Below are 72,089 nucleotides of genomic sequence, written 5' to 3' on the forward strand. Positions count from 1 at the left end.
CTATTCATTCCTAGGCACGGTAAGCATAAAGCCGCATCACACCATGAATTAGGGGTCACCTGTTGGTGGATTCTTACCACCGGAACAGGCGGTCCGTAGTGTTATTCTTAGCCAATTGAGACAATCGCTACCGACACTACACAGCTATCTAGGCTGATCGAGAAAAGAAGTTAATATTGATGATCAACTTCATACGGACTCGAACAGCCGACAAAACGAAACGATCGCAAATTACAGTGGTTTGAAAATATAAGATATGATTAAGTATATTGAAAATGTAGTAACTTCATAGAATATTATTTCAATTGCTCATGTTAATCATTCCTCGCAATGAATAAATGTTTTGTAACTCATCTAAAACTTTGATTATACATCACATTTTTTGCGATACTGTTAAAAAACTCAGTAGATGTTTTTAACGTGTTTATAGACAAAGCGATAGTATGCATATTTTATTTGTATTCGAGTTTCAGGTAGAACTATGGAATATTAATTAGATTCTCACACCATGGTTATTGACATTCCACTCAATGAAATGTTGTCAAATTTTCAGAAAAGTTGCTTGAATAAGGTACACCGGGGCAAGTTGAAACGGGTGGGGCAAGATGAAACACGAAGTTTTGAAATAGATTTCAATACAATTTAGAAACCAGAGCGTTAATGATTAATCATAAATTTAATCATGATTAATGATTAATGATTAAGATTAATCAAAATCATTAATCATAATCACAACAAAATCTCATTTAATCATTAATCATTAATCTTAATCAAGCTGTTTTTGCAATCTAATCATTAATCAGTAATCATAATCATAAGAAAAAATATTAATCAATCATTAATCATTCATCACCAAAAATGATTCACCATATAAAATATATGACCCAATTTAAATTGGTTTAAATGCTACTCTAAATAATATAATTTATGATTCTTTTATCAAAAATCATCCGGACAGAGTTACCTTTTACTTTTGAAACTTCACAAACATGTTAAACAATAACTATATTTTAATCATTTCCAGTTTTTTTGTACTGATTAATCATGATTAATCATGATTTTTAATCAATGAGCCATTTATAATCATTAATCATAATCAATAATCACAGATAAAACCAATTTTAATCATTAATCATAATCTTTAATCATATTAAAAATCAAATTAATCATTAATCATAATCAATAATCACCAAAATTGGAATTTTAATCATCAATGATTAATCATGATTAAAATTTTTGTTAATCATGAACGCTCTGTTAGAAACTTTTCCTTCGCTAAAAGATTGTTTCAATCAAAAGCTATATGTTATGGCGATCAAACTGTTTATCATCATTAGAAAACATCATTTCAACCCGCTGTTCCATCTTGCCCCACCCGTTTCAACTTGCCCCGGTGTACCTTATTGTACTTTTGAAAATTATGAAACTCATTACACCGTTCAACACTAGTTCGCGTTATGGGGTGAGAAAAATAATAATAGGAGTTTGAGACCCTATGCGTATATCAATTGAAAACCCCAAGTTCTCAATTCAAACTGAAGTCCCGTTCCAATATTTTTCGAAAATTCTTTCACTATGACACTTCTAGGGTTCCAAAACCCTGTTCTCTTTTGTCTTATCTCATAATACGAATTTTTTTTTTCAAATTTTGTTGAGCAGTGTTATTAGTAGTTTATGATATTAAGAGCACCGTATGACAATTTTCCCATATATGAGCTAATTCTATGAAAATAGAGGAAAATCTTCAAGCAGTAAAACCTTTGGTTTCCCTCGATAAAACATTTTCAAATTTTCGGAGGAGATACTAGAATAGTATATCTTTCAAATGCCGGGTGCCATTTGGGTGGACATTTTTATTTGTTGATAACGGTTTTTGGCACACCGTGGGATTCCTTCAGAAATTTATCTTGAAATTCTAACTGGAGCTCTTCTTTGGATTTTTTTTTTTTCAGGAACTTAATTTTTTATTTCGTCAAAATTAAAAAGTTCTTCGGGTCCTGGTAATAGACACCCAATTCTCAACTAACAAACCTAATACAATAAAACAAAATACTATTCGGCTGAGAATAAACAACAAAAGGACAATCTAATAATAATTCCTTATATAAGAGAACGAAAAAACAAAAAAAAAATCTTCAAGTTGAAACTTCTGGAAAAATCTCCCTTGGAAATAAAATGACTTGATGGAATTCCAGAGGGAAAATTCCCAAACGAACCCCCGGAAAATCCTCCTGAAAAAAGCGTACGAAAGCAACACCCAAAAAAAACTTTAGAAGAAAAGTACCTTGCAGGAACTGATGCAGAAAAATACTTAGGAAGAACTTGTGTTGAAAAATGTTCAAGAGAAAGTTAAAAAATAATCCTTAGGAGTTAGCTCCTGTTGAAGAAATATCAAGCTGGAATACATCTAGAAAAAATAATCAGGAAGAATTTCTGTATACACTCAGCGAAAAAAACTAGCGAAATTCATCAAAATACCTTATGAAAATTTGCTATAACTAATTCTTATGTCATCCATAAGAATACCTTATGGAAATTGATCGTGCTTGCTACGGCAAATTTCATAAGATAGACTTATGGAAAGAACAAAAAAATCTTAAAATGATGCAGACTGGATTCGATCCATGAACGTCGAGATCACCGCGCCCGTGTTTTATCCACACGGCTACCGACGCTTTGAGAATACCATGTTGCTAAACATGAATAAAAGCCAAGCTGTGGGACGATTTTACGTCATAGAGTAACCTTATGAAATTCATCCGAATCATTATGAATTATTTAAAGGCCGTTTCATAAGTTGGGCCTTATGGAAATCTTAAGGTTATTTGGCTGAGTGTAGTGATCCTTAGCAGAACAAATTCTGTGACGCAACATTCTCAAATGGAACCAAAATGGAACTTATAATGAAAAGCTCTAAGATAAACTCCTAGAGTGAAACATCCAGAAAACCTCTAAGAATGAGCGATTCGTTGCATAAAAACTTCCACGCATCGAGATAGAGCACGAAATTTCTTGTGATCTGCTTTGATACTACCCATTAGAAGAATTTTGTCAGCCATGGGCTGTTTGATTTACTTAAAAATGTGGGGTTTGCGAACTGAGGAAATCGGTGGAATCTCAGCTCAGGTTTCTCCACAAATTTGTTACAGGATTTCTTCAGGAGATTCTTGAGGGGTTCCCACGGACTTCTTGATGAGATTCTTCCGAGGATTTATTTATAACACCGACCTCGTCGGTGTTTATAATTCCTTCAGAAGTTCCCTTTGGGGTTCTCCCAGGAGTTTATTCTAAGATTCGTAACAAGTTTCATCTCAACTCTTTGCTGGAGTTTTTCCTAATAAAAACCCTGTAGGAACTTCCTGAGGAATTCTATAAACAAAAACTGCAGGAGGAATTTCTCAAAAAAAACTCCTTAACTAACTCCTGAAGGATTTCCATTAGAAACATCTGAATGAATTCCAGAATGAGCTTTCAGAGGAATTTCAGAAGATTTGCAAGAATTCCAAACGGAACTCTTGGAGGAAACCAGAAAAGAGTTTCTTGATGAATCCTGGAAAGAGTCCCTGGAGAAATTCCAGAAGCAATTCCTGACAGAAGTCAAGTTAAAATTTCCGGTGGGATCCCGTTAGGAGTTTCCGAAAGAAACCTAGAAGTAGTTCCTGGAGAAATCCCGGAAGGAGCTCCAGGAAAAATCCCGAAGAAATTTTTGGAGGAATCCCAGAAAACGCTCCCGGTGGAATCGCGGGAGTACTTCTTGGAGGAATCTTGGCAAGAGCTCTTGAAGGAATCACAGGCGGAATCTCTTTAAGAATCTCAGAAGAAGCTCCTGTAAGAACCCCAGAGCACCATAAAGAACTCCCTGGAAATCCCACATAAAACTCCTGGAGGCCACGAAACGTCAAATACTTGGAAAAGTTCATCTTAATAACCGCGACTTGCAGTGCCCTATACCCACTTTGTTTTATTTTGTATGGTTTTTGAAAGATATAAATCAATGTCTCTTTCACTTATTTTACAGGGGTGCAGGAAACGGTCTGCAAACGACCTCGTGACAATGGTTCCGCTCCTTTGCACACTAGCTATCTTTATTCTTCCAGTACTATACCTATGTTGAACAGTACATCGGATAGACAAAATGATCGGGATAGGCAAGGTTTTTGCTTTTCAAAAAGTGTCCAACTAGCTGTAATTTTTCGAAACGGATTCTATAGCATTCCCCAGAAAACCATTCCCAGAAAACCAATCCCCAGAATTCCATTCCCCAGAATGTACCATTCCCCAGAAAACCATTTCCCAGAAACCCATTCCCCAGAATTCCATTCCACAGAATGTACCATTCCCCAGAAAGAAAGTAAAACTATTGTTTTATTTCTGAATGGTTTATATTAATCGCTAAAAATCAAATATTTATTCGTAAAAAATCACCGGAAGAAACATCCTGCCAAAAATTCTTATTTGACAAGAAAAACTTTGGAAATAAGCATGATTTGCCTTTACAATTTAGGCTATTGGTATAATTATTGGTATCGCAACTGCTTACTTTTTCAACATATTGCGACATTTGCACCCATTTAGACTCGGCCGAAATTCATTATCATCACAGTTGAATTTCGCACACGACTTCGCAGCGGCTGGCATGCACAAGTTTGGTTGAGTTCATGACAGGGGCGTCGGATGCACGTCAGGTAAACAAAATAAGTTTGATTAGTGTGAAATTTCGCTTGGAAATGATGATTAAGTGGATTCTCAAATTATCACAGTAGTCTAAACATTAATGAGAAACCCAATACATTTTTCCTTCTTTTTGCATAGGCTGTTCTTTCGAATTGCACTTTTCAATAAATTATCGGCATCAAAACGTCTTACATTTTCTACGTAGTTTTTTTCCTTCTTTTCTGCATAGGCTGTTCTTTCGAGTTACACTATTCAGGTAATTATCGGCACCACAAGCACAGGTGTTTAGAAATTTGAAAAAAAATAAATAAATATTTTAGCAATTTTAACACCGATGGAAGCTGTAATGCCCATAATTACTTGAGAGGTGCAATTCGAAAAAACAGCCTATGCAAAAAAAAAGGGAGAATCTATGTTAAAAAAGTAAGCAGTTGCAATGCCGATAATTTCCTGAAAAGTGCAACTCGAAAGAACAGCCTATGCAAAAAAAGGGAAAATTGTTGATGAACATATAAGCAGTTGTTATGCCAACAATTCTTATAACGACTCAAACATTTTTTTTAACGAAGAAGGAAACGTAACACTCTGATAATTGCCATCGTACATCGATTTAACGGTTTATTTGAAAATTTGAGGGTTGACTAACTGCCAATCCGCGACGCTCGCATCGTTTTTGTTCGAGTTTGACACTACTGCCACCTAGTTGATGGTACCGTCAGTGTACCAGTAGCCGCTCATGACCCAATAGCCGCTCACTGTTGCAAAAATCAAGTTTTCACGCATAAATACCCCCTTTTCGTCGCTGATATTCTTGGACAATATAAATTAAATGAGAGCAAAGCCATTTTATGCAATATTTACCAAATAACATACATTTTAAAAACAAAACAGTAGAATTTTTTGAGCGGCTATTGGACCCATAAAAACTGTAGGAAATTTTATGTGTTCCAATAACCGCTCACGCAAAAAATACGTGAAAATTTGTAAAAACTGTCGATTTTAGTACACAGTGCATTCAATCACTATCATACACTCCCGCTGAACAGGAAAAATAATTATAAAAACATAAGAGTTGCAAAAATAATTTACTTTTCCGCAAAAGTCTATTTAAAAGATGGCATACATTTGTCCGTGAGCGGAATTAGGACCACTTTGGTCTCACACAAATTGTAATAAAATCATACTTTTATGAAAAGTTCTACATAAGTCTTGTTTTGTATCTGATTGTACTTAGATTAAACTAACTTGAAATGCAAAAACATTACAAATTGGCTTACCAGTCATTTAACAGATGATGTTTTTCTGCAAAACTGGCCTTAAATGAGCGGAATCTGGTACCCTGATGGTATGCCAATTTCAGTCTTTTTAGATTTAAGCGAAACTGTTTCCGAAACTAAAATTTGAATCGAAAAATGTTCGAAGTGTTACGTCTGTTTGTCTGTGGTGACATTGTTTTCCTTTCGGCATTTAAAAACCCAACACTGTTCTTTTTTTTTAAACTTGCTTTTTTATAATTTAGGCAATTGTTACAATTATTGGAATTATAAGTAACTGCTTTCATTTTCAACATAGATGTTTCCTTCTTTGCTGCATAGGCTGTTTTTTCGAATTGCACTTTTCAGGAAATTATCGGCATCACAACTGCTTACTTTTTCAACATAGATTTTCCCTTCTTTTCTACATAGGCTGTTCTTTCGAGTTACAATGTTTAGGTAATTATCGGCACCACAAGCACAGGTGTTTAGAAATTTGAAGAAAAATATATGATAAATATAACAGCAATTTAACACCGGTGGTTGTAATAATGCCCATAATTTCCTAAAAAGTGCAATTCGAAAGCACAGCCTATGTAGAAAAGAAGGGAGAATCTATGTTGAAAATGTAAGCAGTTATAATTTCAAAAATTTTACTAATTACCTTAATTCTAATAAAAATATTGTTTAAAAGAAGGAACATTGTTGGGTTTTTGAATGCTATAAGGAACACAATGATTTTTTTTTGTTGGGGAGTTATAACTACTGCGTCCAATAAATAGAACTTTTGTAGATATCCCTGTTTACTCTACATGTCACGCCAACCGATCACCATTAATGAGATGATCAGCTACTTGCATTGACATGTTTCCAATCAGGTATGATATGGTTTATGAAACCAATCACTTTTCCAGGATCAGCAGACCAGATCTCACTGGGCTGTAAGCAGCCGCTACCGAGAAACTTCATTCTGCGCCTGTATAACGCACCACAGTTGCACAGTAGATGTTCCGAGGTCTCACTTTCGATATTACAAAAGCGACAGATATCATTCTGTACTTGGCCAATGTTTTTCAAATGATATCTGCTCGGACAGTGCCCAGTTACTAGGCCAGTGTATGTACATAGAGCTCTCTAGTTGAGCTCTAAAACCTTTTTAGTTTTATTTGCATTTGGGTATATAAATCTTTTTGACTGGGTACACTTCTTGACAGCCAACAATGATAATTGTTTTCCTTCTTCATTAAAAATATTTAGAATTGTTGGCAGTTTTAAGCTTACCTTTTCTATTCCATAGTATTGGAATAATGATAAAAGCCCTTCTCATACCGCATGAATGAAGAGCCTTTGAAGCGAATAATTAGGAAAGCCATTGGGATGGATCCCTCCAACCATTTGCGTAGAAAAACGTGGTCAGTTGAGTCTTTCCGAGTAACTCAAAGTTTTCGACAGAAAAATCTTTTTAATATAAACCGACCATAAACTTAGCATCAGCATTAGCATCTTGTATACTGAACAACATCAGAAGAAAATGCGTTTTCTCTGTAAATTTTGCACATCACTTTTAAAACGTTATTCATCGTGAAACAAGTGCTGCACAACTTTCACAAATCTGTCAAAAACAAAACATTTTATAGCAACGCAACTGGAATGATGACAGTTTGTGAACTTTCAAGATAGGTTTAAAGATCAACATACAACTGTGTGCAATGGTAATTAAACGTTTGAGCCATTGTGGAATATTTTTATGGACATGTATGTATGTACACATTTTTTACCTTAATTTGTTACATATACCGTATAAGAAATAGATATTTTCGCGTAATAACACTATAATGTTAAAATCCTTGCCTATAACATATAATTATGATCAACACTGTACTGTTTGTGTATCGAATTAAACTTTTTAGCAGAGTATATTAAGCTTTTCTGGGGAATGGTACATTCTGGAGAATGGTACATTCTGGGAAATGGTTTTCTGGGGAATGAAATTCTGGGGATTGGTATTCTGGGGAACGGTTTTCTGGGGAATGTAATAGAATCTTCGAAACGTGCAGCAAATATTCTCAAATTTTCACTGAAAGTTGATCAACTAGTTGTGTATCAGTGAACAAAATTTGGAAAAGATCGAGCTATTCTTCACGAATTTATAAAGATTCTAGAAAAAGGTATAATTATCCGATAGCCAACTTTTAGCTGTTACATCTCCAGATACAATGAACCGAATGCAATGAAATTTTGACCAATTATGAGAATTTTAGAATATTTTATACACTTTTCGAAAAGTTACAGCTAGTTGAACATTTTTGATAAGTGCAAATTTTGCCTCTCCCGATCATTTTGTCTATCCCCTGTACTGCCCTCATTCGCACAACAGTCCCATGTGAATGGGAAACCCAGCAAACATGGGACTGTTATGCGAATAGGGGTAGTGTATGTTAAAGAGCATAGTCCTGCTTCACTGCCCTCATTCGCACAACAGTCCCATGTGAATGGGAAACCCAGCAAACATGGGACTGTTATGCGAATAGGGGTAGTTCAGTCCGTCCAAGGTCTAAGATTTACGAACGATGACATGAAATTTTGTTCCCATTTTAATCTCGGAGAAACTGTATTTTAATATGGGATTTTTTTAAAATTATTTTACTATATGAAAAAATCATGCAAAATACGCCACAGATCATCATTTAACACCTAAACTTAAGTCGATACATGATTTCTTTTGGAAATTTTACGAGGAACCAGCCCTTCGAAGACCACCACAAAGCGATCTGATGCACGCGAAAAAGTTATGCACTGATTCAGTTTTTTAAGCAAGGCTTAAACAGCGTGTAAAAAGGAATAACAATAAATAATAAAATCTTATCTTTTTTTTTGTGTTCGGTAAAATTGGCGAACCCTCTGAGAGGGTTCTCATGCGATTAAAGAGTAAATGTAAAATGTAAAAGAAAACGAAATAAAGATTCAGTTTATGTTTGACCACAAGCGTCCTCAGTCGTCTTCTTAACTTACCACTAAAGAATGTCTCCAAAGCCACTTTTAATGGATGTTACAATTTTATCGATCGAGTATTATACTAGCTATAATAGCTCGAGAACATTATCCATAAACGTTGCATCGTTTTGCGGTCTTTAGGTCTAAAACCATTGTAAAGTTTCTTGCAGATATCATTCATAGACTTACTAATGGTGATTTTTCTTTGATAAAATAGTTCAAACTATGTTATGGGGAAATTTCCCCAAAGTAAATCGGGCGCTAAAACGATCGAGCTGACATTTGATGTGAGACTAAATGGTTTTCAGTTTCATTTACAACAGCCAATGTTTTCCATATTAAAATTTTTTCTACGTAATCGTGTCCCATATACAAATACAACTAAAAATTTGCCCTGTGATCCAATGTAGGATGTTCTCTATTATCTCTAATTCATACGATAAATTGGTTAACTCCAATAAATAAATTACTTTTTACCTAGCCTTCCAATTGATCGAATATAATACAACTTACTCAGCCGTCAGCGATCAGACTTGCCGTTCTAAAATTCTTAAAATCACTATTGAGTTTGGAATAGGGGTACCACCTTAAATTAAACCTCTAGCAGTAACTTTTTGGTACTCGATGATCCACCTCTGTGAGGCACCAGTTTGCGGTAGACCCGCTCCGCCGTCCGGTTAATGTCGGAGAAAGTCAGCTTGCTACGTTTGCTGTACACGTTTAGGTAGATTCCTAGCACCACAATCAGTCCGGACCATAGGTAACTGAAGAAAAAATGAAGGGAAATTTAGAATTGGATATCTTTAGTGATAATATTTGACAATCATACTTAATAGTGAACGGTTTGCTGAAGAACACAAACGAAAGGGCAATGGTAACAGTCTTTCGGGCAGTTGTTACAGTCGCAGCCAGAGGAGCACCACACGTTCGCACCAAGGTTAGAACGATTTGTATTCCTAGATAGCCTGAAAGGCTGAACAAAAATGCATATCCGAACGTTTCGACGGGGTACTAAAAGAAAGAAAGAGACGTCAGAACTGATTTATATTGAAGCTCATACAATCTATAGTAATTAATACCTTCATGCAAAAGCTGATCCCCGTAAAGAGGTTCCCCGTCAGCAGCATAATTACGCTCAGGTATACGAACCCGATTCCATACGAGTAGATCACCACCTCGTTGTTTGGAGCTTTGTGCTCTCGCATGGCTTTCTCCTGGACGTTCCCGATCGCTGCATCGCACAGCAAAGCCAACGAAATCAGGAGCACTCCGAACGGATTGAAATTCGGTGAAACCTGCGAATCGGCCAAGGTGAACAGGGTCAACCCGAGGCACATGGCAATTGCTGCCAGAAAGTCCAACGGTCCATGTTTTTTGCCTTGGATGAGAATACTTCCGATCAGCACCGGCACCAGCTTGCAGCACTTGAAGATGACCTGTGTCGGGTAGTTCAGATAACCGAGACTGGAGTTGGACAGTCCCATGGTTCCAAGCGTGAGAAATGCCAACAACACGTACGTTTTCATCGGGATGCAGCGGGGGACTTTCTTCTTCTCCATGGATCGCTCAACGTATCCGAAAACGGTGTAGTACGCGAACTGCACCAAGGTCAAGAACCAGCCATACGGCTTGAATCCATCCAAGGTGAATATCAGCTCCTGCATGTATCCATACAGCAGATACAGGACGAAGACTCCAGCGCAGCATAGCAGAAACTGTGTCGTAGTGTTGTAATAGGTCAAATCGAAGAACAGAATCTTCACTTCCTTGCGATCTTCATCCGGGCTCGGTGCATTCCGAAGTGGACGGTTAGAACCCTTATCACCAACGTAGATCACCTCACTACCGCCGTTTCGATTTGAGACCGACATGGTTGATTGCGCTCAGCAGAAACGACACAGAATCTACGCCGCCAATCTCCGATAATTTCACGTTGAAATTAACAGTACTTACTCAGGGTAATTTAGCGCATTTTAAGGGCTATTAGATGAAAACGACAAAAACACAAGCACTACGTTCGGAGCGGCCACTTGCTGCGCTGGATTGCCGGATCGATGAACGGAACGACGACCAACAGCAGCCCTGATCTCGCTGCTGGCTGGCTGCAGTGCTGGATTGATGACGGTCGCTGATGATGATGACGACGAAATGATAAACAAAATGCTGTCAAATTGAGATCATGGTTGTATCTCGCTAAAAACGAGGTGGTCTCGAGTTTATAGCTGGTGCTACTGCCCGTTGTGCACCTGAAACCTTGCTAACATTTGAAAAGGTCTAATATGACGCGCCGCGGTTTTTGCCGGGGGGGAGCGACACTAGTTTTGCCAAGCCGAAAAACCCCAAAAAAGCCAAAAGAACCCGGTAAAACCCGCAAAACTTTTGCGGGTCTTTGCGCGATTTTTTGGGCTTCTTTCAGCTTTTTTTTAAGGCTTAGCAAAACTAGTGTCGCACCCCCTGGTTTTTGCCTTGGTTTTTGTCCCATTTTACATGATTCTTGAGCCGTTATTACACAGGGTCAAATATGTGGTGTTTAGTAGAACACGTTTATTAGTTTTCGGGTCTGATACATGAGTGACGTTTATTGATGACCTACCTCATTCATAGCCTACTACATCTCTCCTTATCTTTAATTAAATTGAAATATTAATTTTACATTATTTCATTTCAATTGTTAAGTGTTCATACAATTCTTCTATTTGATATGATTGGTTGATTGCCAGAAAGTAATTGGCGTAACTTAATGTTATTTTGTAATAGCTGCAGTATCCGTGGATTCTTTATATTTCTTGTCATGAGGCTCAGCCAAGATAGAGGTGCGTTCTTGAAGCTGATGGAAAAGAGGTATAAATGAAATATTTGAACACCAATATATAATATAATACTTTTTTTCATTATACTTAGCCATTCACTTTCATCTTTCTCTTCCTTTTTTTCAAATAAATTATCATGAATAACGCTTCTTGATTTCATTCAATAGATTGCTGAAATTAGACTTAAAAACAAGCTGTTATATTTCGTCGGTGGTTATATTATACATATATCAAGGGTTACATTGACAGAATTAGTTTATTCTCATATTTTCATATTATACTGGATTACTTAATTTAATTTAATTACTATAGATTCATTCATCTATATGATTTCGACAATATACTTTTCTATTACATATATCATTGTTTATTAAGCACTCCAGATAATGAATGTTATTGTCTCTATTCATAGTTTATGTCACAATTGTCATAGCTGTTTATCTCACTGTAGTTTTCCAACGTACTTTCCAAGAAACGGACTGGATGATTCGTTTTATTCCTTCGATTCTTTCTTGGATCGGGCCGAATTTCAACGAACTCCCTACGTTCTTTTTTACAGAAATGGACTAGGAACGTATTTCCTCTTCATTTCATATGGAGAAGTAGACCGGGATCAGTGTCCCCTTTACTCTCTTCTATTCACCCAGGAGCGGACCGGACGATCTGTTTTATTCCTTCATTCCATACCTAGAATGGACCGAATTTCAACAATCTCCCTTCGTTCCTTTTACAGAAACGGACTGAGATTTACGAATCCCCTACGTTTCATACGGAGATGTAGACCGGAATCAGTGTTCCCTTTACTCTCTACTGTTTAGCCAGGAGCGGACCGGACGATCTGTTTTATTCCTTCATTCCGTAACTGGAATGGACCGAATTTCAACAACCTCCCTTCGTTCCTTTTTCTGAAACGGACTGAGATTTACAAACCTCCTTCGTTTCATACGGAGATGTAGACCAGAACTACTGTAGTACTCTCTTACCTAGTAGTCATTCAAAAATTTAAATAGTATTATTTTTCATATGAAATGCTTTTACAACTATTTTTTTCTTTTTTCTCACGAATCATGATTCTCAATTTCCTTTTTTTTTATTAACATTAATAGTTACCGTATTGTTTTTTTTCTTTTTTTTGCTTTAATAATAGTACATCTACATAATCCAAAACAGCTATTAAGCAAAATCTAGTTAATATTTCTTTTAATTATATGAGTATCAATTTCAACGATTCGTGTACAAATGTACATGTTTTTGATTAGTCGTGACTTTCTTCAAATCAACAATGCAAAAAAATGTACAGAGATTTGTGTGGTTTCTCGTCATATATTATTGAAGAGACAAAATAATCGCTCACATAATCAGTTAGTAAAACTAATTGAGTATGATTTATATTTACAATATTTTTGCTCAGAATATGTTTGAATAGATTTCAAATTATATCGTTTCAACTTTTTAATTTTCATCATGCTCAATAGAGCAAATGCATATACATTCAAATCATTCCTCAAGAATCTGAATTATATTGGAACAAATGGAATTAATGTCAAGGTTATATTAGTTGGAAAATAATTGATTTATCACATTGAATTCAATGCTTTAATTTGTGGGAGTGTAACAATAAATTATGTCATTCCTTTCAAAATTTTATTCCAATAAAGAACAACTAAAAGGACTAAGGAATCAACATTTTCTTGGAAGGTGCGTTGTATGCTCCAAATAAAGTTCAATTGTTTAGCACGCCATGTGCCTATCTGTTCTAAAAGAATAACATATTAGTGTTACGTTAATTTGACATGATCTCCAACACAAGTTTTTTTAAATGAATAAATAGTAATTATTCTGCAAATTATGGTTTTGAAAATCTTATTTTATTTTATCAAGTTTGAAGTACAAATGGAACGTAATGTCTTAATAAAGTCTTCGTTAAATGGTTTTATTTTTCAAAATGAAGTAGACGCCCCTTCGATGAAACGGTTCAACTATGATGCTTTTTTTTCTCTGCAAGTCCGGTAAGTGTAACAAATGTGTAGTTATTACACCTCCAATCGTTATAATGCTGCGTCATGTTTGCCTAAATGAAAATTCGGATGAAGTTCACGTTCATTTTATGTCAATTGATGATCAGGTGTTGCAGTAAACGAATTGGGTTCGGTAAATGAAATGTAAACTTGTTGGAGTTATCTAACATCTATTAACAAAGGATCTATTAACAAATAAATTTGTTGTTGTTCTATTTTTTTTTATATATGTGCGCTTGCATCTAAATAAGATAATGATGAATAAGTAAAGTCAAATTTTTTACATTTGTTTGTCAATTTATCTTTTTTTTTCATCACAGCAACAACTTTATCAGCTGTTCAGTTGCTTAGTAACGACCCAGTGTCAAACAAAATCAAACATTTTTTTCTAAGTCACTACAATAATTATTCACAATCCAAAGTTGTTCATATCAAACCGGTCGGGAATGATTCGTTTCCAAATCAAGCCCAAGATCAAGCCAAATAATTTCATTCTATTTTATTCTATGACGTTCTGAGCCTTATGGATAGTGGTCCATATTCGGAATGATGACGTACTGAACCATATCACTTAGCAAACTGTTGGAACATATGATGAACTCAGTATGATGAACTCAATTCGGGGATCTTATTTTTCCGTCCCCTGTCCAAAACAACATTGAAACAGCGTTACGTTCATTCGCATTGAAACATTATTGTCGCGGTGAAAATCCATAAATAAGTAAATAACCTAAGCACAGTACCTGCTGCCAGCGAGATAGTTACAAACCATACTGGTCTCGAAATCGACAGCTTCTGTGTTCCGCTGTTGGGAAGTTTCCTATCACCAGTGAAATTCAATTTTCTTTTCGGTATCCTTTTAGCCGTTGTTGCCGCATCAGTCTACAAATGTGTTTTAGAATCTTCTCTGGGGGTTCCATCGCAGCAAAATTGTTCCGATTATGTAGCTTCTGGGTCCTCCGGCTTGCGGTTTTTTTTCCAGTTTCGCCATCGCACCAATTATTCCTTTCTGCTGCTATCTTCAAACGAGATCCCATCCTCGTCGCCAATGTGGTGTTTAGTAGAACACGTTTATTAGTTTTCGGGTCTGATACATGAGTGACGTTTATTGATGACCTACCTCATTCATAGCCTACTACAAAATATATTTCAAAAAAGAAACGAATGCTCAAACATCTTGATTCGATCGAATTTTCATTAGTGTCAAAACTGATGCTTGTGGCAAAGAATTTGAACTATCAAATATTAACTGAATTTACAGATTTAATTTGTTTGGCTTGCTTTGGCAGCGTCCTGTCAATCAATTGGCCTAATTAGAAGACGGGTAAAATCAGCTGATTTTGGAGGTCTATGACAGTTCTCCTATGAAAGTAACAGTTTAGCGCCTTTGTTCTGCAGTTGTAAACAGTGGCATACACGGACCTGTCACCTGAAAAGGCCAATATTCAGGGTGTCTATTCATAAGACAATATAAAATTCCCTGAGTTTTCCAGGTTTTTCCAGGGGGGAATTTTTAAATGGTAAAAATCTTGAGTTGGACTCTGTTTCAAAATTGCAGTGAGAAGCCCTTTAGAAATTTAGTAGTCATTGAGTTTCATGATTCCCTAGTTGATCATGAAAATCTATGTAATTTGCAGAACAGGGAATTTGAACGAGGAGCTAGCATGGTGGGCAAATTACGACACACACATTTTTCGAAGAAATAAACATTTTCTTGCAAGTAAGTAATGGGAAAATTTGATTCTTCATGAAGAATGTATAGGTCGGACTCAGAACCACCCCTAAACCCCACCCAAAAAGTTTATTGGTTTATGATTTCACTTATTTTGGTGACAAACACCTTATGGGTTGTTCTAATAACTGTGGAAACCCGAATATTCGGATTCAAATATGGTAGGCACAAACTGTACAGAGAGAGGGGAGGATATATTGTTTTCTTTTGAAAATTGTCCAAAAAATGTCTCATAAAAACACAATATTATCAATTTCGATAAAAATCAAAGTCCGATCGCAGCTCACCTGACCTGACCTGTTTTAAAAGAGACACGGACACGTTCAATGCTTCCAGTGAGCTTTTCGCTCTTTGAAGGTAGCACGACACTAGACAACGGACTAGCATGCAACGCCGAAAACTTTTCCTGACAGCTGCAGCGGGAATCGAACCCGCGCTCCTCAGCACGATGCGACTAAGAGCTTGGTGACTGTAGCCACGCGACCACGAAGCCGGTTTGAGAACGTCGCTATGACGACGTCGCCGTCAGTCCATTGTTTCAGCTTTGACATTAGCTCCGCATGGGATAAACAACTTCGCAACTCTCAAGCAAGCCGTGACTTCGATTTGGTGGTGCGAAGATAATAGATTCTATTGTTTTTCGCGAAAAAATGTAAGAAAATTTTCTCAAAATTTTATGGGTAAGATTCATAACGACCACCATTTTTTTATTTTCGACATACAGACTCGCTTGCCACATAGTTTATCCTTGTCCAGATGGTCTTCCGGTAATCTTCCTCCTGGCCTCACCTTAATATTATTTTCTTCGGAATGCTTCCTTAGAAAAACTTCACAACATTATCACCTTCGAAACACCCGCGAGCACTTACTGTGTATAGCGTAGTCGGTAACAACGTGCGGCGAGAAACGGAGCAACCCCGGGATCCAGAGTTCAATCACCAACTACCGAAAAAAAACATTGGTAACACAACGATTACCTCAACGGTAGCCCAATTTGACAGCAGCGACATATGCGTGCAGGGGTGGACATTTTTTTAGTCGATAATGCAGAAGTAGTGAAATATTTCAGTTTTGTTTTGATGATTCCATGTATCATATAGCGAATGATAAAGTGATTATTGCATGAATCATATCATAAATTTTTTGTTTGAGAAAAAAGGCGTTTTTGAATGGTAACGATACTTAACAACCCATTCGGTCTATCATAAAAAGTTCGAAAATTGTACCTGCTATCATCTATATGATTCACGCTATCATTGGCTTATAATCCATTGTATGATAAAATGTATAATTAGAAAATGATAACCTGTATCAGCGCTGTATGATACCGTTTTATTCGGGGGGTAGTCCGCAGATCGCAAGAAATTTCTTGGCCTATCTTGATGCATGGAAAATTCAGGCAAGGAATCGTCACGGAAAAATAATGCACTCTGAACGAAAATTACTTGAGCGATTCCGTTTGATGTGCATATTCTCCGTGCAGTTGAAACCCGGAATTTTCGACTAGCGAAGTTGAATTTTTCTCCATATCCGTACGTCGGACCTAACTTCGGAAGTGATGCGCTGTAAAGCGGACCAGGTTTACTATACAGCGCACTACTTCCGAAGTTATGGCCGATGCACGGATTTGGAGAAAAAAACCAACTTCGCTAGTCGAAAACTCCGATTTTCAACTAAATTGAGAATATTACCTCCACCACGTTCAAAACTAGATTGAGTTTAAATAAGGGCGAAAGTAACATGAGTGAGTTCTCTTCAGCGACTCGCTCTTCTGCAAATTAAAGTGACAAGATGCAAATTCAATCGAACTTTTTTCCACTACACTGAACGGCGGCTTGTGGTGAAAATTACTATTCCGAGGGTCAATTGGGTTTTTAAATTAAGAAAAATGTACCGATTTTTTGATTTTATACGAAAGAGCACCTTTTTCTGAGCCACTATGATTTTTTTCAGATTTTTAGAACTTTATTTTGGTACCTAAAATCAATTTCAAAGAGATTTTTTGAAATCACCTTTTGACAGCTGGGTAGCTGTTTGACAGCTCCACTCAGTACAAAATGCGACTAGGGGTGATTCGACAAATCGCTCCCATACAAACTTCAAATTGAATTTAAATAGGTTCCCGAGCACCAAAATTCAGGAAAATTTAGATTTCGGCTCAGTTTTGCATGCAGATTCAGAATATGGAATTATTTCAACACCGCTAAAGAAGCCAATTTAAATATTGTCGGGCCGCCACCAAACCGGACTTCGCACAATCAAGTCGCGACGCGACCAAACTCGCGACGTTTTTAAATCATGTCAAAGGTAGTGCGCATCCTTCCCGTTGTTGTCAGCAACACAGCGCACTAGATGCGAAACAGTTGCGACACTTGTGGACCAAGAAAATTGCAATTTTTGATTGAATGTCGGTCTTGATTCCAACCGGATAGACAATACACAACGCCACTAAATTTGTGCAGACTGATTTTCGTTTCAATTCAACAGAACTATGTTTTCAATTTTACCATGGACTCGATTTTCAATTAAAAAAAGTTTCTGCTGGCAACCGGATTCGAACCAAGAACCTTGACATCACCAGGCTCGCACGCTACCACTCGGCTATCGAACCGGTTGATGTGAGAAGAAACAAAACGCACACAAGAAGCGTTGGTGGGTCGATGATCATGTTTTGCCATGGTAAATTTAAAAACATTGTTATGCTTGGCATTACTGCAAGCCGCCTTTCAGCAAGGGGAATAACATATCCTTTTCTAACCGGAATATCCGCATTTATCCGTTTCTTACCGTCGCCAACCGTGTCTAACCGCTGCTCACTTAGCAGCTCGCTTAGCAACGGTTGGCGACGGTTAGAAACGGATAAATGCGGATATTCCGGTTAGAAAAGGATATGTCATTCCCCTTGCCTTTCAGTGTAGACGCTAGATTGCATCGCACAACCTAGCGATTTATGATCAAAAAATGCAACCAAACTTGCATCTTTCACTTTAATTTGAAGAAGAGAGAGTCGATGAAGAGAACTCGCTCATGTTACTTTCGCCCTTTTAAACTCAATCTAGAATTTTCAGCAACTTCTATTTGCCGAATAATCGCGTTCTGCGGATAGGCCTTTTTCGAATGTACTACGAGATGTTTGCGTGAACGTTAGCACCAACCACCATTTCAAAATAATTGGCAGCACCAGCACACCGATTTGACGTAACTGCACGCAACTTTTGCGTTTGTGTTGATTTTCGATGATGGTGATGATGCTTGTGTTCGTCTTCGTCAGCTTTTCGGTCTGCCAGTCGTTTTTCATCCGTGTTCGATCGTAGTCGAAAGTGTCTCGGTAGTGGAACTGTAGTAGGTTCGCATTTTGTCGCGTTTAGAGTGAAAAAATCCCCTGTTTCCATTTTCTCCGATTTGAAAATCGAAACTTTCGCGTTCTTTTTGCGTTGCATTGGACGGTAAAACTTCAACCAAAGCCATCGGAAACGGTATGCATTCTACGGTGAATCTCGGTACGCTCGGAAATAGATTGGCAATGTCTGGGAAAAAGTGAGAAAAGTGTTAGCTTCCCCCTTCGCCGTGGTGGCATCACAGTGTTGCAGGCTGAAAACCGTGCAGTCATCGAAATCATTTTCCTCTTGGTTGTGCGGCCGTCGCCTGTGCAAAAACGTGAGACGATCCCCCGCCCGTGTGTGTGAGTCAGTCCCAGTTCCTCGCGACGGCAGTAAAAGTGGCACTTATTGCGAAAAAAAATCTGGGTGCTTTGGCTTGGCAGGGCTAGGAATTCGGCCCCGAAACAGAGAGTGATCCGTGCGAAAGCTTGGCTGCAAAATTTCGGTTCGCGACCAGCAGCGTTTGTGTGTGCGCGTTGGTGTCTGGGTTGGGGTGAGGTGAAAGTGCAGTTTTTTTGGGGGCCGGAACGAGCGGGGCTTGTGGCCTGTGTGCCAGTGGACGGACTTTCATTGCGGAACTAATAGGAATACGATGGTGAATTTGAACTTGAATGATAACGGCGGAAGCGGTAACGGCAACTCGGACAGTCAGGGATATCCGCCGGTGCACTATCTGCACGAGTTGCCCCAGGCCGACGAGGAACGGTTGGAGAAGATATTCAAGAAGCTCGACCGAGACGGTAATGGACGGATTGATATTCACGATCTGTCGGCGGCGCTGAAGGAGTTCGGGCTGTCCCACCAGTATGCGGAGGTAAATATCGGAAGAAAGAGGGATCCGTTTCGACGGAGCTCTCCGGATCATTAAGTCTGCAATTAGCGGTTCTTTTTTGCGTTATATTTCTTTGCAAATTTTTCGTTCGATTACTTATCTCAGTGGCTAAAAATATGTGGATTGGTGGATACCGTTATGTCTGCGAATCAGATTTTGATGCAATCCGACACAGGTAACTAAATATCAGATGACAACGGACGATCGCTTGTGAGAGGCACATTAAATTGATTCGCAATTCCCATTCGTTCTCAAAGGTAAAAACGTTGGGGTTGGTTGGCACAAACCGGTTCTTTTATGATTTCAGTAATTGCGTATTCGAAGGTGAAGCACTTTCACGTTCCTCTTTCAGTGGGTAGATGTTATAATACCTTCGTCGAAATGGCGATGAGTTGTTGGAGCTCAATAAAGTTTTCGTTGTGGGTGCATTTGAGCTATCTGTCTGCAGTTCTTCTTTATTATACAAAAATGTCTATTTAGCATCTACAAGAATTATTTGAAAACAAAAGAGGCATGTGCCGAAAGAAATCCAGATTAAGTCAGATAAGCACTAGACGTTCTGGCTATCTTCGCAATCCAAGATAATCCCTACACGGATATCACTGATACCCGTAGAGATTCACTTTCCTATTTAATCGTGCCGCTGTTTTCAGTATGTTTCCAGTAGCTACTGTGGTTACTTGCGTCCAGGTACCACACAAATGCATTAACTTCCGTCATCACTCAGCGCTGGTACAAAGTAAACTTCCGAAGCGAAACCGTACGCTTTGCAAAGGCAGTCCGGATGAACGACGGGACAGAGACAGTACCGTTCGCCTTATCACCTCCGGTAGAGAATTCAATCCTCTTCTTCAGTTTGTTGGTTCTATCTACGGTGTACTTATGTTTACATTTCCTCGCACGAGTGAGCTCCACCACAAAGCTCGCACAAGAAGCATGTGGTCCACTCGGTTATCAGCAAGGATTACCTACCACGCCAGCAGCAGACCAGCCAGCTGCTAGACCAGCGCAGCCCAAGCAGTGTGTAGGTCATGTTTATGTCCGTGGACTGTGGGAAATCGATTGAATTCACTTGCAGCAACAATGATGGTACTTCAATTGAAACACATTGTAGCTAATTGGCGGTTCAGATAAGATTAGGTACCGCACGGACGGAATCATCCGGAACTGGGGCTTGTCCCGTTCGTTGGCGTTCTCTGGCCACGTCGTTGCGGCACACCTTTTCTGCAAATGCCCTAATTCTATTGCACCAAACCAACAACGAAGGCCAGGAATTTGCGAGCAAGAGGAATAAATATTTCGCATGCATCACGTGTTCTCTATTTTCTTATTAGCTTTTGCTGTGCACTTTATGCAAGAGACAGTCAGCCAAGCCAGCTGATGAAACTGGTTGCGCTCAGGTGCCAGTAGGTAGGATGTAATGTAATCCAATCACTTTCAAGGTTGCTGTGAAGGCAAGTTTCTCCACCCGCTCTGTTGGGCCGGTTTCACCAGAAGATCGCGACCATCGGACCGTGTGACACATTTGCTGCAGTTTATTGCACTGCAGCAGTGCTCGGTGACTGTGTGAAGACACCGTCGCCCGCAGTGGGGTGCCATCGTCACATGCACAGGTAATACAAGTGGTGAAGTAACAGAGTGAGGTGACACTATAACGCCTCCGGGTAATTGATCATACATAGGCCTTCTGGGTTGCATTTCTCCATCATGCCGGCCGCACTTTAGTATTCCGGTGTTGCTGCACAATTGGCATTTTGATGAGGTGCAACACAGCAGTGTCGCTGGAAGGTTGGAGTTCATCGCATTATCGCTTTCTACCATTCTTCGACACAGGTCAGCCGGTTAGAGTGCCAATGCGCATACGTACGGAAACCGAAAGGACTGGAACAGCAGATTCTAGCCGCGGTGTACGCGTTTGTCCTTGGTGGAAAGAGCGCATGGTGGGTCAGGATGGTGCCAGTGTGTCTAGGCTAGGATGGCAATTTGCGTTCGTAGTCAGAACAGAAGGCGTTATCGCACAATCTCACGTGATTTGAAATGCTCCTGGACTGCTTCAAACTAACGATGGACATCAAATATGGGTCTAAATTGTGAACGTCGAGCAATTTGCATACTGAAGTGTAGGTGGTTTAAGGTGAATATATAACGAAGCCACTCCTCAAATTTTCAAGAGCGCAAATCTGAGGAACCAAGAGACGGATTGCGCTTAAAAGTTGATCGATTGGTGACCCGCTGGTGGTGACCAATCGATCAACTTTTCAGCGTAAACCAACCCTCGGTTCTTCAGATTTGTGCTTTTGAAAATTTCAAAGGAATCTCTCATCGCGAAACGTGCTGCTTATGAGCGAAGAGTTGGCAAAATCTGTAGAGGTTCCGAAGTGGTGTTTCCATTCAATGTCATCGTCGAAGGTATTCCGGACTCCTTTATCTGGTCATTCACGTACCTCCGAAAAGACCTTGGTTTTGATTGAGGACGGCATTGAATTCGTTGAAGCAACGTCGACTGGTTAATTTCTGTTAACTTATAAGCCACGTTGACCCTGAAGACTCTGAAAAAGTTCAATACTTCAGGTATCAGGTATCAGTAGGTCGGCTCTAGAGGCATGTACTCCTCCATTTGGGAAATTTGTGCCATCGCCATGAACACGAGCCTATTCATCATTAACGTGAGAGAGAAGAGAAGGAAAAAAGGATGAGACAGGGGAAAGGACAGGTATGGGAAAAGGATCGTCATACACGCATAAGCGTACCACAATGGGTTCATATAGCGTCCTGAAAAGAGCACTGCGATAACGCATAAAACGTAAAGAGAGCCTATCGTTCTTTACCACAGCGGGTCAAGAACAACAGAACGTCCTGAAGATTCAGGTTTCTGAAGTCAGTTTCACTTAATAAGTGTTTACCGAGTACTCGGAAACGCAGATGCGCAAAAACTGGACAGTTACCAATGAAGTCATGTGATGTTCCAGTGCGAGCTAACTCATCAGCCTCTCATTTCCAGCGATGGAAGAATGACCAGAAGATGAACAGCGTTTGCTGAATTCAGGTCCTCGATTTGAGTTCGACAAGCGATAACTATCTTCGACCTGGGGTTGGCCGATGCAAGTACTATAATAGCAGCCTGGCTATCTGAACAGAAGCATTTCACTTTGCCCATTACGTGCTGCTGAAGTGTCGATTGCACTCCGCACATAAGAGCAAAGATTTCGGCCTGAAAAATAGTACAGTGTCTGTCTACCAAGTGAATAAGACTGATGTAGCCTTAGCTCCCTAGAGTGGACACCAGCACCTGCTCGACCTACGAGAAGGGTGTCATCAGTGTAACATACGATGCCGTCTGAAATACTTTCCTTCAGATAACCTAATGTCCACTCATCCCGAGAAGAGAATTTCGTGGAAAATGTACTATACGAAAAAATACAAGCAATAAGATCACTTGGAGCAAGGACCACTTTGTCCCAATTCACCAATAGCAATAGTGGAAACACAGAGGTATGTGTTAATTTGCGGTTCATAGGAGTTTCCTCTTGTAAACCGAGTACCGATAGGCGCTAAGTGCACGAAACCCGAGCAGGGAATGAGAACTAATTGAAAACAAATTGAGTTATTTAGATATCACGAATTTTGATAACAAAGTGAGTTTTCATTTTGTATGACTTAAGTGTTAACATAACAAAAATGATAACAAAATAATGTACTGGAATATCTAATTGAAATCAGAATGAGTTCTCTTTGATAACAAATTGATATCTCATTTTGTTATCTACATTTTACGACTTGATATCATACGCAGTTCTCAGGGAGTTATCAAATCTAAAGGGTATACCCGAGCAGGGAATGAGAACAAACCTATAACAAAATGATAACTCATTTTGTTATTGATAACAAAATGAAATCATAACAAGTTTTCGTTCCGAATTGTTTTTATTTAATATCAAATTGAGATATCATTTCGTTATCATTTCAAATACTGATGATAACAAGATTTGATTTCAAAAGTCCATAATAGGTTTAATATGCCTTATTTAATAACATTAGGGGGATTCACTTAACAGCGTAAACTAATTAAAATGATTAAACGTCTTCAAGGCAATCTTCGATTATTTCATTCGTAAAATCATGAAACATTTCAAATAAGCAGAAAATCATGGCTTTTGCAGCAATTTAATCTGTTTCGTGAGTACCCCTATTAATTGGCTTCTTTAGGGGTATCCGGATTATTTCATAATCGGATTCTCCGCCCAAAAATTAGTCGAAATCCAAAATTTCATAAGTTTTGGAGTCCGGGAACTATTTTTAAAATGCATTTAAAGTTTGTATGGGGAATTTTTTTTGTTCGGGTCGAACTGTCACTTTATCGATTGAACTGTCATTGTATCCACAAAAATGAAAACTGTTTTGTTAATTGAACCATCTAAACAAAAGTATTGGAATCCAATAAAATCACGATATACTCAGAAAAATGAACTCTTTTGATTAGGCTATTGAAAATAGCAATATTTTATTCACTAAACAACCCAATTATATTCACAAAATATTTAGGCAAAATGAAAATCGGGTGAAGTACTGTTAAGTGGAATTAGAATTTGCATCCTTTGACAGATACGTATTTCGACCTTAACTGTAAGGTCATCTTCAGTATCTTGTACTTGACTCGACTTCATCATCAACAAAATATTTGTTAAATCTACCTGAGTATTGTACTTACATACATATTGACACAAAATTTATGATTAGCTGATTCTGAGTAATGGTCTAAATTGATGGTCTATTGATTTAAATTTTCTTGAACTTTAATAAATCTTTTTAGGGGGACTGGTTATTATCGGCAGGGTTGTTCTCTTCGTTATGAGCGGTTTTTCATCGGCCAAATTGCCTGGAATTTGGTCGTATAGCTCAGTTTGGTTGGCAAAGGTTTAAGGCCAACGTTGAATTCAACAGGTTTCAAAAAAGCCTTCCATGACGAAGAGAACAAAACTGCCCAGAATACAAAAGTTTCCCGATAATAGTTATTTCAATCTAAACATATTGCCAAATATTTTGAAATTTGAACTACGGGGTGATTATTTCTGCAGTTCTATATTTTAAAACTGCACCATTTGCGCTTTCGTAAGGAAATAACGAGAGTTCCAAAGTACTCAAAATTTCTCACACCTTAGGTCGTTTGGCATAAAGTCTTTTGGCATTATAGCTGATTGGCATAATGTTCATTTGGCAAATTCTAAATTAAAGACAAATAAAGTTGGATATGGCCAACCGAAGTAATTCACGATCATTCTACTGTTGAAGTTCACATATTTTATCTTTATAAAGTTTTCTCGCGTGAAAAAAGATTCATTGTAGCTCTGTACCAAATTGTTGAATCCCGTGATGTTTGATACAGTCTTGAAAATAACACAGATATTTATCATACATGAAAATGATGAATGCCATTTCACTTATTGTTATGCCAAACGGCCATTTCGCCAAACGACTATTATGCCAGATTATACCATTTGACCATTATGCCAAAATACTATGATAAACCTGATAGAATTAATGTAGTAAAATGTTTTTCCAATCGGATGCCTTATTTTTTCAATGCCATTATCTTTCCCCGGGTTACGAGGGAAAGAGCTGAGAAGCCAAATACGACTCAATTCGTTGCTCGATGTAATTCAATTTGAGTCCCGATGCCTGTTGCTCTGGGATGTCGTGAACACCTCCCACATCTGTTTTACTGCAGTGTATATAATTAGAAGGAAAAGCTGAAATATAATTGTACAAAAATATTACGTGCAGTTGTCCTTTGACTCCAAATTTACATTTCTTTGTCACTTGAATGTCCATCATTAATCTTTTAGTTGAATCATGGTATAGTTATGCTGCATATCTATGAGGATATCATATCGGATTTCCATACAATTTTTCTTCGTATAGGTTCATATTAGAAATGACTGATTGAATGTTAATGTTACAATCGATAATACTACGCCATTAATAGGGGTCATATTCTGATGATATCGTGTCAAACAAAACAAGTTTTCAATCACGAGATCCTTCTGAATTTAAAATAAAATCTCATTAAAATTTTTACATATTCATGTAAATTAATACCTAATAAAATATCAAAATGAAAAATTTGTTATTAATTTTTAGTTTTTACCCTATAGATTTGATAACTCCCTGAGAACTGAGTATGATATCAAGTCGTAAAATGTGGATAACAAAATGAGATATCTTTTTGTTATCAATGAGAACTCATTCTGTTTTCAATTAGATATTTCAGTACATTATTGTGTTATCATTTTTTGTTATGTTAACACTTAAGTCATACAAAATGAAAACTCACTTTGTTATCAAAATTTGTGATATCTAAATAACTCAATTTGTTTTCAATTAGTTCTCATTCCCTGCTCGGGTAGGGGTAGGCGGGGCATTATGGACACCCGGGGCAGAATGGACACCCTCAATATTTTGAAATATACGAACTTTTTTGAACTTTTAATGAATGGAGAATATAGTCCATTTGTCTAAAACGTAGTTTCAGGAAAGAAACATTCGAAATTAAAATTATACTTGATTTTACATGAAAAAGTTGCGTCCTCCGTTTTTTGTGCATGGAAATTATAATTTTCACACCATCTAAAATAAGATTTAGTGATTAATTTATTGCAGGTCGATTAAAACCTGATATTTCTAGAACACATGCAAGTAGTTTTGCTGTATCTACATGCTTAACATGTTTATATTTTCTTCTTTATTATATCAAAAATCAAGTTTGGAAATATCTTCTGCTGCCGGGGCAAAATGGACACTCACCTTTTTGAAAGAAGCGGCAAGGGAACCTAAATATGTACCGTATAACCTAAATCACAAACCAACCAAATTCTTCGATTTCAGTATATTTTCGGTTAAATGTTCACTATAGTAGACATAAGAAGAAACAAATTGGTCAAAAACGACAGCAGTGGAAAATAGTTGTTCTAGGCACAGCTGTACATGCCGACAAAAACGAAGCTTTATCCAAAACAGCCTGAATGTAGATTAACTGAACAAAAATGAACTACTTCGGCGTATTATTCATCCATTATAGTTGTTTTGTAATGAAATGACTTTATAGGTGTAATTAATGTACGAAATTCGTAAAAGTCTCATGGTGTCCATATTGCCCTATGGGGGTGTCCATTCTGCCCCGTATGCTTGAAGACGGTCATGAAAAACTAACATTTTTCATAACATTTTTTGAAGTGGATAAATCATTTTTCTTCGTGAGCATTCTTATGCAATAGATGCTAAATAGACTTTAAAAGGATACACGTATCAAAAAACTAAACTTTTTTGACATCTTGCCAGGTAAAGTTGGCAAAAACCTTAGGGTGTCCATATTGCCCCGCCTACTCCTAATAACTAAAAATTAATAACAAATTTAGTATTCATTTTGATATTTTATTAGGCATTAATTTACATGAATAAGTAAAAATTTAAATTAGATTTTATTTTAAATTTAGAAGAATGTCGTGATTGATACGATATCATCAGAATATGGCATAGATATGCAGCATAACTATACCATGATTCAACTAAAAGATTAATGATAGACATTGAAGTGACAAAGAAAAGTAAATTTGGAGTCAAAGGACAACTGCCCTTAACCTTCCGTAACTCGCCCGGTTGACCACAGGGTTGTTACAACAGCGCGGATTTCGCGAATTCCGCGGATTTCGCGATTTTCGCGGATTTGGCGCGGATTTACCCATGGAATTTGGCCCTCGCGCGGATTTGGCGCGGAAATGATTTTTGTAGTGTGTACAGCGAAATATTTGAATGATTATCGGCACTTGAATTAGAAATTATGAAAAGTAAATATTTGTTTAACCCTCCTAAGATGTTAGAATTTTTGCACCACGATAGCGTAGTGTACGTTCAGCGTGCCTGACTGGGTCATGTTGACCTTAACATCCTACTAGTGAAGAATTTGGAGCAAGTTTTCATTTTGGTGTACGGCAATCGTTTACGAATTTCATCAGCTCTTCAAAATATTTTTTTGAAGAAATTATGCAACGATTCTTCCAATTCCAATTCCATTGTGCATCTTTATTCAACTTTCGAGTCCTTGTTTCTAAAAAAAAATCAAATTTGTTTCTAGCAATTCCTTCGAATTTCGACTGTTGGTTATGTTGGGAGGTATGGCGTTCAGTCTTTGGAGGAATAACTCAAAAATGGATTCTTAAGCTTTCATCCGACGTTTCGGTCGCTATATTGCGCCTTTTCTGGGAATTAACTATGCTCCGTTTTATCGTAAGTATGAGCCCACCAGGGATGGCATTCACCATTTGCAAAGAGTTACATTCACTTGCTACTATCTCAGTTCATAAGCATGCTATCAAAAAACAATGTATGGATGACTTTTACCTTGTAGTTTTATCTGAAAGTTTGCCGAATATCATAAGGGTCGCGCACGCATGCTTAACTCGTGAGCGAGCTGTGAAAGCAACTCTCCACGCCGTGAATGTAAATTACATTCACGGCGTGGAGAGTTGCTTTCACAGCTCGCTCACGAGTTAAGCATGCGTGTGCGACCCTTGTGATATTCGGCAAACTTTCAGATAAAACTACAAGGTAAAAGTCATCCATACATTGTTTTTCGATAGCATGCTTATGAACTGAGATAGTAGCAAGTGAATGTAACTCTTTGCAAATGGTGAATGCCATCCCTGGAGCCCACTGCATAGTCCACATTCGTCCCAGACGTAACGTATCGTCCGCCGCCGGCGGCGGTGTTCCTTTAAATGTAATATCCGAAAGATATCCGTTTATCGGAAGCCGAAAGGGTAATAGTAATCTGCCCAAGTTACTGGTACAATTTTGAAATGCACCAGCTATATATTTTGAAGAGATTTCTAGATAAATCCCTAGATTATTTCGGGAAAAAATCTTTTGAAGGGTATTCTAGAGGAAACTGCTAGTAAAAACTTTGGCGAAAAATTCTGGGGGACCTCTGTTGGCATTCCTGGATATATTACTGCAGAAATTCTTGGAGAAACTCCTAAAAAATCCAGGAAAACCCTGTAGGAATTTCAAAGGACTCCAGCAAGTAAATCTTGAAAATTGTCAACATTGTCCTTCTAGGATTTTTCCAGTGATTATCCATTTTAAGGGACGTTTTCCTCTGGGCAGAGGCACAACCTTGTGATCAGCTTGTTGCTGTCAGGTCTCGGGGCTTAAATGTATCTTTACTCTACAGAGAAAGATGCACACTCGTGGTGCCAAAAAGAACAGATACTTTTCATGATCAAACGAAGAAGCGTCACGGCTCTTTTTTGTTGTTTTTGATATATTTGATTTCTATTTCCATAAGGAAGGAGGTTGTTACACAATTTATCCTTCTATTTTTTTAAATTATTATTAATTAAGCTTCCAATATTGAAGACACAAGGTCAAGAATCACAAGAAGAGCTGTTTATGCTAGTTCCCTGAACATGATGCTTGATCGTCAAATTTGTTCATTTTGTGTGAAAATACGCAAAGGTAAATAATGTTGACAATTTAATTAACAACACATGCTTTTACAGCTCAATTCGCAAAATCAATCTCCCACCTTTCCTCATCCTTAAGGCTACGCAAAATTTTAAAGCCACATGGCTAAAGAGGTTGCAATACCTACTCAAAAATTCCACGGTGTATTATGGACGATGTGAGTTGTTTTCTCAGGTTTTGCCAAGTATTCTCCTTGGAAAATTCCTCACTGAAGATTCATTCAAGAACTACTAAGACATTACTCAAAAAATGTTCGAAGTGATCTTATGAGAATTTTTCATGAGTATCCTTCTCAAATTCATACTGGTTTCAAAAAATTCTTAAAAAAAATGTTCGGGTTACTGTCTCCAAAAATATTCAGTAATACTTAAAGAAAGCCAAGAAAGTTCCATTCTGTTTATTTCAAAGATTTTTTTTTTCAGTTTCTTATAAAAATTTCTTCAGTTTTTTTTTTTTAATATTTTTCCCACGAATACACTACCTAGTTCTTGGGATGTTTCTCCTGAGATTTTGTCTAGAAAATTCTTTTCAAAAATCGCCCAATGGATCTTTAAGAAATGTTTTTGGAAAAAAAATAACGAAAGTTTTGCCGAAACTCACTTTCAGAATGAGTTGCGTTGATTTACGAATCAAAAGTTTTTTCTTCATCCAGCAGTCCATTCCAGTTTAATGGATTTAATGGATTTCTTCAATAACGTGAAGAAAGAAAAAAAAATACCTTCACGCTCTCGCGGATTTGGCGCGAATTTATTTCCAGTATCGCGCGGATTTGGCGCGGATTCAAATTTAGCTCGCGCGGATTTGGCGCGGATTTTTTTCCACCCTTCTCGTAACAACCCTGTTAAACCTGCGTCAGCACCACGCTAATGCTGAGTACAAAAAGCGAGATTTTTTCAACGTGTTGTACAAAATACAACAGCGCGATCGCTCGAGGGTTAATATTTTTGTATAGGTAATTATATTTCAGCTTTTCTTTCTGATTATATGCACTGAAGCAAAACAAATCAGGCCAAACATTTCAATAGGTCCTATCTGCATTTTAGAGGCTCTCTTTGTTCCCTGTCTCTTTCAATTATTGCAAAGTAATGGTACACTTTTCAACTATTTTTACAGTACAAATCAAAAGACCATTGTTTTGACCATCGTTCAATGCAAGGAGACAATCATAAAACAAATAAACAGCTGAGATATTAACGAAAGAGAGGGAAACCAAAGAGAGCCTCTCTTCTGCAGATAAGACCTTTAGACATGTTTGGCCTGAAATGTGGGAGATGTTCACGACATCCCAGAGCCACAGGCATCGGGACTCAAATTGAATGACATCGAGCAGCGAGTTGAGTCGCATTCGGCTTCTCAGCTTTTTCCCTCGTTACCCGGGGAAAATGATTACATTGAAAAAAATAAGGCATCCGATAGGAAAATATTTTACTACAATAATTCTATCGAGTATGGCAAAATGTCGTTCGGTATAGTCTTTTGGCATAATGGCCAAATGGCATAATCTGGCATAATAGTCGATTGGTGAAATGGCCGTTTGGCATAACAATAAGTGAAATGGCATTCATCATTTTCATGTATGATAAATATCTGTGTTATTTTCAAAACTTCAAACATCACGAGATTCATCATTTTGGTACGGAGCTACGATGAATCCTTTTTCGCGCGAGAATACTTTATAAAGGTAAAAAATGTGACCATCAACTTTTTTTTTTAAGAATGACCGTGAATTACTTCGGTTGGCCATATCTAACTTCATTTGCCTTACATATAGAATTTAAAAATTTAAAAATGTTTGGAAATATGTTTAGATTGAAATAACTGATATCTGGGAACTTTTGTATTCTAAGTAGTTTTGTTCTCTTCGTCGTGGAAGGCTTTTTGAAACCTGTTGAATTCAAAGTTGGCCTCAAATCTTTCCCAACCAAGCTATACAACCAAGTTTCAGGCAACTTGGCCGATGAATACCCCCTCATAACGAAGAGAACAAACCTGTCGATAATATCCAGTCACCCTAAAAAGACTTACTAAAGTTCAAGCCAATTCAAATGAATAGCATGACCACCATTACCCAGAATCAGCAAATTATAAATTTTGTGTCAATATGTAAGTAAAATACTCTGGTAGATTTAACAAATATTTTGTGAATATAATTAATATTAATAAATCATATTAAACCTTTTTTGGATTTTTGAAATCAAATCTGGAGCAACATTTGAAAAGGGCATACAAGCATTGGCAAACAATTACTTCACACGTCGCTCCTGAGCCCCCATCAGCTTATTCACAAAAACTAAGACCGTTATCAGATAGAGCAAACTTCGATCTTTCGGATAACGGTGTTCATTTGCGTGGGCAGGCTGCTGTTATGCCCTACGGAGCGTTTTCGAAAAAACACAAGACCTCTTGGGCCCTTTTCAAATGTTGCTCCAGAAATCTTGTTATTGAGTTTTTGAAATGATAACAAAATGATATCTCAATTTGATATTGAATAAAAACAATTCGGAAAGAAAACATATTTTGATTTCATTTTGTTATCAATAACAAAATGAGTTATCAATTTGTTATAGGTTTGTTCTCATTCCCTGCTCGGGAAGTGCTCCTTGTTTAAGATAAATGTGTAGTGGGGCAATGGGGCAACGTCAAAGAGAACTTCGAGCGCTGCTGTGGGAGTTGAAAAGAACGCTCCAGACATCGCCATTAAGCACATTCTTTGGAAATGGCCTGATTTTGATTGGATCATTCTCACTGCGTCCTTTTGCCACTACACAAGACATCCATATGCCAATATTGGCCGAACAACGGTTGTGTAAATCCATTTGATATACTTGAGCTTTAGACTACAAGTTTTATCAAAGGTTCGCTAGCATTGCTCGAAGGCCATACAAGCTTTCTTGAATCTGAACTCAATGTGAAGTGTCCAGGAAAGCTTGGAATCAAGAATAACTGCACATACCAATTAACAATGTTAGGTAGTCGTCGGCAAAACCATAAGTAGGAAAACCGTTATTATTGAGTTACCTCAATAGCGTATCTGCTACGAGATTCCACAAAAGTGGTGAAAAGACTCCCCCTTGGGGGCATCCATAAACACTCAATTTCCTAATCGCTGCTTGAAGCAATGTCGAAAAGAGATGTCAGTTTTTGAGCATTTGGTGAATCCATTTGGAAATCATTGGAGATATAAAAAAAGACAATTAGGGTGCCTGTACCAGTTATCGCACTACCTAAGAAAAACTATTTCTACAAAAATAAGAAGAAGACCGACGAATGTAAACAATAAGTCAAATGATTGATTAGTTTTCATACTTTATAGGAAAAATATAGAAACGGAGCCAAAACTACTTTTAGTATTTATTACGGCGTGTGCCAATGATAGGAACCCTGTACCAGTTATGGACACATTTGTTAATTTGGGTTCCACTTCGCACTATTTGCATGCATTCCTTATGGGAGTTGCCATAACTGGTACACTATGGCGAAATAGGGTGCAAGGAGGCCGAAAAGTTAAGGAAAATGATTTATTTCTACCATAATTTGAGCAAATTGTGAAGTTTGAATGATTGCAATCATCTTTTGTGATCGTGATCTGTTGTTAACGATTTTTTTCTTGTTGATTTGTATCTTTAAAGGTTGAAAATCAACTATGGCGAATTTGAGGTACTATAGCCATAACTGGTGCACTGAGCCTACATTGTCTTCGACCTTGCGGCCTCTACAGACTGAACAATACTAACATTTGACAACGGACAACACATATAACACCCAGTGGCCCAGTGGAGAATTCGATATCTAAGAAAACACCCAAGCATGATAGCTTTGAGCAAATGCCTTCTCGATATCGTAAACAAGTTTGGTTAAAAAGAGTCACAGTGGACTTTCCAGATTGGTAAGCATGTTGGTTCACATGAAGAGGCACATTGCGGTCTAAGCATTTCAGAAGAAAAGAGGTGAAACTGATAGGTCTGAAACTCTTTGCTCTTTGACCCACTTTCGGAATAAACTTTACAGTAATATCCCGCCAGGATTTGGAAATATACCCTGTAGCAAAACTGCAAACAAGTTCCCTTCTGAAGCAAAATAGGATAAATCCCATCTGCCCCAGGAGATTTGAAAGAAGCAAAGCTATTAAGTGCCCATTCAATTGATTCTAAAGTTATGATACTCCGAGCCGAATCCAGAGAGTCATAACTACAAGAAAAGACATCAGATTCATCCGAAGAAGTAATATTCACACATCCGGGGAAGTGTGTACTGAATAAACATTCCAAAACTTCCTCATCAGAGGAAGTGAAATCACCATTTGGCAAACGAAGTTCGTTCACTTGAAAATCCTTAGATTTTGCAAGCATTTTGTTCAATGGACTGGCTTCACTCAGACTGGAAACATTTTTACAAAGGGTTTTCCAGCCGGATCGTTCAGCAGACCGAAGAGTTTTCTGGTAGGCCTTGCGAGCCGACCTGAAAGCCTCCGATCCAGCTGAACGTCGTCTGTTCCAACTCTTTCTACATTGTTTCCTGAGCTTCGCCAGATCAGAGTTCCACCAAGGGATTCCTCTTGTGGTCTTCACAGACCGCAGAGGGCAAGCTTCTTCAAAAGCTTCCATGATGAAGGTCGTTGTAGTATCAACGGCATCATCTAAATCACTTTTAGTGTTAATGGATACTGAGTATCCATGAAATTTGGCTGCAATCAAATCGGTACAGAGATCCCAGTTGGTTGATCGGGGATTCCTGAAACGAAAAGTTTGCGAAGTAACATTTAAATGTTCAAACAAGATGTAGCGATGATCAGATAAAGATTCCTCATCTGACGCATGCCAATTGGTCAACTCCTGACTAATTCTGCTAGAGCAAAGCGTTATGTCTAACACTTCCTCTCTAGCAGATACCATGAAGGTTGGGCGGTTGCCTATGTTAAGTAATGCAAGATCTGTACTACTTAAGTTCTCCATCAAACTGGAGACTCTCAAATTAACGTCTGAGCTGCCCCAGATGATATGGTGAGCATTAGCATCACTACCAACAATTAGCGGAAGGCCTTTTGAAGGGCAGTATGCGATGACTTGTTTGAAATCATCCGTAGGGGACGATTCATCATGCGGTAAATCATCATACATTTTTCATTGATTCGATGATTCAATAAACCGAACAATAGACGTATTTCTAGTTAAGATTTTCAACAGAAACATCAATTGTGATAGCACATACATCTCTGGTGGTTAGTTCAGAGATGAGTGTAGCAACGATTGCATTGTTGACAAGCACATAGGCTCGAGGCATGACACGCGAGTTTGCCATTTCATGTTTACTGAAAGAAGCAAACGCCATGTTCACAAGGTATCCTAGATAAAAATTCGCCTTACGAAAGTAAGGTTCTTGGACGTGGTCTGGATCTGTACTATTTTGCATAAATCTGCAAAGATTGATCGTTGCTGTTGCAGGCTGAAGATTGATCACTGTGTAAATCGCATAATGCGGAATCATATAGGTGAAAATTTAAACTAATCAACAACATCTCCATAATCCCGCCCTTATTTAGCCTCAAGTTTGAGAATAAAGAAAGGCAGCTGATTGTCTTGGAGAAACACAAGGTTCATTGCATCATTGCTCCGGTTAGCGCAGTAAGGGCAAAATACTGTGGGGGGCGCCCTGGTACTCCATAGGCTTCGTAAGCGGTTAGGTTTTTATTAGACCCCCTGGCCATTCATTCCTAAGCACGGTAGGCATATAGCCGCATCACACCATGAATTAGGGATCACCTGTTAGTGGATTCTTACCACCGGAACAGGCGGTCCGTAGTGTTATTCTTAGCCAATTGAGACAATCGCTACCGACACTACACAGCTATCTAGGCTGATCGAGAAACAATATTGATGATCAACTTTATACGGGCTCGAACATCCGTGAAAGCGTTTATTTTTTTTTTTGCAAGCGTCAGAGCACTTTGCGGTCTTGGGCTAAGCTTTTCGGTATATCCTAGGCTATACTTCAACGTCACCAGTAAACAATTTCTCAGAAAACTTTATTCTAAAATATTGCCTAATTGAGATGGAGATATTCACGTCAAAAGGACTGTGCTAGTTATAATCAGGACGCTGGGCGGATATAAATAAATGGAGTATACACTATTTCAATTTCGAAAAGTTTGACGAACAACTGGTAGATAAACTAAAACACTTCATTATCGTTAATCGAAACAAGTTAAATAAAACCAACGAAAACAAAATCTTTCGTGTGACACAAGTATGTATTATGATTATTTGAGTCAGCCTTGAACAACTATACCCGCAAAGAGCAACCGCGCAGCATTCGAAAAAAGCCGGTTCGAACTACTCCTGCTCCACACGGTTCGACTTCGGTGTGATTTGGTTTTTACCGGTGCAAAATGTTGAACGTGGTGAACGAGTGACTTCCTTGCCTTTCTCATCAACTACATTCGCTGATGACTGGGCACCAAACGACCTTGACAAAGTGCCAACAAGTTGTTGTTGTTGTTGTTGTTTGGTGTATCCCTAAGTTCTAAGCTTTCACCGCCACGCGCGATCGTAGATAACGAAATCCTGATGTTACCAATATATTCAATGTGTTTCGAATTGAATAGAGTCAATACACTCCGAGTCGGAAGAGTAGTTGTTTTCCAACAGCTATTTTTGGGCGCCAAAATCGTAAAGACTGATGGATTAGCGCCTTATCTATCAACATCTACGCTTGTTGATTGTAGTATTGTACTCAACAGAATCACTACTGCTGGATTCATGGCCACGCACGACTCGTCAGCTGTAATTTATAGATGGTACATGTGCTTGCAACTTCCAACCAACACCGACATATCGTACCGGGTACAACGTGTCCGTGATGTGGCGAGGCATCAGCCACGCGACACGCGACTTCGTTTGCAGAAAACCGTCTAGTCTGGTGTGGTCTGCTCGGTGGTGGGTGATTCCGAGTAATTTGTCATCCACACGAAATAACCACATGGATTGGGAATAGGGAGCATTGTATGTATTCGGCGTAAAAGTGTCATCATAGCTAGTGTTGATCGCTCCAAATTATAGTGGTTAGCCGCATTAAACCTTAATGGAATTACCACCACTTGAAACGGACTAGACGGCGCCGTCATTTGCATGGCTCTGTCTATGCTATGATGGGTTCAAGAGTAAACATTTCTTGCAATTAATGTGCTTTCTGACGTCGACCTTGAGCGAATGGAAATGGCCAGGTGGTGAACCAAAATGCAACTGCATCAATCGATTCCCAAAATTATGAAGTCTATTTTGGTCCACCCGGCTAACCATGTGGTGGTAGTGATCACATTTCTTCGAACAACAACTCCCCGACAGCTCTACGGGTGGTAATCCAGATTAGCCTTTTACGTACACCACACCCGTGAAACGACACGGCAGATTTTTTTTTAGAGTCAACACTTTCCGACAGGCCGGTGTTTGTTTGTGAAGTTGGTGGTGGTCTATTTATATCAAGAGCGCTGTTCTTTTCTTTTTTTTTAATGCAACCCACCCAAATTGTAAATATTTATTGTGTCCGACTCGAAAAAATGCTACGGTAGCGTCTTCTTGGTCGTTTAATGTCAACGCGGTTGAGCGGGTCTTCAAGGTGGTATTTATTCGCACATATGGGAACGACGGCGGGTGTCGTTCGTCGATGTAGGGCAGACTGATTTCATTAACTGAATATCAAGTATCAAGTGGCTTCTTAGCCGTTGTCCATAAACTACGACGCTTGTATGGTAATCTCAGAACCCTCTCATCCCTTGTAGATTTCACTTTTCATAAACACATTGTATGAACCGTTGACTTCGGCTAGACTATCTTCGTATTTTATGGACGGGACTTTATGTTTTATGACTATCTGATTCCTACGATTGCATATGGCATAACCGTACGGTTACATGTACTGAGTAGATCTATAGTTTACATAAGCGGATGATAGAGTTGTTTAGTCTATAGAATGTTTACGACAATGAAATGGAAAACTACTTTGCCGATGAAATTCTGTAGAGTGGTGCTTTGAGCGTTCAAATATATACAATCTTGATAAGAATTATGGGTGTGGTCACATAGCTTGAGGATTGGACTTTTGCTTTGTAAGCGGGTGGGCATCGGTTCAAGTTGCACCCCCGTCACGTATAAGTTTTGTTATTGATTTTTTCTCAATACCATCGTCTCCAACTTTCACCAAGAGAGTTTCTTCTGTCATATTTGAAGATTTTTTCATAAAATCCTTGGTGTTTGAGATTTAATATAGCGCATTTAGTTCACCACTGGACTATCGCACTAGTTTTCACGAGTGCGAAAACGTTAATAAAAGTGCGCGATTGCATCAAATCAACTCGGTGTCTTCAGAGCACTTGTTCACCATAGATTGAAGAAATAGTGCGCCGAAGACATCAACCTGATTTGATGCAAACGCGCACTTTTATTTACGTTGTCGCACTTATGAAGTCGCAGTTCGCAGTCCAGTGGTGAACTAAATGCGGTATATTATCATTCATTCATTTCAGTTCTGAGCACCCGTGGTGGTACAAACGGCCAAATTGAAAGATCTCCAATCTCCATCCTGGCCGATTGCCCGCCATCGCCTAGACCAGTGGTCAGGTTAAAATTTTGTTGACTTCCTTGTTGTCCTTTGTTGAGCTGCGCCGCCATGAGCCGCTGCACCCGCCTCTGCTGGGTTGCAATCTAACGCTTAATGGCAGATTTCTTTTTCGTCCCTGCGTAGAATGTAGTCGACTCACCTCTCCACTTAAGCTCCCGAATTTCTGTCCCTATCGGCCTTTGACGACATTGATGATAGAGCTCCTCGTTGGACATCCAATTGTGATGCCACCATGCACGAATTTTATATTGCGGGCATCTTTTGATGAAGACCTACAATCGTTGAGTGTGCTCCACTGATACGCACCATGTTTCACTGGCGTACAGCAGCAAAGTTTTAACATTTGAGTTGGAAATGAGGATTTTTGTGCGTTAAGGTTGAAGGATTCGTCATTGACTTAATCGTCATCAATGAAAATACGAAAGCAGTTTTCTCGCTCAAAACATGAATGATTTTATTGGAAAAGTATTCACAGTACTCCATTCTGCACCCGCAATACAGTGAATATATTAATTTTCACTGCGGGTACACATAGTAGGTGGCTATACAATGCTCAGTTTTATATGTTTTCAAAAATCTAACACGTTTGTTAAAGTTGGTCGAAACAAGCATCACATTGTATACCTGGCCACGTCCTTACAATCGCTACGAAAGGATACGACTGTTAGTTTAACGTCCTCTTGAGAAGATACAGGATACCCAAACTATCTCCATAGATGTTAAGGAAAAGAAATTTGTGTTAGTAGGGTGAGGTTATAATGAGGAGTTCTATTCGACAGCCTTGAGCGCAGTTTACATTTGATGGATGGCTTACAAATCTGGTCAATGAACTTATCTTCCTGAAATAGAGTATATGAGTAGTATACAGTAGTCCCGTGTAGTTTCCGGCTTAGAATAACACTACGGAGTCACTGTTCCGGGGGTAAAAGTCCACCGAACAGGGAACCCCAATCCAAGGTGTCAGGCGACCGGTGCTGAGGGATGAATGGTTGAGGTGGTTTAAAACATGCTCGATCTTTAACGAAGCCCGTAACGTGGGTAGATCACCTTTTTGGGTTGCGTTACGGAGTAAGATCTACTAAATTGAACCCTGGTGACATCCAACTTGTTATGCTAGGGTAATGCGTTTTGGTAATTAGAATTCATGGTACAAAGCCCATGTTATTATCCAGAAAGCCAATAAGCAGTTAAAATTGCCTTTGTTCAGCACTATATGCGCCTTTACTGCAGGCCATTTCTGGAGCTCGATTTGAATAGGTCGTATGTGCTTTCCTCGATATAAAGTTCGATCAGTTGGTTTCGCTTATTGATGCGAAAGCTGTTGAAATTAAGCAAAACTTATACATACTGCCGATTCCTTACAAAACAGGCTTTCCGTTCAATCACTAAAAGTCCTCGAAAAATAATTAATATTGCTACAGTAACTAAAATAAACTGATCGATTTTAATATCGACGAAAGCACATACGACCTATTCAAATCGAGCTCTAGATTTAATGCTAACACAGCGCAACATTTTTTTGTCTCAAGAGCAAACTTATGTGTCTCCGAAGGATTTTGGGCCGCTGAATCCGAATCCGGACTCAGATTTGCTCTAACACGTCACAATTTTGAGCTACTCCTCAATTTATAGGGTAAAATATGCGATTTTGGGCTTTTTTGACAGCAAGCCATTAAGCAAGGAAATATTTTTTATAAGCAATCAAAAGGTTAATTGGTCAATTAACATCTAAATTAACGACTCATGCAAAATATTTCGTTTTACCTAATCAAATTAGATAGATTTTACCATTTTATGTTAGTATGAAAACTTGCATGCAACTTTTGGAGGGTGACTTGTATGGGAAATATCGTACCTAAAATAAATCGCTTAAAACTATCAAATTTGATTAGGTAAAACGAAATAGTTTGCATGAGTCGTTAATTTAGATGTTAATTGACCAATTAACCTTTTGATTGCTTAAAAAAAATATTTCCTTGCTTAATGACTTGCTGTCAAAAAAGCCCAAAATCGCATATTTTGCCCTATAAATTGAGGTATAGCTCAAAACTGTGACGTGTTAGAGCAAATCTGAGCCCGGATTCGGATTCAGGGGCCCAAAATCCTTCGGAGACACATAAGTTTGCTCTTGAGACAGACAAAAAGTAAATTTTTGTTACGCTGTGTAATCTGCCGTATATGCGCCATAAGTGCTAATTAAACGCAGGTTTTGGCCCAATATACTTCCTATCCCCCAAATTCTCGAAAATATAAACAAAAATATTTACCCCAGCTCATTTCAGCCGCTTCATATTCTTCCCTTTCTCTTTCCATTCTTCTCTCACTCTCCACTCTGCAGCTTTTGAGGCTGTCTTTTCAATTGTTTTTTGCTGATTCCACTGAAACTGGGATTCGATCCCTCGATCCTCTGGTTGATCATGTTGCTGAATCACGCTGCAGGATAAGTTATACATAAACGATCCGATAATGTGCGTTGATTTTTTGATCATTTAAGGCTTGAGCACCACACCGGCAGTTATTTCGTTGTGCCCCGGACAACAGCTCCGACAAGTGCTGATAGTTGAATCTACTACAAAAGACACGATGGCCAGTGAATCCAAGTTCAACCATTGCACAACAATAACGACAAAGTCGCAACCTGAATTTGTTACGACATTCTACCCAATGCGACATAGGTTTGCCCCAACTTGAAAAGAATGGGATAAAGATCATGCAGCACGAATTTGGAGATTTTAAAGCCTTGCATTGTGGTTTTCAAGCGGTAACTTCGAGTCGGTAAACACTGCAACGTTGCTGAAGATATATCATCAAAAAGATTTGATTTTGAATTGGTAATAATTGATTATTCACGAGTTGAAAAATACGCAACAAATTCAGCTTCCGTTTTGTCTGCAACGAAAATTTTCGGGATCATGTCATTATCTGTTACCAGTTGGGATAAAGAGTGATTGCTGCGCCTTCTTGGGGCTTTGTGGCCGAGCGGTTAGCGGCGTCAGTCGTTTAGGTGTCTCGTAAGCCTCGGAGTGTGGGTTCGATTCCCGCTCCAGTCGGGGAAAACTTTTCGTCAAACGGAAAATTCTCCACTGGGCCACTGGGTGTTATTACATGTGTTGTTTTTTCTTTGTTGCTTGTTTTGAGCCTCTTTTGTCTGACAATTCCACCAACCATGGAATTTATTTGGGAAACATCTGCTCTCACAATGATTTGCTTCGTTGCTACCAATAAATGATAGGAATTTGAATAATAATTATAATGGATCCTACAGCCGTGGCACATAAATTGAAATGTAGAAATGTGTAGCAGTTTTAGCATCACTCATCTCTATTGGCAGTTTTATGGCAATGAAGCATCAGTTGTGATGCTTGTTAACCAAAATACATCGTGCATTTGAAATGTCACACAACGGCTGTCATATTTTAAACGGCATTTTAATTGCTAATATAGGGCAATTGAGCAGCCGAACTGCAATGATACGGCAGCAAGCAGATATAATGCAGTTTTAAAGCTGAAATATGGCTCATTAAAATGCTTATTGGTTACCTGTATAGGTTCTAAGGACCTTGGAGCAGCCGGTTGCGATTCGTCCATGTTTTTGAAGTCAGCATCAGTTTCGGGGCAAACATTTGATTTGAGCGTAATTTACGAGTAAACTTTTTTATCTCTTCTCCAGGACCCCAATTACGAGCTAATTCACACACGTTTTTATTAAGAGTAACATATATCAATTACCAAAATAACTTTTTGTTACGATTGCCCTAGTATTTTGGAAAATTATATATTATGTTGGAAAAAATATTTTGAACTTGATGATTTTGTGGCTATATCGGTCTCTTTCTACTCATAGTATAAGGGAGTAGAGATCAAAGTGGATAATGAAATGATAGATATGATAGAATTCGCTAGGTAGCGAACAAGTGTGAAAATTTTTATAGAAGGTGAAATTAGGCAAGTAGGCCATGTATTGAACGAATACATCGAATGCGTGAAACTTCTGCCGTGCGACCTGTGCTTTTAAACAGATCGGCTTGGTTGGTAGTTTTCATACCACCTTACCAAGACTGGCAAAAGTTTCAGGCACCCGACTGCCTAATGTATTGTTCTGTTTTCATCACAAATTCTATCGATCGGTAGCTTTTTCGGAATTCGCACTCCGTTCATAGGGGTATGCCTATATCGCGGCGTGTTCTTCCTATTAGCTTTTTCGATCTTATAGGATAGAACACTTTTCTTTTTGAGCCAAACTTTTCATATCATATGCTGATTTATCGACCGTATTCTATTAATAACTTGATGATTTTGTGGCTATATCGGTCTCTTTCTACTCATAGTATAAGGGAGTAGAGATCAAAGTGGATAATGAAATGATAGATATGATAGAATTCGCTAGGTAGCGAACAAGTGTGAAAATTTTTATAGAAGGTGAAATTAGGCAAGTAGGCCATGTATTGAACGAATACATCGAATGCGTGAAACTTTTGCCAGTCTTGGTAAGGTGGTATGAAAACTACCAACCAAGCCGATCTGTTTAAAAGCACAGGTCGCACGGCAGAAGTTTCACGCATTCGATGTATTCGTTCAATACATGGCCTACTTGCCTAATTTCACCTTCTATAAAAATTTTCACACTTGTTCGCTACCTAGCGAATTCTATCATATCTATCATTTCATTATCCACTTTGATCTCTACTCCCTTATACTATGAGTAGAAAGAGACCGATATAGCCACAAAATCATCAAGTTATTAATAGAATACGGTCGATAAATCAGCATATGATATGAAAAGTTTGGCTCAAAAAGAAAAGTGTTCTATCCTATAAGATCGAAAAAGCTAATAGGAAGAACACGCCGCGATATAGGCATACCCCTATGAACGGAGTGCGAATTCCGAAAAAGCTACCGATCGATAGAATTTGTGATGAAAACAGAACAATACATTAGGCAGTCGGGTGCCTGAAACTTTTGCCAGTCTTGGTAAGGTGGTATGAAAACTACCAACCAAGCCGATCTGTTTAAAAGCACAGGTCGCACGGCAGAAGTTTCACGCATTCGATGTATTCGTTCAATACATGGCCTACTTGCCTAATTTCACCTTCTATAAAAATTTTCACACTTGTTCGCTACCTAGCGAATTCTATCATATCTATCATTTCATTATCCACTTTGATCTCTACTCCCTTATACTATGAGTAGAAAGAGACCGATATAGCCACAAAATCATCAAGTTATTAATAGAATACGGTCGATAAATCAGCATATGATATGAAAAGTTTGGCTCAAAAAGAAAAGTGTTCTATCCTATAAGATCGAAAAAGCTAATAGGAAGAACACGCCGCGATATAGGCATACCCCTATGAACGGAGTGCGAATTCCGAAAAAGCTACCGATCGATAGAATTTGTGATGAAAACAGAACAATACATTAGGCAGTCGGGTGCCTGAAACTTTTGCCAGTCTTGGTAAGGTGGTATGAAAACTACCAACCAAGCCGATCTGTTTAAAAGCACAGGTCGCACGGCAGAAGTTTCACGCATTCGATGTATTCGTTCAATACATGGCCTACTTGCCTAATTTCACCTTCTATAAAAATTTTCACACTTGTTCGCTACCTAGCGAATTCTATCATATCTATCATTTCATTATCCACTTTGATCTCTACTCCCTTATACTATGAGTAGAAAGAGACCGATATAGCCACAAAATCATCAAGTTATTAATAGAATACGGTCGATAAATCAGCATATGATAAAAATATTTTGCCTATTTCAATTGTTGGTCCTGAAACGATTATTTGTTTGGGGTTCAGCACGTAGTGGGGTTCAGAGATGTTGGCTCACTTTTTTCCTGTAGAGTAGTATTCAGATGACAGCCGCCTGCCTTGGAGTCCCTGATAGAAACGGTCAATTTTCGAAACAATTTTCAACCCATCATTCTGTATAACCTATTCTGTTGCCAATGGAGGACCAAAACACGTCCAAATATAATTTCTTACTTTGACCAGAATCGACAAATCTCATCTAGCTCAGTTCTACTCATAACCGAGAATTGAAAATTAACCATTTGAATCATAAGGTTTCCATAGCCTGTTTTGGGGCAATCGACACCGAAAAAAACAGTTCTGTTTTTCTAGGTTTGATCACCGCATGACTTTATCATAACATTGATCATGAATATGTCAGTTTTTTTTTAAAGACACGGACATGTTCAATGCTTCCTTTATGCGACACCAATGTTGTAAATGTTCTATGCGTAGTATCAGGCATAATTGACTTGCATCGATTCTTGTCATCATGTTCAAGAGTGGGATTTCTTTGATAATTCCTTCTGGGATTTCTTCTATGGTTCTTTCAGGGATTACTGCTGAGCTTCCATCTGAGATTCCTACCACGATACCTCTAAAGATCCCATCAGGTATTCTCTACCGGTTTCCTTCAGGAATAAAGTGATCCCTGATTTAGAGAATCTTGAAAGGATTCTTTCAGAAATTCTAGCCGGCATTTCTTCATTGACTTCTGCTGGAAATACTTCACAGATTCCTCCTGGTATTCTTTCAAAGATGTCTACTCTATTTGGAGAATTCAAGTTTGATTCTTTCTGGTGCAGGGATTCTTGCTGGTATTCTTTGAAAGATTCTTCTCGGATTTTTTCAGGGATTTATCTCGGGATTTCTCCAGTAATTACTCGCGGGATTTCTTCTGTGATTCTTTTAGTCGAGCTTCCAGCTGAGATCCCTCCCAGGATTATACAAACAATGACTCCTAGAATTCCTTAAGGAAATCCTCACGGGATTCCATTAGAGCTTACTTTAGAAAATCTTGGACTGACAAATGTTCTATTCGGTATTCCTTCAGGGATTACTGCTGAAATTCCTTCACGGATTCTTCCTTGTATTCCTTTATAGATTCTTTCAGGAAATCTTGCAGAAGTCTTTCAGGTATTCATGCCAGGATTCTTGCTGTGGTCCCTTCAACGATTCTTCTCGATTTTATGACATTCCGTAAGGGATTTATCCTATGATTCCACCCGGGATTTGTTTTTAATTATTCTTCCAGGGAGTCCTGCCGAGCATCCAGCCGCAATTTCTTCCGTGATTTCTTTGAAGATCCTATGAGGGACTCTGAATGGCATTTTTTTCGAGATTTATTTTGTGACTTTTAGAGATTTCTCCCGGAATTTCTACAGGAGGCCTTCTTTTTCCAGCGTGAGTTACTGCTAATGAGAGTGGAAGAATAAGAGAAAAATACAGAAACAGAGAGAAATATGCTTTTTTTATGCACGTAGATATCTCTTGTTAATCATGATGTCATATGACAGTCAGTTTTTTATTTTTCTTCAGTAGTTATCCTGTTTTCACTAATTATAGATACATTGTATCTATACGGATCAGAACACAACGATAGTATAGAAGTTGTGCTGAAATAGAGCTTAAAAATATATCAGATGTCGAGGATCTACAAGAAATTGTTTGGAACTAAACCATACTCAGCTAGACGAGAATGTCCAAATCATATCTATATCGAACAATTTTTCCTGTCATAGCTCGATGTGATTTTGATGTGTTATTCAAAATTTAAATGAATATCGCCCGAATAACTCAAAGTGATGTGATATCAGTTTTTTGTTTTTGTCGAAATATCTGAAAGTACCTACATTAGAACAAATTAAGCTCTTCTGTACGAAATGGAACACTACAGGTACCCACTGCCCCTCTTGACATGTCAGTCCCATGCTAGGTCCCATGTATTTTCTAATGCATTATATTTTTGTCGCTCACGAGGTCATTCAAAACAAATTTGTTGTTTTTCCGCCTTTTTTCAAAGCTCAATATGCCACGAAAAGGGTATGCATGACGTAAATACATTTTTTTGAAACTAATTGGAGTTTTCATTGAAATGCCATGTGCCCCTTTCTGAGCAGTGGAAACGAAAACCTCATGCTCTTATTCCAATGATATTCACAACAGTGAGCCACAGTTCAGTGATAAGGTGAATCGTAAGGTCTTAGGTACGATGCTGGATGTTGGCGATTTTTTTTTTCAATAACAGAGGACGACAAATCTTGTCTGATATTGTTTTGATCTTAACGAGCTATTATTGAACAATTCATTATACTAGATTTTACATCTCTGTTCCTTTACCTCTTATATCAAGCAAACCCATAAGTTTTTGTGCTTCAATAATTCAATCTGTAATAATTGAATATGCTATTCATTAGATTTTTCCACCTACTCGGGTAGACTTTCATATATTTTTTTGAAATCATGTTTATTTTATTAAAACTTGACTGTTTATAATATTTTTTTGTTCAATGAAACTTACAATTGTAAGACTACTTAAGCGTTAACGGGTCAAGAGTTTGTGGGGTAGGTACTGAGTGAAAAATTCAGTTAATTTATCGGAAATCATTAATTTGTTCTTGAAACTTAAATTTGAGAAACGTTTGGAGAGTTCGGAGTTCGGAGAACTCGTTAGGAGCTGTATTGTATCTATACGGATCAGAATATAACGATAGCGTAGAAATTGTGCTGATCTTGAACTTGAGAAAATTATCAGATATTGAGGACCCACATTGAAGATTTTTTTGGAACTACACCATAGACTTCCATTTTTTTCCTTTAAATTTCCACTGCGAAACCTTGAAGCAGACAGGAACAGAATTCGTCAACCTCGTGATATTTCAGAATACCTACCCCAGCAGACCACTTCGCTATATAACCGAAGTGGTCTGCTGGGGTATTCTGAAAGAGGGAAAGAATTCTGTACAGAATCCTATTTGATACCAAACAGCAACTTATAAATGCAATTTGTTACGCTACAAGTGCATCGAGTATTGCAATCGTCGATTCATAGCCCTACGACAATAACAAATTTCTTTCATTTCGCAACAAAAGACCTAGCGCAGGTTGGTACTCTGTTTCGAATCCCATTTCAATTCGTGAGGCGCGAATCAAGTCGCGTTCATTAGTTTGGTGTAAACAAGATTTTTCCACCCTCTTCTCGTGTTGTTGGTCACGGCCGGGCCCGCAATGGTGAGCCTGTGTCCGTGCGACCGTCTTATCGAAACGGTCACCGGCCGTCGCCACCGTTTTCACCTTGAGGTTGCTTCGATCGTCCACTCTGATTGCGTATCTTTTATTTTTTTGTTCCACTCCTGTCCTGGGGGGTACTGCGCGAGATGAAGATGTTGCCTTTATTGTTGGTTTTTATTTTCAAGGGGTGTGAGCTCTGGGGGTGCATGCGATCAAAATAAATTTTGTTTTCATTAGGCAGAATTGTTTTGATTGCGAAGGATCGGATTGCATCCAGAGCGAAAGTAATTGGATTGTCTATAATTAGATTTGATCTTCTGGAGTGGGGAAAATCGTAAGAATTAGAACAGATTTGGTGACTAAATCCAATAAAATTCCCGCGATTAGACCTTGACCTAGGCTTCGACCAAGGCGGCGAGTAGAATGAATAATCCTATTTGCGATCTTGTACACAAGCTGTTGATACCATCTATACTTGTATGCAATTGATTTCAAAAGTAGGAGGCAGCACTAGTCATACAAAGCTGAATGGCTCTATTCACCAATCCGTATAACGTTAGCCACTGATGATGAGAAATGATTTTGCATTTATTTTATGAACTATTTTATTGTTTTCTTTCAAAACACCACAATTTGCTAAAATTTTCAATTCTTCCTTTGTTTTCTTCTTTTTATAATTTGCCATAATCATAACATGCACGCTCAACGAAAAACAATACACTGACACTGTGCTAACATGTGTGTGCTCAATAACTACACCTCACCATCCATCATCGGGGGCCCCCGTCGTTTCAAAAATTCCCGGCTGCGATTGGGTCACTGGGGGAATGCATGGCATCTCTGAAAACATCATATCATCACCACCATCATCGCGGCCACGTCCCAACAACGACAACAACAACATTCCACAACAGGAATACGGACATTCGTTATTTTTTCAGCGATTTCTTAAGCAATCGGATCAAACGCAAAGCGGAGATGTCGGCCTGGCCGAGTTTATCCACTATGTGCGGGAGCACGAAAAAAATCTGCGGCTACAGTTTACGCACCTGGACAAGAACAAGGACGGCAAGGTGGATCTGGACGAGCTGATACTGGCTTTCAAGGAGCTGGGCGTCGAGATCGATAACCAGGAGGCAGCGAAGTTACTTAAGAGGTGAGTTTGATGAAGGGAATTACGAACAAAATGGACATCACTAATACGATTTATTTCATTTTTAGGATGGATAAGGATGGAAGTTTGAACATAGATTATGATGAGTGGCGAGATTATTTGCTGTTAGCGCCATCTTCGGATCTTCATGAACTCGTCAAGTACTGGAGGCATTCAACCGTAAGTACCCATCTCTATCTTCCATTTTTGCGCCGAATCATTGCGATATTCCGTAGGAATCCATTCAAACGACAGAAATATTCCCTTAACTTTCGTTCTCTACTTTCTCTTTTTCGTTTCTCCTACTCTCAAACCAATCAAAAAACCAATCGCTCAAAACTCAAACCCCGGAACCCCCTGTGTCTGTGAAGAATCTGAAATACAATCAAGCGTATCTGACGATGATAGGGCGGGAAATGCCACCGTCGTATCCCTTGCCTTCCACTGACATCCCACCACTTGCGAGCGCCATTCCTGGGACCTTCCACGGGAGTCGATCTGATCTAGGTACCGGCACCACGATCCCTCCTTTCACTAATCCTGTTCCTCCTCACCACACTAACAACGTTCCGTCGATGAGTTCGGACGACCGGATCCGGGGGACGCTCAACGCCACGCTCGACGACAATCCCGATCTTTCCCTGCTCAGTCTGATCGATCTCGAGCAAGCGATCGAACATGTCACTGAGCTGATTCTGACCCCCGGCCTGCTGAACTCGGGTTCACCGTCTTCCGCCACCCTTGCCGGTGTATACAAATGCAACAATTCGCACCTGCTGGTGGATGGTAAGGTACAGTGGAAAAAGGCTTTGTATTCTTTCAAAATTACCTGCCCCTCGTGTTTTCGTCGTTGGTGCGCTAATGCAAAAGAGAAGTATGCAACTCGTTTTGTTTATTTTTTTTTTGGTTTCGTCCTCAGTTTATGCAAGTTTTTCGATGATTGCTTGCGGACGTTCTACCCTTATTACTCCAAAACGATTTAGTTGCATAAAGCAGATCTTAACTGCTCTGCTAGGATAGCTTTTATTGTAATATTTTATCAATTCTAAGCAAGACGCACCTATCATCGTTTCATTGTTTCATTGCAAACATCCTGGCAGGAATCAAAATTTCGCTTACCACGAAGATTGTCATGATTTCTATTATCATGATACTCTTTAGGTACAATATTCTGGAAATCAAAAACATCTTTCGGCCCAAACTTGTTCAAAATTTATCAACTGCCTTTTCACCCACACCTTACTCAAAATTTGTAATCCTATTTCAACCCGGAAAACCCATCGCTCGCCTCGCTTGTTTCACACTCAACCCTCCCACTATCCCCCTGATACAGCAAATTTCGTAAATCCAATCGTTTGATCTAAGAAATCCTGTACCGGATCATTTGCCACCAGCAGTAGCTCTTTGAACGCTCCAAAAGCTAAAGCAAAAAAAAAAAAACACTCAATTGGTTTCGCAGAGTCTATGCGTGCGGATGAATGGGTGCAGAATTCCCCCATTACGATGCACCAAAGGAAATATTGGAAATATTGCACATAATCAGTTAGCTAGTATATAGCCCCACCTTGCCTATTACACCAATATATTGAAATGGTTCTGATTTAAACGGCGTGAATCCCATATCTTTACCCTTTAATATGCCCCTACTAGATCTAGATGTTGTGCGTGATTAGTGAGCATAGTTAACCAACTAGAAACCAGAAGGCACTTAGTAGAGCTCTTGCGGAGTAATTCTGAAGTTGAACTTCTGAGAGTGCCCGTATTACACGCCAGTAGTACATTTTGTGTAAAATAGTAGTTTGTAGCTCGTGTTCAGTAGATAATTTGACTAACTGTGTGCAATGATATGTGTGCATGCATGCATTTAGTATACGGTAGACTACATATTGAAAATAGATAAAATTGATTAAGTCGAACTGTCTGATAATAAAGTAGAGGGTCATTAATGAGTTATCAACAAAATATCATGTAATGTCATTCTTCTATGAAATTCACTTCATTTTTAGATCATTCTTTGATGATGTTCAATCTTTGTAATCTTCAAACATGAAATTACGGTAAAATAGGCTTATAATAATTAATGTTGGAATACAAAATTACATTGATTTCATACATGACATCCTCAGAGACACATAAAGCCAGAATTCTTAAGACCAACCAAAACATAACTATCTGGTATCATAGGAACTAGGATCCAGAGGTACGTTCTCCTCCATTCTAGGGATTTGAACCTCCGCCGTATATAAGCCTGCATTGGCGTAAATAGGGGGTGGCCAGGGGGGGCCTGGCCCCCTCCAGAATAATCCATTTTGGAAAAAATCACGCAATTCAGGCGAAAAGTATCATTTTAGTATAGAAAATCTACATCGACATGGCCTTGGCCCCCCTAGAGCCATGACCTAGTTACGCTTATTCCTATCAGGCTATCTAAAGAAAAAATGGAGTAAATCTACTCCTCGAGGATATGAAAGGCGTGTTATCGAAAGCATCCTCAAAATCTAAGAAACCAATCAAGCTGGAACTGGTTTTGAGCGAGTATCTACTTAATAATGTAAATAATGTAAATAATGTATAAGCATCCCTAAGGAGGCTACAACAAAAATGCCGAAACGTCGGTATAGTATAAAATACTCGTCTTAAGTGAATGACTGAGAAAGTCTATCCCCAAAAAAATAACGTAAATATTTGTGAAAGATTGCATAAAAAAAGAAAAAGGAGATGGGACATAAGCTTATGTAGGGCGAGAACACGTTTTGAAAATGATGATTAACCTGGGCTTGTTAGGGGAATATCTGTAAGTAAAAAGAAAATCGCGTTGAATACCGTTCCTTTGAATTCCACTAAGAATTTGCATCCTTTGACAGATACGTATTTCGACCTCAACTGTAAGGTCGTCTTCAGTGTCTTGTACTTGACTCGACTGTCGAGTCAAATACAAGACACTGAAGACGACCTTACAGTTGAGGTCGAAAAACGTATCTTTCAAAGGATGCAAATTCTTAGTGGAATTCAAAGGAACAGTACTTAACGCGATTTTCTTTTTACTTACGTTTTGAAGTTTTCTTTCGGGTCTGTTTACTATATAACTTTAATTGTTCTTTGAAATATTTTAGTACATTCTAGTTGCACAATTTACATACTACAGTTTTCTAACTAACGCCGCTAGAGAATTTCACCATAGTTTTGTGACTCCGGGGGCTGAACACAAGAGTGACACATATGACAGTTTCTCTATAAATTCCTTTAGAAATTTCTTCTTAAATACCTTAAGCATTCCTCTTGTGATTTCTTCTCTCTCCCTCTTGATTTCTCCAAGTGTTTTCTTCTCTAATTCTTCTGAGAAAGTTTCTGGGAGCTTTCTGGGTAATCTCGTACCGATCTCTTGATAATTGATGAGAAGTTTTCGGAGAAAGAGGAGTTTCTTCTGATACCGATATTAAAATTTCTCTTGTAGTGTCTACGCGGATTGTTTCGAGAGTTCCACCATGAGCTTACTTCAATAATGGAATCATTCCGGGTTTGAAACTTGCAATCCTCTTAAAATTTCTCCAAAAGTTGGTTTTGCGATTCATCCAGATGTTCTTTCTGAAACTCCTCCAGGAGTTACTGTTATTGTTATTCCTCCAGCAGTTCCTTCTGTGGTTCCTCGAGAAATTCTTTCTGGAATTCCTTCAAAAGTTTTGCTACGATTTCATCGAGAGTTCCTACTGGGGTTTATCAAATAATTCCTCCTGGCCCTTTTTCAGCTCAGGAAATGCGTCTAGGATTCTTCCAAGAATTCTCCAGGAGTTCTTCTGAGATTCCTATATGTACTTTTTTCCTGGTATTCCAGCCGGAGTTCTTTCTAGTATTTCTGCAGAAGTTCTTTTTAGAACTTCGATCTTGAATTCCTCCAAAAACCCTCTAGAGAATCATCTTCGGAATTTCTCCAGGATTTTTTACTTCGTTCCTCGAACAGTTCTGGTAATGCTCCAGAAGTTAATTCTAGAAATTCTCCAGGAGTCACTTCTAGGAATCCTCCAGGAACCCAGTAGTTCCATCAGATCATCCAGTAGTTCCATCTGGAAATCATCAAAGAAATCATTCAAAAATATTTTCTAAAAATCCACCAAACTTTCCTTCTAGGAGCGTTCTTGGTGGCCCTTCTGAAAAACTCCCTGAAGTTATTTCTGGGCATTTTTCACAAGTTGATTCCTATAATCTTCCATGAGTAACATCCAGAAATCTTTCAGAAGTTACTTAGAGATTTTTGCAGGTGATCTTTCTAAGCATCCTGCACGAGTTCCCTATGTGATTCTACCACTTTTTTTTAGGATTCCTCCAGAAGTTCCTATATGAATCCTAAAAGAAGCTTCTGAAGGATTTCCTAGAGAAATCGAAAGAGGAATCTACAAAAGGCATCCGTGGTGGCGTTCTCAGAAGAAACTAGAAGTTTTTGGAGGAATCCCTAGCAGATATCTCTGAGGGAATCCCCTGCTAAAACTTATGTAGGAATCTATAGAAGGCATTCCTGGTGTAACCCACAAATTGCCTAGTTGTCCCATGCTACTTTTTGACGTTTTTGACTTTGTTCTATTTTGCATATACTTTTAGAAACTACTCTCAATTAGTACACTTTGTTCAGAAATTATATGAAAACAACATCAAGTCAAATAAAAAGAAAATCGTGTTAAGTACTGTTCCTTTGAATTCCACCAAGAATTTGCATCGTTTGACAAATCGGCACAAACATTTCAAAAGGGCGTAACTGCATTTACAACCATTGCCTTCTCACAAATCTGTGGAGCGTATCTCATCCCTCTCGAGCAATCCACTAGCACAAATAGAAAGATAAAATCCTCCTCTTTCGATTAATGGATGTGAATTGCGTGAGATAAATGAAATACGACCCACAGCTCTGTGAGAAGGCATTGGTTGCAAAAGCAGTTACGCCCTTTTGAAATGTTGGTGCCGGAATAGGGTGGGGCGGGGCAAGATGGGTCACCTAAGGATGGATCACCATAACTTTGTAAATACAAATCGTATTGGTTTGTATTCGTCCGCTACTCTTTATTACACTAGTTAGCTATGCTAAAAGTCGATAAAAAGTTAATTAAATACAAAATATGACGTTAAACAAGCAATTTTAAAAAGTGACCGATTTTGCACCGTGAAAAAAGTGCGGGGCAAGATGGGTCACCTTTTAAGTAATTCACATTTTCTCAACGAAAAACGTCAAAATATGAGATTTGTTCGGCATTCATATATGCTCCATATCCATACTGAGTAAACAAGAGCTACTAGTGAACATTTTATAAATTTATTTGAAATATTAAAAACTTTACGATTTGAGTGGTCCTAAGGCGACTTGAAAATCGATGTTTTCACTAAAAAATTATCATAATTTTATGTTATAATTTTGAGCGTTCATTCCACTTGATTAAAGTTATTTATGAGATAGTCTTGTAATAAAAAATAAATTACTTTGGAATGCTCCAAAAATACGTTCAAAATTGAAGGTGACCCATCTTGCCCCGCGGCCGTTTATATGGGGATTATATGGAATGTATCGCATAAGAAAAATGGCTAAAAACCATTTTATTTTTTAATTCCAATGAGAGTGAATAATTTTTCAATCAATGCTCCAAACTTTTGTATATTCATGCTGGTCATCTAACAAAATTATGACCATAATCAAAACATAAGTAATGCGCCCGAAAATAACACTGACCCATCTTGCCCCGCCCCACCCTACGTATTTCGACCTCAACTGTAAGGTCGTCTTCAGTGTCTTGTACTTGACTCGACTGTACAAGACACTGAAGACGACCTTACAGTTGAGGTCGAAATACGTATCTGTCAAAGGATGCAAATTAGTGGAATTCAAAGGAACAGTACTTCACACGATTTTCTTTTAATTTACAGAATTACAGAATTTACAGATATTCCCCTAACAAGCCCAGGTACATCATCAACATCATGTCAATTTGTCCCATGTTTAGGCATTTCTGACAGAATCTCAGAATATATTTTTGAAGTACCTACCTATTCGAAAGTTGGAGGACCTGGCGGGATCCCCAGATTTCATTTTTCTTGGAATTTGCAAAAAAAAACACACTCCTAGCTCCTAGAATTCATAGCTCAACACGCAGAAAAAAAATATTTTAAACTCAAAAATAAAATGCTTTGAATCAAAAAAAATAAACCATTGAACCACGGCCTAATACCATTTTGCTTTGAATCAAATATATTTGGTGTTTGTTTCAAAGCATTATTTTCATTGCTTTAACAATCAAGCCTCCGCGGCACTGATTGTAGTTTCAAATACTTGTTGACTTTGAATCTATCACATCATTGCTTTGAAAGTAAGTAATTTTGCAATTTCAAAGACTATATTTTTTTTAAACAAATATTGATGGACTTAGATTTAAAAACAAAATGTTTTTGTTTGAAAGTGAAAGCGAAATAAAAAAAGGTGAGCGAGAATCGAACACGGATACTGCTATAATATGCTATACTGATATCGGGTTAACGTTCATGACCAGATCTGCTCTTGAAAATCTGAAGGTAAAACTGAATCACATTGCTCATATTGGCATTATGGATTCTCCAATATTGAAAACAAAAATATTTTTTTTGATTCAACAAACCTCGCGACTTTGAAACAAAGTATCTTTAAATTTGATTCTAATATGTGTTATTTTTCTGCGTGAGGAATTCCTAGAAAGATTCCCAGAAACATCAGTAAAGTTGCTTCAACAAAAAATGCTAATGAAATTAAAAAAAAAACAAACAAACGATTCGATAGTGTCAAAGATCAAAGATCTGAAATCAATTTTCTTTAAGTGGACTTTCTTTCTCCAGAAATTCAAGTTTTGGCCATACGAAATAAAAGGAGTTTACTCTTGTTGATCAACTGTGAACACGTGCAAAGCGGTGCTATCTGTTGTAATGGATAAAAGATTGGATACACATTGACATTGGAAACTATCAGAATAGGAAACAAATTCCGTTGTCTGGCGCCATATCCAGTCTCCCTTATCAGGTTCTTTATAGTGTTTTGTTTTTGTTTTGGTCTTCCACGACTATCGAGACATTGTTTACCCCGTTCTGTATTTCTTGTTTTGCTAAAAACATCTAAACCTCAATTATTGCTTTATAAACCGAAATCGCTAAGTTGCTAAACAGTTTGCAAAACGATGTTCACAACAGTGCGATCTATCTCGAGCAGTAATGCTAATTAATATTTCAGTTTCCGGTCCATCCATTGTCATCGAATAAGTTGACAATTTTCGTCAACATTGGAATTTTAACGCCACCTAATTAGAAAATACGGAAAAATTAAAACGAAACTTTCCTACCATCAGAGAACTATTTAGTTTGTAATCAACAATCTAAATTACATCAGCTCTGTTTGCTCTCGCGTCTGTACGAGTTTGTACACACCGACAGACTAGAGATAGGTAATTCCTTGTGTAGCTACACTTTGTTTACCAACACAGCTGGTCGCTGTATCACTACTTCTCCGTTTCTCCTCGATCAATTCCGTCGTCACCGAAGGGTTCAAAGATCGATTGCGTGCTGAGGTTCACTTATGTTATCTAACACGCCCACTTGACATAGACTACATAGAGCGTCGTGTGGAACGAATAAAGGGTGCTGAGTGACCTACTTCCGGCCTCCACTTTGTTAGCTTTTAGAACGGGAGCACTTACTCCTGTTGCCAGTATTCTTCTTCTTGGCATAACGTTGCCACTGGGATAAAGCCTGCTTCTAAGCTTCTATGTGTGTTCTATGAGCATTTCTACAGTTATTAACTGAGAACTTCCTCTGCAAATGATCATTGTGCACCATACTCTATGTTGAAGAAAGTCCAGCAAATTTCTTTTACGAAAAGTTTCTGGACCGACCGGGAATTGAACCCGTCGTCCTCCTCCTGGATTCGCGTACGCTTACCGCATCGGCTATATGGGCCCTGTTGCCAGGCACTGATGGTGTAAACAAAAACCGGGTCAAGGCACAGGCGGAATTTGAACTCTGCCCAAATACTTTGCACATTGTTTGGATGCCTAATCAAAGTTTGCCTCCTGTGCCAATTCTGGCGTCCGTTCATTGAAGCTGTCGTTCGCTTCATGGTGGTGTTTGTTGATATGTAAAGAATGGTGTGAAATGCGGCGGCTGAGCAAAAGTTTCTTTTCTACTTCATTCGCCGCAATTTCTCCAGGACTTCTACTCGTTATTCTCCCAGGTATTCCAACAGACTTGATTCCAGAGATTCCAAACGAACTGGCTCCATGGGTTAATCCTGCAATTCCCAAAAGTACATCTGGAACTTCTTCGGGGATTGTTTCCAGTTTTCCTCCACTCCAATTTTTCCAGGAAATCCTCGTGGGATCCTCCCGAACTGCCTCCCTGTACTCTTCCAGAGATTCTTTCCGATAACTTTATCAGAGATGTCTTCAGATATTTCTCTGTAGAATTCGGAATTCTTTCGATGAAAAACTTTTGAAAGTTGTCCGACAAAGTACTAACTGACTGACAATCGATCAACAAATTAGCAAAAGTTCTCATGGAAGTAAAAGGGAGTTAAGAAAACACGTGCGTTTCACTCCTATCTCCCTTAGTTTTGTTTATCAGTGCTCTACATGCTAGTTGATTACGCTGCCTAGAGTTCCATTGTGACGGTTCAACCTTGTTACCAAAGCTATTACATTTACTCTACAAACATGGGTCAGCCACAGAAATTAGGGATTTCGCCAAAAATTATCGATTATTTTATTTCATCACAAGGTTGCGTGGAATAAATTTTGATTTCCTTCCTGCTGAAATTTAGGCAACAACTCTACTGGGATTGTTGCACTAGAGTTTTGATTGTTATTCTGCTCAGTTATCTTTGTCTTCTTTTAGAACGTTCCTAAAGATGCCACTTGGAAAATCGGCACGGGATCTGCGAAAAAGACCTTCAGATGGTTTGGAAAGCTTTTTTTGCTATCCTATAAAATACAAAACGCTGTTGAGATATTCCTTGAATGCATTCATCAGTAACTTCAGGAATAGTTCACCCAGGAATGCCTTCTGAAATCCGTCAGAAAATCGACCAGTATATGCAATGAGTTCTTTAAGCGTAAATTCTGCAATAAACAACTTTGAAATATAGTATTGGTTTGTTCCCTGGGAGTGAAATCAGTAGTTTCTTCTGAAAAGCTTTAAGTTTTAATTTAATTCCACCAATTTTCTACAATCGTTTCAGATATTTTCCAAAACACGTTCTCAATTCATAGTTTGCATGCATTTTTTATAAAAAAATAGAGTTTCGTCTCTACTCTTGGGTCCAAATACGGTGGCCACCGAACCGGGTAAACGGGAAAACCGGGAAAAAGACGGGAATTCGAAGCGACCGGGAAAAAGCCTGGAATTTGAGATGATTACCTGGAAAATTGTTTTTAAGAGTAACTTGTTATGCATATGTGAATATTTACACCTCATCGATAATCTGCAAAATCAAAGCCAAAAATACAAGTATGTTCCGTTTTGGTCAATACAGTCGACGATTTTCAGTTGACAAAAACAGAATAATTTTTTAAGACAAAGTATTTTGTAACATATGCTTCAAATGTTTCCTTCCGAAAGACATTTTTTCATAGATTCCTATAGAAGTTTTTCCTGGAATACATCTACGAAATCCCAAGAAATTCGCCTGTGCGCCTAAGAAATTCGCCTTGGAATTTCCTTAGAACAGAACTTGGGATTCTCTAAGAAGTTCCTTCTGGAATACCTTTAGGTTTTTGTACCGCTTGATTATCTCTTGGACTTTGATTAGATTTTTTCGAGGAAAGAGTTTCTTACTTCTGGATTTTTTTCAAAAGCTTCTTTTCGGATTAACGCGTGTCCTTTCTTAAATTAAGGCATTGTCCACTTAGAATCCGGACGGACAAAATTACGTATATCTCAGGGATGGAATAACCAACATAAATGGTGAAGCCCTCGAAACAGAGATTATTCATTGTAGTTCCATGGAAAAATTACATTGAAATTATTTATTTTTATTTTAAATACATTTTCTCACTTTTTCCGTGTTAACCTCCTTAAAAATCTGCACAACTGTGGTAAATTTTAGAATCAATTCCTTCGGCATGTTAGTCCAACAATCAGGTCTTCTATACAATTTCCTGAGTGCCTTGATTAGTCTGATTAGGATTCCGAAGAAAACAATCCAAAAGTTTTTCTTATTGCGAAATGAGGGGTAATTTGGGGAATACAGTCAGGTCTTTTTTTACGCGGTTTTGATTTACGCGGCCGCGTAAAAAAAAACTCCATACAAAAAAAAATTTCATCGTCTTATTTTTGCATGATTCGTCGAGAAATGGTGAGACTTTTTTTACGCGGTTTTTTGAATTTTGAACTGAGTTTTTTTTTACGCGGTACGTATCCCCCGCGTAAAAAAAACCTGACTGTAGATAGAACGCGAAATTAGAGTGTTTTTTCGTTGATAAACACCACCCATCTATGACGATACCACTGAACGGCACCGGTTGCCGTGACAAATCATCAAAATTGGCAAAACCTCTATAGATCCCTTGTGTGCGTTTTTAAAGAAGCAGCACACGGTTATTGAGGCTGTCATCCTTGTATAAATTTGTTCTCATTATCTTGTTTAAAAAAAAAACAATGCTCAGAGTTCGAACTTCTGGCCAAATCTTCGAATTCCAAGCAGACTAATCAATGAACCCAAGCTTTAATCTTCTCCCGAGCAGAAGAAAAAAAACTCAATGAAAGCATATTTTGATATGGAGATCAAAAAGTGATATTGTTTTGATTGAAATAAAAGGTAAAAGTACTGGAAATAATAGCTAAAATTTACTCCTCGACCAACATCATCATAACAAATTTAGCTCTTTTGAGAGCTAACCAATAGCAGCGAGTTATTCGGTTGATCTTCAAATAGCAAATTTTGCTATTGGTCAGACGTCCTACGAACAATTCTTTGCAATTATTTTCAGTACTTTTACCTCTTATATCAATCGAACCAATAGCACGTTGTGATCGTCAGTACTTGACCTCTGCCCGGGCTGGGACAGTTCTTTATGCCATGATTAACAACATCTGTGCACAAAACACATAATGCTTTTGGAGATATTAACATTTTTTGCGACTGTCGTATCTGACCACGCTAAATTTTCAACGTGTTTGTGCTAGATTTTTTTCCTTCTCTTGTCTTCAATCTGAAATAACTTTTCACTCGTTGCAAGAAAATCGATGAAATTTTACCATTAAAAGTGGACTAGTAGTGTGGAATCACACTGCTGTAAAAGAATGAAGAATGTGATCATTCAGAGCGTCCCTAGAAAATATGCCATGCGTCCGGATTCTAAGTGGACAATGCTTTAGTTCTAGATTTTTTACAAGGATTCTTTCAGAAATTCCATCAGGAATCTGAATTCGTTGGGAAAATCATTCTGGGGTTTAACCAAGGCAACCTCTTGAAATTTATTCAAGGGTTCCTTTGAATAGATTCATCAAGATTTTACATCCGCAATTCTTACAGGAGGTGCTCCAATCTTCAAAAATTCCTGCGGGAATTCTTCCAAGATTATTTTTTTGAAATCCCTCCAGAAAATCTTTCCTTTTCTTCCTGGAGCTTCTTCTGGGGTTGCCCTAGAATTTTCTTCTGAAATTCCGTCAAAAGCTTTTTTTTATATCATTCGGGAGTTCTTTATGGGATTCTTTACAGTGTTTCTTCTGGTATTTCTCCCGAAAATCCTTATGTGACTCATCCATCTCCACGAGTTCTTTGTAGGCTTCCTGCAGGAGATCTTTTTTGGTACTTGTGCGCAGCAGGAGTTCCTTTTGAAACTTTGATTTTGAAAACTTTCAAGAGATTTTGTTGTATATTTTATATTCGCTTTTGGAATTTCTCCAGTGTTCCCTACTGCGTTGCCTCTAAGAGTTCTTCTTGGGCATCCTTTAGGAGTTTGTTCTAAGAAACTTCCAGGACTTGCTTATGTGAGTCTTCCAGGAGTTGCTTTTGGGAATCCTCCAGAAGTTCCCTCTGAAAATCATCCAGAAGTTCTTTCTGGGAGCCCTCCTTACAAAAACTTTCTGGAAATACTCCAGAATCCGGATAATCAAACTACTGCAGGAGTTCAAGATATCGTCCAACGGTTCCTTCTGCCGGAAACCTTCTAGCCATATGGGATTACTTTGGGAGCTTCTTTTGGGAATCCTTCAGGAATTCCTAGAGAAATCTCTAAATCGAATTCATGATCCCAGACCAAACTTCTATTCCCTAATTGCCAACAGACTAAAACCCTAAATTCCCTAAAGAAACCTATGAAGTATTTTCTGGAGACACTTCCAGAATAAGTTCATTAACACGTTGAAAAAAATCTCACTTTTTGTGTTGCGGTTACGGAAGGTTAAGGAATTTGGGGGAATCCACAAAATATATACAAGGTAGAATTCTAACAGGAGTTACTGAAGGAATCTATAATAGTATTTTTAGAGTAATCGAAAGATGAAATCTCGGACAAAATTCTGGTTTCCATTCTAACTCCAGTCGGGGAAAACTTTAGATCAAACGGGAAATTCTTCTGTAATATTCAAACAGTGCAGCCTTTGGATTTTATAATTTACAAAAAAAAAATGCCTCGAGATTCTGGATGTTCCTTTTGGAATTTCTTTAATAGCTGCTCCCGAAGTTCTTGCAAATAACTTACAAGATTTTCTATAAAAATTCTCAGACTTAATGAAGAAATTTCTAGAGGAACTTTAGAAGATATTCTGAGAAGAAGTGGGACATATTTCGGTAAAAAGTTTTGGGAGAAATTTCGAGTGGAAATATTAAGGAAATTCTAGGAGGAACTTTGAAAACCTCTAAGAGAAATACCGGGAAAAACTACGGGCGAACTATCACGAGGACATGCAAAAGGTTAGCGTTAGCGTTAGCGTAGTTACGGTATACTTCGTAGATTGGATACTAATAACATTAATGTACCTTTTGCTAATCTTGCTCGGATTGCTTTTTGGAACAAGGCTGGGGGTTAACTTTGCTCCAATCTTATGCAAGACTACCAAAAGCACAAATGTCATTACTCCCGGCCACGCCCATCTTTACCGTAACTTGGATAGGGGAAGGAAATGTTGATGTAGCACTTATTTAAGAGGCCTCCGACTCAGTGACACTCCCATAAGTACAACGGAGTGGGTGGTTGGGAGATGTATTAGGTAGGTCAAGGATTCGCCTGAAAATCTGGCGATGGACTCATGGCATTGGTTGTTTAGTTGGTTAAAATTTAATCTTTTGAAAGCCGGCAATCAAAAGAGATTGTTTTCTATTTAAATAATTATGTTTCGGCTCAGTGCGCGGCACAAGCAGAACCGATCCCTCCAGGGTAATCGGAACTTTGCAATAAATATTTAAAACGCAAAAAAAATAGTGACTCGAACAATAACAAAGTAAAAGAAAAAAAATAAACAAAAAATCGCGTTACACAACAACGAAAAACATCTAAATTTATCTAAAAAATATAAAATAAAACAAGATCGCGTAAAACGAGTAAAAAACCATGGTTGGCGAACCGAAAAAAAAAACATTTGTTCTAAAAAAAAAAACGCATCCACACCCGCGACATTACGACACTCGGCTCGAAGAGAAACGACACGGACAACGTGGTCTATCCGCCACCGAATGATATGGCGATCTTGACCCAAAAATAAGAAGGATGTTTCGTCGTCCCGACTGAAGGGTTGCCCGCTTGTACATCTGAAATAGAAAATAGTATTAAATGGTGATAGGCTCACAACAGTTACAAAATTTTCAGAAATAAATCTCTCTCTACGTAGACAAAAATTGCCTGAATCCTCCTGAAACAAATGGTTAACAAAGCTAAAAAATTACAAGGTCAGAATTTGTTATGGTAGATCTTACACCGTAACGCACCATTATAAGGTGATCTACCCACGTTACGTGGCATCACGAGGACATGCAAAAGGTATATCCAAAAACTCACTGGGAGAAATCCGTGGAAGAACTTCTGTTAAAATCTCGTTAAAAAAAGCAAGATAACTGTTAGAAAGCTATCTTAAAAATTCAGTAATAAACATTCTTGAACTTGGGATAAATTTTGGAAGGATCTCCGGGAGAAATCCTTTCAAAACTCTGGAAGCATATCGAGAAAACCTTTACAAGAAATCCCCGGAGGGACTCTAGCAGAGACCCTGTGAAAAACTTCTGCAGAAATCATTGGAGGATCACCGGTAGAAATCCCAGGAACAACTTTCAGTAATAGACGAAAAAACTCAAACTTTTTCGAAGACACAGAGTGCGTTTTATTGAGAGATAAATTTGTAAAAAAAATATCACTTGTTTAGGTAGGATTCGAACCCACGACTCCGTATCGCTAGTCCGGCGCTTTAACCAACTAAGCCACAGAACAAGTTACAATTCTGTGAACTTTCAGGAATCTTGATACAACTATTTATGGGAGCAAATGCGTAAACTGCCGAACGCCAAAAAACTTAAATAAGCCTCCAGGTTCCAGGAAAAAAAAACTTTGAATAGATCAAAAAAGAACTAGCGGGAATTCTGTGGGAAACAGTTACAATTTTCGTCACTATTTGTATTTACATTTTTTACTCGTTACTAATACATAGCCATCTCTTCTTCTTCCCCACCTGTAATATACCTCATTGCAACCCAATATAGCTAAGTAACTAAGCACTAGCGTGGGACACAAAAGACATTTCACTCCTGTACACTTTTTGAATTACATTTTGGCCTCATGTCAACTGTGCAAAATTTCAGCTCGATCGGAGAAACTATATTTTAACGCCAGCCGTTTTAAGTTTTCATACGGTTTACTATGGGGAAAATCACTTCTTCAAAAAAAAAAGTCGCCACAGGTTGCCCCTTAACTCTTAAAAATATATCGATGAACTTTTTCCACGAATGTCGCATGGCTTTGCGGTCTTCGGAGGTCTGATTCCTCGTGAAGTTATCTACAGAAAACGTTCAACGACTTATTTTTAGGGATCAATGGATGACCTCAAGCGATTTTTCTTTGAAGAAGTAAATTTTCCCCATAGTAAATCGCATGAAAAGCTAAGAATGGCGGGCGCTAAAGCCTGTATCCTCAATAAACGGGACACAGAAATGCATCTATAAATCTGTATTGAATATATTAAAATTGCTCAAATTTGGCCTAATAATATCTTAAGATGTGTTCGTTTCACCTACAAAATTTCATGTGAATCGGTGATGTACTTTTTGTTGTAACAATGAAAGAGTAAAATGTGCGCCATTGAATTTTGTACAGCCCCTAGTTTTGCTTGTCAGCGCTGAAACTTTTGAATTTGGCAAAGGAAATGGCTGAAATTTTGAACACAAACCTCTCAATCTACATTCATTGCATACGCAAAATTTCAAAAAAATCGATGCACTATCAACAATTTTATAGTCGAAACATTTATTGGGACTGAACGTGATTTTAGCCCCTCAGACAGCAATTAGTCAGCACCCCTTATTGTTTCGATTGTACTGTTGAAAGCACCATACCAAAAATCATCAAATTTTGCAGACATAATATACACACAATCAACTACCTTCTGTGAAAATTTCATGAAAATTGACAGAGAAATTCGAAAGTTATGAATAGGCAAACATCGCACATGAAAATCACGACAAATTTTCACTAACACTCACCCTTATCGACACCAGTAGCTTTCAAACCAATCGATAAAAGTTGATGAAATTTTGCAAGAAAGTGTCTCTATAAGTATCATAACTGCTAACGAAATTTCATAATTATCATCACAGAACTTTGAACTGTAGCCTTAAAGAACCATCTACTATGCGAAAGAAAATTGGTCATGATTGTACAAAATGCTTAAAACCACGTCTGTTTGTTTTTCATCCACAGTTGAAAGTAATGCATCGATTTTTATGAAATTTGGCACAAATAATAAGCATACACCAAAGAGTTCTGAGTCAATTAATTGGGCAATTTTTCCGATTCATTACAGAGCTACAGCCGTACTTCTGTGTCCCGATTATTGCGGATACAGGCTTTGAAATATAGTTTCTTCGATCGATCTGAAATTTTGCACAGTTCATATGGGACCAAAATGCAAATCAAAAAGTACACAGGAGTTGAGGTTTTTCCATTTTTTATGTTTTCCCATATAAACCGTGTACCAAGCTACTAAGCACGCATTGAAAATGACATAAAAAGTTGGTTTAAGGGTTGCATTCCGACCCTTAATTGTAGGTGTTTCATGATTGCCGACTAACTGTTTCGTACATTGTGAGTATTAGATCGCGTTTATAGTGCAAATTGCTAGTCGAGTTCAAGTTGTTTTAGTCATCAGTGGTGCACCTGTATTCAATAGTCGACACACAACCAACGAAGGAATGCAATGTTCAAGTCCCGCTTAGCAACAAAATGTTGTTTACTCGTTTTTAGAGCTCAGTTCAGCATACTTGATAAGCTTTTCTAGGTTAATTTTCTAGTTTTTGTCCCAAATAAATATGTATGTACAATCATTTCTCGCTTAGTTACTGCTTTCGACCAACTATGACTTCCTGCTGTAGTTCGGTATGACCTTTCAAGGGGCAACCCCCTCTCTCTAGTTTAGTGACCGCCAAATTGCGTTGGATCACCGTACGTATCTACGGAAACCAACCGTTGTCGACCAAGCAAACAGCTGTGACGACGGCACGGCATGTACCTCTACGCCGTAGACACCCACCCGCCCGCGAGGGTATGTACAGAGACGACTTCGGCGGAGGCGATGTGTACCGCGACGAGGAAGCACTCTACGGCGCTCGCGCCTGACGACTTGGAGGCTCGATTGTGGCGAGGCGATCGTTGATTGGTCAGTTGGCCCTTTCGTGAATAATTAACATACACAGAAGCACGCGTAAACACATTACGATATTTTATTAACCTGTGCTAGCTTGTGTATTGAGCCGAGCAGACCCGGCATTGAATTGCGGACCGAGCTGACCGCTTAATCAGAGTAAGGTCAAAGCGAGACATGGGCCAATAATAGCACTGCGCCGAGCTTCGGTGCGGTTTCATAGCACGAATGTGAATGAGAAGTGTGTTTTTTTTTCGGGATGATTGCTGATCCTTGACATCCGCTATCGGGTAGCAAACATGATAAGAGCATAATGCTCCAGAAACCGGACTGAACCCTTGTCCCCGGTCACTCGGTAACGGCAAGCTTAATAAATAAGCTGTTTTTCCACTTGAGCAAAAGAGGGATGGTCGGAGACCGGTCGGATCCAGTTTCAATCGAAATTGTGGAAAATTTCCGTAGCACAGATCTGTTGATTGAATTCACTTACCTACTGGTCGCCACGAGGCTGATTGTTGTCAATTTAGAATGCACTTCGCGATCGCGAACTTTGGAACCCACACTCTAGGTATCAACTGCATCAACTTCATATTGCAATGTGAAATAATGTCTCTGCGGCGCGGTTGACTGCAAAAACCTGTTACCAACTGGTTACTCGATAAATATAGGGATAATTTTTTACCTCCTGGCTGAGAGAAATATCTGCATCGTCTTTATCTCGTTTCTGAAAATCGTGTAGCCTCTCTGCAGCACGAGAACGTGAATTTCTTTTGTTTGAAGGAACTGTATGACCTCCACCGCTACGTTATAGGATAAATTCCTATTTATAAAAGTCGGTGACGAAGCGGCTACCGCTACAGTGCAACGATTTTTATTATTTCGGAGAAAATATTAAGCATCAGATTTGTTTCGATCATTGATTTCATTGATCAGACTCGACACTCGCCCGAGTGATATCGCTCACTGATGGAATTTTCCTTTTGACTATTTTCGTCCGCTTACGCGCTGTCCGTCCATTCTGGGACATTTCATTCATAAAGTCGGTAACTTTCCGATTGACACGATGAAAGGCAAGCTTTGTTTACGTTAGGATAGGGAAATTTCGTCTGCGTTTAGGAATGTTTACGCTTGGATTCGGACGTTTCGTTCGAAGCGAATGTGGGCGTGAAAGCTTGTGGCTGTGCTCTGATTCATGGTTCCATAGATGAATTTTCAGCGATGCGATTATCTCAACTAGTCGGTACAGAAATATGGAAACGATTTAACCTTCCTAATGCATCACGTTAGAAAGAGCACGCTGACGTAGTGTATGGTTTGGGTCAAAAAATGACCCTAATACACAAGGAGGGTTATATGGGACATCATCGATTGCGCGGCAATAATAATCGAGACTACTCGAATATCTACTGTCTGCTGCAATTTAAAGCTGATAGAGAAGTACGTTTTTGATGACACCTAATTGATCATTAGACAATCTGCGCGACATTTAAGTCTATCAACAAACCGAATAGAAATACTAAAATGTCGATTCGAAGTAATTTTTTTCTAGATTTTTCTTGTATTTTCGCTGTTATGATCTTCTTCGACGAATTGATCCATATAATAACCCAAGTAACCAATAAGCATTAAAATAAGCAGTATTTCAGCTATAAAACTGCATTATATCTGCTTGCTGCTGTATCATAGCAGTTCGACTGCTGAATTACCCTATATTAGCAATTTAAATGCTCCTCAAAACCTGACAGCTGTTATGTAGCATTTCAAATGCCATAAAACTGCTAAGAGAGATGAGCGATGCTAAAACTGCTACACATTTCAACTTTTCAATTCATGTGCCACGACTATAGGAACCATTGCCATTCAGATGTCCTATCATTTATTGGTAGCAACGAAGCAAATCAATGAGAGAACAAAAGTTTTCCCAATAATTACCATGGAATAAGAAACCAATTATGCCATCGTGTATTGTGTGCTTGTCCGAGCCGTTGTCTGGGCACAGCAAAATAACTGCCGGTGTGGTACTCAAGCCTTTAATAGATCAAAAAATCATCGCACATTATCTGATCATTTATAGCGCATCCTGTAGCGCGGTTCAGCATCATCATCAACCAGAAGTTTGTGGGATCGAATCTCAATTTCAGTGGGATCAGCAAAAAACAACTGCAAAAATAAACAACAGCATCAAAAGTTGCACAGGAGAGTGTGAGTAAAAATAGAAAGTGAAGAATATGAAGCGACTGAAATACGCAGGGGAAATATTTTTGTTTATGTTCGATTTTTTGGGGATAGGGAAGATAAGCATTTAATCAGCCGTATATTGGGCCAAGACCTGCTTTTAATTAGCACTTATGGCGCATATACGGCATATTGGCATTTAATGACTTGCAGTAAAGGCGCATATAGTGCTAAATAAATGCAATTTTAACTGCTTATTGGTTACCTGGGAAGGCTTACCTGAAACCCAGACGTAAAATTCATTCATATGTTACTTGTTTTAGATATTTACGTAAGCGTAACAACCAACCTAGCAGTACTGAGAAATGACGTACCTCATATATAAAGGCGTAATATCCTAAATTTTCTAATTTTAAAATAATCTAGAACAAACTTGGTTTGTAATCGGCGATTTGAACACTTCAAACAAAAGTGGTAAAAAAAAGTCCACGATGGTCTGAATTAGTCGTTAAGTAGTGTTAAATCCGTAAGGAGGTAGGGTCTGGGACCATTTGAGCAGCGGGACCTATTTTGGGCACTTGCTGCTATAACTCAGTCAGTTTTGATCCAATTTACTTGATTTTTTTTAATGAGCTGAGATACGGTGAGTTTCTAGTCATGAACAAAAGTTCATGTCAATTGTTTTGATATTGACTTAGATATAATAACAAATGCCCAAAATAGGTCCCCCTGCCCAAAAGATTCCAGATCCTACAGGTAAACGTCATTTGCAACTAAAATTTCAATAGCAAGGTGGGTAGAAAAATGATTCCATGTTGATTCATTCAATAATCCATTTCATTTGCCAAGCCTTTCTGATCCGATATTCGTGAGCATTACCAAGGTATATCAGAGTGTACATATTGCTTGTGCTTGATAATGAACTTTTGTTTATTAATCGCGAACTAACCACCAGGGCAGTTAATAGTCATCGGATCTGAAGCATAATCACTGACGACAACGAGTAATAAAAAGTTTGCGTCACTGAGTCAGCCGTTCTTGGATATTTTTCTTCAAACACCGTCAGCCAGTTTGCTGGTCACGACGAAAAAGTTTTGCCGTTGCTCTTTATTGGCATTTTCGTCGAGTGCCTTTCATCCCCCTGTTCGAACGCCCACAGGAATGACTGGTCATAAAAAAAGTGCAAAAATTAAACACGCCTTCATTAGAAATCGAACCAAAAACCTTCAGATTGGCAGCACAACAAGCATAACAATAGAGCTAATGCAACAGCTGCGAATGACTGAGGCTAAATCGTCAATAAAAGCTCGACTGGTTCGCCTTTCGGCTTAAGGTGAAACTGGAAGCATTTCCTCATTTTTTTGGTTTTTGATTTTTTATTAAATAACGAAGCAATATTTTCAAAATCGGTTTTCGTGCACATGTAGAGTATGTATCAGGGTATCTTCTGAATTTTTTACGCGGTAGAAAATGTTTTTCGTTTTTGCAGAAGCCATTTTTTAGTGAAATTTCGTTCAAAAATGGTTTCTGCAAAAACGAAAAACATTTTCTACCACGTAAAAAAATCAGAAGATACCCTGATGCATACTCTACATGTGCACGAAAACCGATTTTGAAAATATTGCTTCGTTATTTAATAAAAAATCAAAAACCAAAAAGTGAGGAAATGCTTCCAGTTTCGCCTTAATTGGCAGGTCCCGATCATTATTATTTGGGAGATTGCGTGTAAGTCATGGCAGATTCATCATCCCAACTGCTACAAAGAAAGAAAAAAAAAGTTTATCATTTATTTGAGCTTGAACCTGGGACCTTCCGATCCGCAGGCTCGAGCCTTATCATCTGCACCATTTCTGATACTTAAATCGAAAGACATTAGAATACGATGGCATGACGTCTTAGTCATGGGTAACTTTGTTTTAATTCGTGCTGGTAACTCTGTGCGACTTTTAGTATCAACGTGACATACTTTTGATAATTAGTCAATGAAAACGAATTCCTACACAAAAACGATGTATGGACGAAATGTTCGTTACACAAAGGAGTAATAGCTAATTAAGGCGAAACTGGAAGCATTTCCTCACTTTTTGGTTTTTGATTTTTTATTAAATTACGAAGCAATATTTTCAAAATCGGTTTTCGTGCACATGTGGAGTATGGATCAGGGTATCTTCTGAATTTTTTACGCGGTAGAAAATGTTTTTCGTTTTTGCAGAAACCATTTTTGAACAAAATTTCACTAAAAAATGGTTTCTGCAAAAACTAAAAACATTTTCTACCGCGTAAAAAAAATCAGAAGATACCCTGATCCATACTCCACATGTGCACGAAAACCGATTTTGAAAATATTGCTTCGTTATTTAATAAAAAATCAAAAACCAAAGAAATGATGAAATGCTTCCAGTTTCGCCTTAAGTTAGTCACGTAAAATAATGTAAAATTACATGACCTTTATATGTAAAATCGTTAAAATTTCGTGTTTTTACGTGATTTTTTAACTAAAATTGTTGAATAACTTCGAAATACGCAATTTAAACACCGTGGTGTCTTCGGCAAATTTGTAGAGTATTGTTCTAACTATATCCTAACGGTATCTCTGGCACCTTTTCGGAGCAATTTTGAGAATTTCTGAGTAAATTTCTGTGAAAACGGCTAAAAAACACAAAATCGATTTGATACACCTTTAAATCTTTATCAATTTGGCTCAATTTTGGACTGAAGACTTGTTCTTGCATGTGGATTGATAATTTGATATGTCACGGAGAATCGGTGAAAAAAAGTTTCAAAGTGAACAGGTCTAATAAGCACCTTATTATAAAATTACAAGAACAAATGTCCCATAGCCGACGTCGTATAAAAATAAAGTCGAATGCAATTTTGTATCATTTTGCTCGCTTCTATATGTCGGAGATAAATGACACAAAATTATATTCTTTTTTCAAAGTGTTTAGGATGTGTATGATGAAACATGCTTGCCTCATGTGTATTGCTAAACAAATACGTATGACGATTCATCACAAATTCTTGTAGGTTTATTTGTTGGGTATGATCTATGAAGAACTCTAAAAATGGATAAACTATTAGTGAAATTAGGAAAAAAAATCCTCAACTCAGGTGAGATTTGTACTCACGACCCTTATACGCTAGACAAGTGCTTTGCCGAGTTACCGAGTCAATTAATAACACGACATTTAATTTGTTAGTACCAAGTAATTCAAATTTCATTGATCATGCATCTCTTCCTATCCTCATAACTTATCATCAAGAATTGGTGGAATCACCATTCATATTTTTTTTTATTAATCACTATTCAATCATCTTATTATGAATCATGGATTTTACATGAATCTGCAAAGGAATTCGGCATTTTTATGTTATTATATTATATGTACCATATTCAGGGAACGCCTTAATTATTCTATTCAATTACATGTCAATGTTTTGACATCTTCGAACGTGGTTTGACCCTGAAAATAACCCATAACTCTTCATGATGTCATTTGCTATTCAATTCTGCAGAGTCGATCGGGGTTCCCTTATTTGATCATCTTTCATCCGACTAGGATGTTATTGCAATGAATCTTAACGCTGGGGAGCATTCGCAAATTTCATGATTCCTATCAGCTCCCAATAAATCAATATAGTAATTTACAGCCAAACAGTTTTTCCCACTTTGAACTCGTTATTATTTACCAACATCTGGTTCACGTTGAAGCGCGCGCTTGCTTACGTCGTTGCCGCGGGATGACGCGTTGATCTGATCACTCCGCTCCGGGCGCAGATCACATTGCGTCAACGAAAATGTGTTGTGCTATTTACTTGTTTTGCCACGGATTTATACACTCTTCAACACCATGCCCATTTCTGTGCAGAATGATCCTGATGTGTGTTGTTTGTCGTGGCGATTGCTCGAACGAACACGCTTATTAAAGAATAGTCTAGCATGTCGTGCCCCCTTTAGCCCACATACAAAGTAACCAATCCGGGATTCTTAATCAGGTGGACTTTAATCCTGCGCGCGCAGTGAACTCTGCAAGGTTATTTAGAAAGCGACGAAAATCTTGGGTCATTTTTATTTTCGTCAAGGGAAAAATACTCTTCCGGTTGGGGTCGGTATTTTGCGAAACGCACCGAGGAATTTTGTTTATGTTTTGATCTCTTTTTGTCCCGAGAGCGAATGTGACTTGTGACGTTTGTTTTTTTTTTTTCTACAGAAAAAAAGTGCGAATGCGCAGTTTTTCAAGGATTTGACACTGCGAATCGAAACGATGCGTTACGATTTCGTTGACCTGCCTTACGGCACCTAGTAACAACTGAAAGAATAGTTGATCAACCATGGTTCGAAATGGCATAATACTTGCGCGTGTCACTTGCTAGAGAGAGTTATAAATAACTTCGAAAAAGTGCTAATTCGATGTGTACTAATTATAACTCAAGTGCATGTATCGACTCTACAACAGAACGCTTTAGCCATCGTTATACTGAATGGAAACAAAGCTTCGAAATAAGCTAGACTAAACATGTGTAGAATATAAAAAAATAATAAGATTATACCCGCGCGTGCGGCACGTGCGAAGTCCAAGCCCTTTCTTCTGATTTTAACCATCGGACAACCAAAGGAAATTCGTTCCCTTACACAGGATATATGATCCCATTTTCATCATACACTAAACGAAAGATAGAAGCGCTAGGTATATGTTTTGCTTCTATTTTTTGTGTTTTTACCCTTCTTACACCCATAAGAAGGGTATAAATACCGCTTGGAAAACCGACTTTCGATCCGAGGCCCGCAGGGCCGAGTCACATATACCAATCAACTCAGCTCGACGAACTGAGCAAATGTCTGTATGTGCGTGTGTGTGTATGTGTGTGTGTATGTATGTTACAAAAAAATGTCACTCACGGTTCTCAGCCGTCTGTTGACCGATTTGAGTTCTCTTGGAAGCAAATGAAAGCTACTACATCCTAGTAGAACGCTATTGAATTTTATTTTGATTGGACGTTCGGTTACCGAGATATCTTTCAAAGAGTGCTAGGGAGTAGTACAACTTAATTATTTTAGATATTTTTGACAAAGTG

The 72,089-nt window shown here is 38.3% G+C and overlaps 2 protein-coding genes across 3 annotated transcripts; one reads left to right on the top strand and one right to left on the bottom strand.

The window, feature by feature from the left end:
• Positions 1 to 9,374: 9,374 nt before the first annotated feature.
• Positions 9,375 to 11,047, bottom strand: LOC109399289 (adenosine 3'-phospho 5'-phosphosulfate transporter 2). The gene is made up of 3 exons (XM_019671727.3): positions 10,001 to 11,047; positions 9,751 to 9,932; positions 9,375 to 9,685 (listed from the first exon to the last, which is right to left on the bottom strand). The coding sequence occupies exons 1-3, from the start codon at positions 10,790 to 10,792 to the stop codon at positions 9,514 to 9,516; spliced, it is 1,146 nt and encodes a 381-aa protein (XP_019527272.3). The 5' UTR covers positions 10,793 to 11,047; the 3' UTR covers positions 9,375 to 9,513.
• Positions 11,048 to 18,731: 7,684 nt separating this feature from the next.
• On the top strand, positions 18,732 to 49,443 carry LOC109399286 (uncharacterized). Of its 2 annotated transcripts, none has more exons than XM_062854136.1 (4): positions 18,732 to 19,675; positions 47,764 to 48,005; positions 48,071 to 48,182; positions 48,374 to 49,443. In XM_062854136.1, the coding sequence occupies exons 1-4, from the start codon at positions 19,454 to 19,456 to the stop codon at positions 48,983 to 48,985; spliced, it is 1,188 nt and encodes a 395-aa protein (XP_062710120.1). In that variant the 5' UTR covers positions 18,732 to 19,453; the 3' UTR covers positions 48,986 to 49,443. The 2 variants fall into 2 exon arrangements, with proteins under 2 accessions (XP_062710120.1, XP_062710121.1); XM_062854137.1 differs by having other exon boundaries at positions 18,734 to 19,675; positions 47,791 to 48,005; positions 48,374 to 49,441.
• The last annotated feature ends 22,646 nt before the right edge of the window (positions 49,444 to 72,089 follow it).

This window comes from Aedes albopictus, chromosome 2 (assembly GCF_035046485.1).
Source record: "Aedes albopictus strain Foshan chromosome 2, AalbF5, whole genome shotgun sequence".
Classification (NCBI taxonomy): Eukaryota; Metazoa; Arthropoda; class Insecta; order Diptera; family Culicidae; genus Aedes; species Aedes albopictus.

Excerpts from the sequence above, each read along its gene's own strand:
- LOC109399286 (XM_062854136.1), top strand. The coding sequence starts at position 19,454 with ATGGTGAATTTGAACTTGAATGATAACGGCGGAAGCGGTAACGGCAAC. Across the intron at positions 19,676-47,763 it reads TGTCCCACCAGTATGCGGAG|GAATACGGACATTCGTTATT; the intron begins GTAAATATCGGA and ends ATTCCACAACAG. Across the intron at positions 48,006-48,070 it reads GCAGCGAAGTTACTTAAGAG|GATGGATAAGGATGGAAGTT; the intron begins GTGAGTTTGATG and ends TTTCATTTTTAG.
- LOC109399289 (XM_019671727.3), bottom strand. The coding sequence starts at position 10,792 with ATGTCGGTCTCAAATCGAAACGGCGGTAGTGAGGTGATCTACGTTGGT. Across the intron at positions 9,933-10,000 it reads GGATCAGCTTTTGCATGAAG|TACCCCGTCGAAACGTTCGG; the intron begins GTATTAATTACT and ends TCTTTCTTTTAG. Across the intron at positions 9,686-9,750 it reads AGCAAACCGTTCACTATTAA|TTACCTATGGTCCGGACTGA; the intron begins GTATGATTGTCA and ends TTTTTTCTTCAG.